The 72,089-nt window shown below is 42.2% G+C and overlaps 3 protein-coding genes and 2 pseudogenes across 3 annotated transcripts; all 5 read right to left on the bottom strand.

Moving 5' to 3' along the window:
• Nucleotides 1-7,167: 7,167 nt before the first annotated feature.
• Nucleotides 7,168-8,679, bottom strand: LOC125249026 (olfactory receptor 6N1-like). Its single transcript, XM_048161209.1, has 2 exons — nucleotides 8,645-8,679; nucleotides 7,168-8,407 (listed from the first exon to the last, which is right to left on the bottom strand). The coding sequence occupies exons 1-2, from the start codon at nucleotides 8,669-8,671 to the stop codon at nucleotides 7,460-7,462; spliced, it is 975 nt and encodes a 324-aa protein (XP_048017166.1). The 5' UTR covers nucleotides 8,672-8,679; the 3' UTR covers nucleotides 7,168-7,459.
• Nucleotides 8,680-11,685: 3,006 nt separating this feature from the next.
• On the bottom strand, nucleotides 11,686-14,299 carry LOC125249522 (annotated as a pseudogene).
• Nucleotides 14,300-22,871: 8,572 nt separating this feature from the next.
• Nucleotides 22,872-24,968, bottom strand: LOC125249209 (putative gustatory receptor clone PTE03). The gene is made up of 2 exons (XM_048161452.1): nucleotides 24,811-24,968; nucleotides 22,872-24,639 (listed from the first exon to the last, which is right to left on the bottom strand). The coding sequence occupies exon 2, from the start codon at nucleotides 24,606-24,608 to the stop codon at nucleotides 23,691-23,693; it is 918 nt and encodes a 305-aa protein (XP_048017409.1). The 5' UTR covers nucleotides 24,609-24,639; nucleotides 24,811-24,968; the 3' UTR covers nucleotides 22,872-23,690.
• Nucleotides 24,969-45,310: 20,342 nt separating this feature from the next.
• LOC125249520 lies at nucleotides 45,311-50,529 on the bottom strand (annotated as a pseudogene).
• A 3,683-nt stretch (nucleotides 50,530-54,212) lies between these two features.
• LOC125249251 (putative gustatory receptor clone PTE03) lies at nucleotides 54,213-56,430 on the bottom strand. Its single transcript, XM_048161501.1, has 2 exons — nucleotides 56,194-56,430; nucleotides 54,213-55,566 (listed from the first exon to the last, which is right to left on the bottom strand). Exon 2 carries the CDS (start codon nucleotides 55,533-55,535, stop codon nucleotides 54,618-54,620), a length of 918 nt encoding a protein of 305 aa, XP_048017458.1. The 5' UTR covers nucleotides 55,536-55,566; nucleotides 56,194-56,430; the 3' UTR covers nucleotides 54,213-54,617.
• Between the last annotated feature and the right edge of the window lie 15,659 nt (nucleotides 56,431-72,089).

Here is a 72,089-nt window from a genome sequence, read left to right as displayed (position 1 = left end):
TTGGCGCTTTTCCATTCGAGTGCTGTGATTGGCCGCTGGTATCAGAGGGGACACACACTGTGTGGCCCACCCTTCTCTCCCCTGTGGAACTCATTTGCATAAAGCACAAAGTTGGAAGTCTTTACAGTGTCTTTAAAGTTTACCAATGCATTTCTCACTTTTCAAACCACCACCAGAATACCTTTGGCAATATTCTAAACAAATAGAGACTAAACATGATGGAAAAAGATTGAACTGTCATTCAATTGTACATTAACAGCTGACTTTGCATCAGAGGTTGCACTACAAATAGCTGTCACTGAGAATACTTATTCCTGTGAATAAGTATGAAATGGATGTGCAGTTTGCATCAGTTCTAAGGTTTTCAAACATAGTTTTGAATGGATTCGGATGGATCTTTGTGATCTCTCTTTGTTTCACCCATTGCTGCTAAGGTCCCGAGGAATTTTTATGGCAGTCTCTGGCCAACCTTAGGAAGTAGTGTTTAGATGGGTGAAGGGCAGTAACTGCCTGTGGACCAATGAGAAGCCTTGTCCTTCCCAGGCTTGGTACAAGAGGTCTTCTTCTTACCCTCTAAGAGAGGTCTGGATGTTGTCCTTCCATCTTTATCTGATGGCGTTGGACAGTTTGTTTGTGTTAGTCCACCAAGATCCAATCAAAATGTAGCAAACCTTTGTCCACTGTTACGGAGAGAGAGGGGCCCGGCCATAAGCTGGGCCCTAGAATGTGCTGTTCACTACACTATATTTCCAGCATGATGAGTAATTCATATGTTGTTTAAGTGAACTAGTTTCTGATGTGTTGATGTGTAGATCGCTGTTTGTGATTAGCACCATAGCGCCTAAACTGCTAATGTTATACACGTTTTGATGCTTGTGTAGACATTTACTGTTCCCATTCAGTCAGTCACGTTCGACGTTACGTCGATACTGACGTAATGGGGTCTCGCTAGGGAGCCCAATCACCTCCAAGGATACAAAACAAGCCAATGGGAATTGGCCTGTGAGATTTACATGCCGGGCCCCTCCCCCGGCATCCGGGTATAAATAGGGCCGGCATACTCACCTTCATTCATACTTTTGCTTCGGAGCCGATCACATCGGATCTGCGCACTTCATCTCCAAGAGTGAATTTCTAGAGAGAGCAAAAAACAGCAATTATAATTGCTATAAGGACACGGTCCTGAAAACAGCAATTTTAATTGCTACCTCGCTGTTTTTTGTTCTGGTGGCCTGCTCGAGTCTCTCCAGCTGGTGGGAAGGCACGTTCAGCGGTGGGGGTGACGACGCGCTGCCCACAGGACGGTGCTACGCCCATCCCTGGGTGCTTCGGCTGGTGAGGTATACTGAAAGAGCAAGCACGGGTGATCAGCGTCTTTTTCAAGATGTCTTTTCGTCCATGTGTTTCTGGATGCGGTCGTTTCCTGACCTCCTCTGACGGCCACGACCACTGTCTCACGTGTCTGGGTAGACCGCACGCTGAGTCAGCGCTCGTGGATGGTACATGCCCTCACTGCGAGGGCATGTCCATGTTGGTGTTGAGATCACGCCTCTCCTTCTTTAACACGGAAGTGAGAGGCCCCTCTGTCACTACCCCAGCGCCGCTGGCCGTACCCACTTATTCAATAAAAGAGCAATTTCCGAAACCTCTGGGTCATATAAGAAGGTCTGCGCTGGGGGTGAGCGAGCCTTTGCTCCCTCTCTCTCAGCCACTCCTTCCTTCGCCACGGGCAGGGTCTTGGCGCCCCGGGAACGCACTGCCTTCCCACGCCACCCTGCCTACTCGGAGCCATGTGGGTGGACCCCACTCACAGCCTCGACTTCGGGACGCACTGCCTCCCGAGTTGGGCCACAGTGCTCCATGCTGCCCCCCCATGGGTACTTCTGTTGTCCGGATGGTTCCACTCGTACGGAGCTTGGGGGCGTGGCTACGCCTTCCCAACCCGTCCCGTTGGCTCATTCGGACAATCAGACTCGGCTACGCGATTCAGTTCGCCAGGCGTCCCCCCAGGTTCAGCGGCGTTCTGTTCACCTCGGTGACAGGTCCCAACGCCTCTGTCCTGCAGGCGGAGATTGCGGTTCTTTTGGCGAAGGACGCAATAGAGCCTGTCCCTCAAGCCGAGATGAAGTCTGGGTTTTACAGCCCGTACTTCATAGTACCCAAAAAAGGCGGGGGGTTACGACCAATCTTGGACCTGCGTGTCTTGAATCGGGCCCTTCACAAGCTCCCGTTCAAGATGCTCACGGTGAATTCTCACGTGCGTCCACCCCCGGGATTGGTTTGCAGCAATAGACCTGAAGGACGCGTACTTTCATGTCTCGATCCTTCCTCGACACAGACCGTTTCTGCGGTTTGCGTTCGAGGGGCGGGCATATCAGTACAGGGTCCTACCCTTCGGGCTGTCCCTGTCTCCTCGCGTCTTTACCACTCAGGGAAGTGGGCGTTCGCATCCTCAACTACCTCGACGACTGGCTCATTCTGGCCCAGTCCCGAGAGCAGTTGTGCGAACACAGGGACCTGGTGCTCAGTCACCTCAGCCAGTTGGGGCTTCGGGTCAACTGGGAAAAGAGCAAGCTCTGCCCCGTGCAGAGCATCTCTTTTCTCGGTGTGGAGCTGGACTCGGTCAACATGACAGCACGTCTCACCAACGAGCGTGCACAGTCAGTGCTGAACTGCCTGAACTCGTTCTCGCGGAAAACAGCGGTCCCACTGAAACAATTTCAGAGGCTCCTGGGGCATATGGCATCCGCAGCCGCGGTCACGCCGCTTGGATTGCTCCATATGAGACCGCTCCAGCACTGGCTTCACGACCGAGTCCCGAGGTGGGCATGGCACCGCGGCTCACTCCGTGTGGTCATCACACCGGAGTGTCGCCACACATTCAGCCCGTGGTCGGACCTTGCTTTTCTACGGGCCGGGGTGCCCCTAGTACAAGTGTCCAGGCATGTTGTTGTTACAACAGATGCCTCCACCACCGGCTGGGGTGCCATATGCAGTGGCCAGTCGGCGTCGGGCTCCTGGACAGGACCCCATCGCCACTGGCATATCAACTGCCTCGAGTTGCTGGCAGTACTCCTTGCGCTGCGCCGGTTTCGACCGCTGTTGCAGGGCAAGCATGTACTGGTCCGGACGGACAACACATCGACGGTAGCGTACATCAACCATCAGGGTGGTCTACGCTCCCGTCGCATGTCGCAACTCGCCCGCCATCTCCTTCTGTGGTGTCAGCGCCGGCTCAGGTCACTGCGTGCCTCCTACATCCCGGGCGAGCTCAATCGTGCGGCCGACGCGCTCTCACGACAGCTCACGCTCCCGGGGGAATGGAGACTCCACCCCCAGGCGGTCCAGCTGATATGGAGCCGGTTCGGGGAAGCACAGGTGGACCTGTTCGCTTCTCGGGAATCCGCCCATTGCCAGTTGTTTTATTCGCTGACCGAGGGGACCCTCGGCACGGATGCACTGGCACACAGCTGGCCCCGGGGCCTACGCAAATATGCGTTTCCCCCAGTGAGCCTCCTTGCACAGACACTGTGCAAGGTCAGGGAGGACGAGGAGCAGGTCTTGCTAGTTGCGCCGTACTGGCCCAACCGGACCTGGTTCCCGGAACTCATGCTCCTCGCGACAGCCCATCCCTGGCGCATCCCCCTGAGGAAGGACCTCCTCTCTCAGGGGCAGGGCACCATATGGCACCCACGGCCCGATCTGTGGAACCTCCACGTGTGGTTCCTGGACGGGACGCGGCAGACTTAAGTGGCCTACCGCCCGCGGTAGTCGACACCATCACTTCGGCTAGAGCCCCCTCTACGAGGCGCGCATATGCCATGAAGTGGAGTCTGTTCGTTGAGTGGTGTTCCTCCCGCCGGGAGGACCCCCGGAAATGCCCGGTCGGTGTTGTGCTTTCCTTCCTTCAAGAGGGTTTGGAACGGAGGCTGTCCCCTTCCACTCTGAAGGTCTATGTGGCCGCCATCGCAGCGCATCACGATGTGCTTGATGGCAAGTCACTAGGAAAGCACGACCTGATCATCAGGTTCCTCAGAGGCGCCAGGAGGTTAAATCCCCCTAGGCCTCGCCTCATTCCCTCCTGGGATCTCTCCATCGCCCTCTCGGGCCTTCGGAGAGCTCCCTTCGAACCCCTCGAGTCAGCTGAGCTGAAACATCTGTCTCTTAAGACAGTGCTCCTGACCGCGCTCGCCTCCTTCAAGAGGGTTGGGGACCTGCAAGCATTTTCGGTCAGCGATTTGTGCCTGGAATTCGGGCCGGACGACTCTCACGTGATCTTGAGACCCCGGCCTGGATACGTGCCCAAGGTTCCCACCACTCCCTTCAGGGACCAGGTGGTGAACCTGCAAGCACTGCCCCCGGAGGAGGCAGACCCAGCCCTTGCGTTGCTGTGTCCCGTTCGTGCTCTGCGCGTTTACGTGGACCGCACGCAGAGCTTCAGAAGCTCTGAGCAGCTCTTTGTCTGTTTGCCAAACAGAGGTTGGCCCACTGGATAGTGGATGCCATCGCCTTGGCGTACCAGTCCCAAGGCGAGCCGTGCCCCCTCAGGTTGCGAGCTCACTCCACTCGGGGTGTTGCTTCTTCCTGGGCATTGGCGCACGGCACCTCTGTTGCAGACATCTGCAGAGCTGCGGGCTGGGCGACACCGAATACATTCGCGAGATATTATAATCTCCGAGTGGAACCGGTGTCCACCCGTGTGCTTTCTACTCGTAGATAGCCATGGGTGTTCGCTTGCTGTGCCATTTCCCTCGGGAGAGGGAATGCGAGCACTTTTCCCGCTCCTCAGTTCAGTTCCCCATAACGGCGAACCCTGTGGAGTTCCTCCTGCATCCTGCGGCGGCCAGACGTGGCGGAGGCGTCCGGCGCTAGGTCCAGTACTCGTGTGTATGCCCGGTTGGTCTGCCCTTGTACTGGGCTAGATGCCCATATGCTGTGATTCCCCTCGGGTAATCCCATATGTGTTTGTCCACGGTAAGGTTTCCCTGACGGTAAACCCGTGTCTTTCCCTGGGCGGCTTCGCTTTGCCCCGTCTCTGATTGCTAGTCGTCCCTCCCGGAAGGTAGGACCTACATCAGAGATCTTCCATATGCGTTACTGTTCTCTGACCAGTCCATATGTGTCTTCCACACGTTACCTCCCTTCGGGCAGGGTGTGGTCTCCGTAGCCTTCCCCTCCTCGGGGAACGCTTTCCTGGCGTTTTTGTCGTTGCTGAAAAACGAGGGATTGAGTTCCGAAGCACTCTTCCCCGTGGGGTAGGAACAGCAGCTTCGACTTCTCCACGGTAACGCCCTGTCCTCTCCATCCCACCGGTATGGAAGACATTCCTGGGCTTGCTCTGGGCGCTGGAGGGTTGCGAGTATGGGCCGCATTTGCATTTGGCACGCCTCAGCCTGCCAGCACCTGCCTCCCTAACACTCGTAACGTGGTTTAGTTGCTATGGCGTTTTCCACGGGACCCCATTACGTCAGTATCGACGTAACGTCGAACGTGACTGACTGAATGGGAACGTCTAGGTTACTAGTGTAACCCCCGTTCCCAGAAGGAGGGAACGGAGACGTTACGTTCCCCTGCCATAGCTTTGAGCCACCGCTGAGTGGCCAGATACCTGTCTCGGCTCCTCAGCAAAAATATGAATGAAGGTGAGTATGCCGGCCCTATTTATACCCGGATGCCGGGGGAGGGGCCCGGCATGTAAATCTCACAGGCCAATTCCCATTGGCTTGTTTTGTATCCTTGGAGGTGATTGGGCTCCCTAGCGAGACCCCATTACGTCAGTATCGACGTAACGTCTCCGTTCCCTCCTTCTGGGAACGGGGGTTACACTAGTAACCTAGACGTTTTTATATTGCTTGTTGAAATATTCATGCAATATATGTTGCATTTAGTTGGTACACAAAGTATGTTTAGTATGTGTTTAGACACAGAGACTGTTCTAGAAATATGTGATGATGCCTTAATGCATATACATAATATTTCCTGCCAATATGTGATATTAGCATTATAGGGATTATTATATTTTGATTTATAAGCATATAATTTAATGCTTACTATCTAAAGCTGATGTTTAAATGTTTGTAAAAATTTATTTGGTAATGTGAACAATACTGGATAGAAATTGTGAATTGTTTTGTTTTTACAGTTTGACCACACATACACATATAGACATAAATGTGAGAAAAAAAAAAAAAAAACTCATTTAAAATTAAATTACAACAACATGACCAAATGTGTATATTGTGAGTTCTGCACAAGAGGAATAAAAGACAAAATCAAGATCCAAGTTAATGTTATCATTTCATTGGTAACAAATATACTTCAAAATATTTTACTCATAAGAATTTCTAGGGGTGCCAATAATTGTGGCCAACATGCTTTGGAGAAAAATATTTATTTCATGAGATTTTCCCCCCACTTTCAGTTGTTTTACTTCAATGAAAGGTTAGAATTTTGTGAATGAAATATTTTTTTTAATGAAAGATCAAAAGGATAAACAATGCAGTTTCATTTTCACAGCCCCCTTTGCTCATATTTACCAAAGGTGCCAATATTAGTGGAGGGCACTGTATATATTTGAATAAAGAGTGAAGATGTCAATTTTCCCAGGCCGGACATCACTTTTGGCCACTACTGTACCTGTGGCTGCAAACTGATTTAATTAATTCCATATTAATAAGCAAAGTTGCTACAAACAATAACTATAAAAATTTTACTTGACAGAAAAATTGTTTATTGTTATAACCAAAATATTTTATTGTGGGTTATGGATCTCATTCCTAAGAGCACTCCTTAATCATAGTAAAATCACTTTTACACACAACCTACTGTGGCTTATTGCCTACTTAACATACTTAACTTTAGATTTGGTTTGGGTCAGCCAGCATATCAGATATAAGAAGACTGCAACGGATTGTTAGAACAGCTAAAAGGATAATTGGTCTGCACCTGCCCAACCTTCAGGACTTGTACAACTCCAGAGTAAAGAAAAGGGCAGGTAACATCATCACAGACCCATCTCACCCCTGCCACAACCTGTTTATACTTCTGCACTCAGGCAGACGTTACAGATCTCTGTGCACTAGAACGTCTAGGCCCCATGCTATCTCCAGCTGAAACAGATAACACAGCATTCAGTACTTGAGAGAGAGTCAATAATTAGATATTATATAAATACAAAAGCAGATTTTATTTATACAGCTGTACATACAGTACACAATGCACAAATCTGTAATTAAGTCTTCTGTTCCAGATGTATACCACGTTATTACTATCATTGTTTATTTTTTTCCTTAGCCTTATTTAAATGTTCTTTCTGTTCTCGTGTCATGTATGTATGTATGTACCAAGAGCTCCAAGTGTTTGTGCACACTTGGTGAAAAAAGCTCATTCTGATTCTGAGAATATAAGGGTCACAGACAAAAAAAAAAAAAAAAAGGCATAGGATCTTTTGACTAAATATTTACTCAGATATTCTCACTTGTTTCTTGAAAAAAAGCCTCAAAACTTCCTGCCGAATTGTTGTCAGATTTACTCCATAAATAAAAGGGTTCAAAATGGTTGGTAAAAGTAAGAATTCCATGGCCATGAAATTACGCACACCTTGAGGAATATTCTTTGAGCCATAACGACTGTACAGTACATCAAAAAACATTGCAGTAGCCACATTGAACAATGAAAGCAGATGTGGCATGCATGTTTGCATGAATTTGCGCCTGACCTCTACTGACTTTAGGCACTTTCTAATCAACTGAAAATAGGAGCAATATATCATTAAACCATGTCCAAAGCATACAAAAATAACAATGTACCCAAACACATTATTTACAGTGGTAGAAAAACACGACAGTTTTGCAACTGCCCAAATCTCACAATATACCTTTTCAATAGTAGAGCCACATAAAGTGAGTCTAGTTGTTAATACAATTAAAACAGACATGCAAGAAAATGGAGCCAGCCAGGAGAAAAGGATACATTCAAGAACCCTTTGACTAGTCATTATTGAATGATACTCCAGTGGTCTACATATTGCCACATATCTGTCATATGCCATCACTGTTAATGTTGAAATTTCACACAAGGCAAATGAATAAATGACAAATATCTGAATCATACATCCAGCATAAGAAACAATGTGATTCTCTGATAACAAATCATACATGAATTTAGGGAAGAATCCAGCAGTGCCATAAAGTGCATTTATGCTCAGATTACATATAAAAACATACATTGGCTCATGAAGCGTCCTTTGTGAGATTATAGTGAAAATTATAACTACATTGCATAACACCATTAGGGGATAAAACAGTGCAGTGAGGGAAAAAAACACAAATCTATTTTCCAGTGTTTCATTAAGTCCAGAGAGTGTAAATACTAAGACACTGGACACATTCTCCAGCGGTGGCTGCATCTGGAATGATATGCAATTATTATGCAGTAGTTTATAATTATTATTATTATTATTATTATTATTATTATATAAAAGCAGTATTAATTTAAACTGTCATGAATTCTGAAAATGAGAAAACCCACTACATAACTTATAACATTATCCAAGTATGTTATACAGTTTTACGTGAGGTTTGGTCAGCTGCGCAAAGGAAATATCCTCTAGCAGCAGTATGCATTGTTTTTGTTGAAATCTTACCATGTTCTCTGTTTCTATGTTTCCCATTGTGTTCCCTAAACGTTTGATTTGGTTTGCTATATATGGACACTGGTCTCATGCTAATTGCGTTGACCACAAACTCTGAAAACAGTTTTAACAAGCTCTCTAAAGGCTGCTTTTCTCTAATGTTAAAAGTATGTCCATTTATGCTCATAGGTAGAACTGCACGTAGCATTTGTCCATTTAAAGTTTTCATATATTCATATATTTCAATATATCAGGCCCCACATTAACTGATACATAAATGCAGTATACATTCTGTGATATAACAAAATTATATACTTATTAAGTTATTGTGTATTAAGGTATTATTATTACTTTTGAGCTGTAAACAAGCATTGCCTTACCAAAGCGACTACATGCACAAATGAAGTTACTAGGGCTGTGACAATACATCGAATCTGTGTCAATTCTGATATTTTGCAAATGTATCATGATTCTCTCTCAAATTGATTCAGAGTGTAGTTTTTAACAGAAGATGGCACTACATGCTTTAGAAACACTCGCACTCTGCTTTGCTTCCAGTTCCTTTTTACTCACTACTTAAACCAAATATAATCATTCATATAGTTCAAAAAGGTTGAAGCGAACTACAAGGGTGTTCACAGTGGGCTGTGTTTACATTAATGTTGCGTCATAAAAGCATTTTGAGCAAGTATTTCCCTTTCGAAGGGAACTTCTACTCTGTGTTTGATGATGCAATGGGGAACGTCCACGTGACCCAGTGTTTCGAAACCTCACTACCAAAATCTCCAATCCTATTGGCCGACGACAGTCACATGGTGCGACCAGGAAGTATAAAGGCGCGCCTATAGAAGCAGTCAGCATGCATCGTCTTTTCGGGACTGTTGTGTTGACGTCTACTGTGTATTCTTTATCGTTAAGAATCCATCCCAATCCAGTAATGTCTGAGAAAGGTAAGAACTTTAGGAAGTGTGCTGATCTGTGTCCAAGATTTCTGACACTGGAGGACACACACACCCTATGTGTTCATTGTCTGGGGGAAGAACACGCACGGACAGTGCTTGAGGGCGCTGTCTGTGTCAATTGTGAGCGGTTCCCTATCAGAACGCGAGAGAAGGGGCGTCAACATCTGTACCCAGTGGATCTGGTCCCGCTCACCCTGAGGCTTCTCTGCCGTGGGAGCGCGAGAAGAAAGAAAACGTTCGCGGCAGACTGGACGAACGATTTCTTTCTGACCATAACCCCGTAACTCCAGTGAGCCTTCCATTCCTTCCGGATCTCCATGTAGAGATAGAGAAGGAATGGAAGAGCCCATACTCGGTGAGAATTCATGCACATCAGCGGGGAAATTTTGCTGATGTGGAGGGATTACGCCAGCATGGGTATGTGGCGATGCTGCCCATTGACGAGATGTCACTGAAAGCTCCGGTCCTACCATTGAAACCCCTTAAGATGACGTCACGTTTGAACGGCAGGGCGTACGCTGCAGCAGGTCAGGCTGGCACGGCTTTGCACACGATGGCAGTGTTGCAAGCCTACCAGGCTGACCTACTGAAGGATCTGGATCAGGGACAGGGTCTGTCCCCTGATGCGGTGGCTGAGCTACGCCGCACCACAGATCTCGCTCTCCGGGCCACCAAGCAGACGGCCGCCTCGATCTATGGCGGCCATGGTGGCCACGGAGAGATATCTGTGGCTGAACATGGCAGACATCGGGGAGAAAGAAAAAGGCTTTCTCCTCGATGCCCCAGTCTCGCCCTTTGAACTTTTTTGGCGGTTCCGTTGAGATGGTTATTGGGAAGTTCAGAGAGGCGAGGGCGCGCTCAGCAGCATATAAGAACTGCATACCGCTCAGATCCGATTCTGGGCCCAGACACCCGGGAGGCCCTGGACCATCTCGAGCCGAGGCTCAGAGGCATGTCCAGCGATCCAGTGTCACCGCTAGAGTGCCTCCTCCGCCTCGGAGTAAGTCACAAACGCGGCGGGATACGAGGAAAAGAAAGCAAGATTTAAGGGAGGTGATTGAAAACCGCCGTCAGAATAACCCTCGCCAGTCAATCTCCTCTCTGGCGGGGGCATCTGCCCTCGCCTCTATTCCTCGGCCTCCCCAGGAACCTGTAGGAACCTTACATGTTCAGATGACACCCTTGAACAGTCAGGACTGACGTTTGGGCCCATGATGAATTTTTTCTCTGATGGCCCGCCTTCTGGCTTGATAGTGAAAGGGGTTTTTGGCATAAAACCTGAATTATCCTCCCACCACGGTCAGGAGGAGGATTCGTTGGTCCAATGAGCCATGGGAAAGGTAAGCAGGGTTCAACTTATTATTAATGTTGACCTTGTTTTTCTATTCCTAAAAATATATTTTTCTGAACATGTAGCAGTAAAACATGTAAGGGGTTTTTGTGGACAAAACTGAAGTAGTTTTTTAGAAGGGCTGAGCGGGCCACAAAATGTCCACTGTTCGGTTCTTTCTAAGCTTCTCAGCTATTGTTTAGTATGGCTTGAGTTGCACTCACTGCTTCAGTTTATGTGATGTCTGCGGCTTTAACCGGCCGCCTGACATTTTTTGCTTGGGTATGTTGCTTTCCTCTCTTCCCATGGAATTGAAAGCGATGTTAAAACAGGCTTTGTTTTCTGTTTTCTTTGCCCATAGCTTAGCGGCTAAGCTAGAGCTAGGAGTGTTATTTGCTAATAACCCTTTTTATATTATCCCCATTGGATATATATTCCTAGTTTTGGCCTCCTCCCGAGGGAGCTGTTAGGCCTTATGCCCATTATCCCCTTATTATGTAGGTCAAGGATGGGCAACTCCGGTCCTGGAGGGCCAGTGTCCTGCAGAGTTTATCTCCATCCCTGATAAAAACTCACTTGCCTATAACTTTCTACTAATCCTAAAGACCTTGATTAGCTGGTTCAGGTGCGTTTGATTAGGGTTGGAGCTAAACTCTGCTGGGCAGTGGCCCTCCAGGACTGAAGTTGTCCATCCCTGATGTAGGTGCATGGGTTGAGATAACAGCTAGGTTGTAAAACTATCGTTGTAACTTACTGTTCTGTTATCTCAGGTGGATTAGGCCCTTATCTTGTTGAGACAGATAACTTATGCATTATCTGCTAGGCCCCACTTTCTAAAACTTTGTCAATAAGGAAAATGTGCTTTTTCCTCTAGGCCACTTGTTGTATGCTACAATCAAGTTGAGTTGACATTACTATCAGTTAGTTTTTTGTCCTCTATGGCTTAGCACAGATTTGAGAATCTGTCTGGAACAACTATTTCCTTTTTTGAAATGACATATATTAACTCCCTCGGGTCGGCGGTCACTCCGGCGTGATCACCGCGTTTTTTTTCTAACCAGTGTGAAAGAGACTCAAAATACTCCATCAATGTTGCACATACAATTAAGAGCTATACACCATTTTAATCTGTGGAATATCATCTTTTATTTGTGTACACTCAGAGTAAAAACAAAATGTTGTGCTTTTTGTAAAATAAAGAAAACTAACATGATGCGTGATCTCTCGTCTCCCTCTGAACGAAGTCCAATCTGATAGTTCTCAGAAAATGAACTGTAACTTAGTGAATACTAATCACAAAAAAATTAGACGTGTCTAAAAAAACGTTGAAATGTCAGGTTTTAAATCGTGTAAGTCAAATCGAAAACAAACCTTCTGTGTTTATGTAATCTGTATGAAAAGAGAGCCATGTCAGAAGTCCGTGATTCAGCTCATTATCCGCTAATGCGGCCACGCCCACGGAGCCAGCGCTATTCAGAGGCAAATTCAGTCAATACATGCATTCATCGTCTCAATCGTGTATTTATTGTCTTGAAAAGTGTTTTGAATAGCCATAGTTGCCGATCTCTGGCCTCTGTTAGTTCAGTTATTTCCTGGATTGCCTATTCTTCTTTAGCATTGGCATTTGTGGACTAAAAGTGCACAGAGCGCCCTCCGGCTGCAAGTATGAATTGTAAACACAGTATCCAGCGTTCACAGTGACGACAATAAATAATGAATAAATACTCCTCTGTATAGAAAATTGACATAAACATGAGAATCCATCAATATTTCTCCAAATGTGCATGCTTTTAAGCTAAAAGCCTATATGAAATGCCGTAGAGGTAACATAACTGTTCAGACACTTTGTATCATAGAAATGCATTATATTTTAATAATAGAATATCATTATTTTAAATTGTAATAATATTTCACAGTATTGCTGTTTTTTCTGTATGTTTGATTTACATCATGATGAGCTGAGACATGATCAACAGGGTTTTTTCACAGCCTACCTGACTGAAAGAGCTCATTATTTATGCAGGTCATTAGAGCTCTTTATCTGATTCTTTTGTCTTCTCAGGTGAGAATCATCCATTATTCATGATGATTCACGCCTCCACGCATACTGTGTTTCTTGACCAAAGATGTTTTAGAAAATTTAAATCTCTCTATTGTTTTATATGAAGGAGTAGGAATGATAATTTTTACATCATTTTGAAGCAAAAACTCTAGTCTACAACCTCCAATACCCAGAAGTCTTGTGAACACAGATTTAATATATATTTTTTGGCTTTATTTAAGTGACTTAAGGTTTTTGTTTTTTCAATAACCACGCATAAACGTTATTCCTTCAAAAATACAAACATGTACATACATGTTCCTCACATATTATTGTAGCCTAGATTGTGCTGAATACAGTGTAATGACACTTTTTCCATTAATATGTTTATGAACAACTGAAAAAAGCACAAATGTCAGAGCATGTCAAAACTTCTCCAGGGCCCAAATCAGCCTCAGACCCCTGAGGGTTAAAGCATAAACAATAGGGTTCAGGATAGGTGGTATAACAAGAAATTGAAGTGAAAGTAAAACTGACAGCCATATAGGAAGTTGTAAAGTCACAACCCGACTCAAAGTGACCTCAGAAATAATGGCAAATAAAAAATTCAAAAGGATCACAATGTGTGGAATACAAGTTTAATATGCTTTGCTCTTGAACTGCGCTGAGCTTTTTCGACAAATGATAAGAATTTTTACATAAGAATAGAATATTAAACTTAATGGGATGATTACAGTTGTGATCAATATAAAAAAGCCCATGACATTATTAACAACAGTGTTTGCACAAGACAGTTTAACCACTTCAAAGTTGTGGCAGTACTCCTTAAACAATTTGTTACCACACAATGTCAGTCTGGAAGTCAAAATAGCAGAAGTACCAAGAGAAATCACTGGATAAGTCACATTTATAACTATTAAAACCATTAGAAATCTTGGTGTAATGATGTTGTGATACTGCAAAGGTTTACTTGTTGCAACAAATCTGTCAAATGCCATTAACATTAATATTGTATTTTCATTTGCTGCATACGTGAACATGACATAAGTCTGTAAGACACATGCTTCATGAGAGATTGAGTGTGTATCAGAAAGCAAGTCTGTCAGTACTCTTGGGAAAAAGCCAGCAGTTCCAAACACAGAGTTGACAGACAAACATGAAATCAGAATGTACATGGGCTGGTGTAAAGTCCTTTCCAGAAATATTGCAAGCATAATAATGGCATTAAATAGTGTGATAGCACAGTACAGAATAAATCCTAAACTGAAGAAAGCATATCTTATGTACCCAAGATTTTCAAACAACATGAAGTAAAAATATGTTCCATTTTCCATTTTCTTATAAGCAAAGATAGCCTTTAATCAACTGAGTTAGAACAACAGACATAGATTTTATGATTTATGCACATTTTAAATATGAGCAATATGTTATCAGCTTTAGTTTTTGTCTATTCTACATATATACAAGTCGGATTACTTGGGTAATCAACGCAATCAGAGGAAAAGCATAAAAGAGGAGGCTGGGCTAGTCGTGGGCCAGTGTGTCCCTGGCTTTTGAGAAATATATTGGGCAGTGATGATCGTCTTCTGAGGCAAAGAGGTCGACCTCTGCCATCCCAAAGATGTCTCAAATTTGTTGGACTGTGCAGGGGTGGAGTAACCATTCCACTGAGGGAAGGTTGCTCCGGGACAACATGTCCACCCCTGTGTTCTGCGCCCTAAAGGGGGTAGATAGGACTTTCGGGCCATATTCATGTCTCGATGACTTTGGAATCATTAGGCCCGAATTCAAGACACAAGGGGCTCACAGAGAGCGCCTGTAAATCTTCCACATGCTTTTAACCAATGATAAAGCTAGCAGTAAGGCAGTTTTCAGCGACAGGGACTGTAAGTCAGCAGTTTGGATTGGTTCAAAGTGAGACCTCTAAGAACCACAGAAAGGTCTTAGACAGGAACCGTGAGGGGGCGATTAGGATTCAACCTCCTCTATCCCTTCAGGAAGTGAACAACAAGGCCGTTTCTCCCTATCGACTGCCCCGCTATAGGAGCGTGAGAACTGGCTATAGCTGCGACATAGACCTCAAGGGTAGAGGGAATACGGCCTCTATCCATTAACCCTCTGGAGTCTGAGGCTGATTTGGGGCCATGGAGAAGTTTTGACGTGCCCTGACATTTGTACTTTTTTCAGTTTTTCATAAACATATTAATGGAAAAGGTGTTCATTACACAGTATTCAGCACGAACTAGGCTACCATAATATGTACATGTTTGTATTTTTGAAGAAATAACGTTTATACGTGGTTATTGAAAAAACGAAAAACTTAAGTCACTGAAATAAGGCCAAAAAACAAATATTAAATATGTGCTCACAAGACTTCTGGGTATTGGAGGTTGTAGACTAGTATTTTTGCTTCAAAATTATGTAAAATTTATCCTGCCTACTCGTTCATTTATTTTGTGAGCTGCTGAATGGCCAGAGATTGCTCTGAAGTGTCATGAGGGTCGAGTCTAAAATTATGCCCAGGAAAGAGACATGTTGGCTGTGGCATAACAAGCTCTTTGGAAAATTGACCCTGAGCCCCAAGTACTCCAAGTGGTTGAGGATGATGGGTCTGTGAGATATTAGCTTCGCCTCCGACTGGGCCAGCACGAGCCAGTCGTCAAGGTAGTTCAGAATGCGCACACCCATCTGTCTCAGCGGAGAGAGAACCACATCCATGCACTTCATAAAAGTGCGGGAGGCCAGAGATAGCCCGAATGGAGCGACCGTGTATTGAAATGCCACCCCTTCGAAGGGGAATCTCAAGAATGACCTGTGATGGGGGACTATCTAGTTGTGAAAATAAGCATCTTTCAAATCCAGGGTAAAGAACCAGTCTACCGGCACATTTGCGGGAAGAACTTCTTCAAAGTGATCATTCTGAATGAGCGCTTTATCAGGGCCCTGTTCAGATGTCTAAGATCGAGGATGGGTCTGAGACCGCCATCCTTTTTGGGAATGAGAAAGTACCTGCTGTAGAAGCCTGACTCTCTCGGTGCTGGGGGAATCACTTCTATGGCTCCTTTTTCCAGCATGGTGTTCACCTCGGAAAGCAGGACGTGCACGTCCTTGGTTTTCACAGAGGTCTGGGCCACGCCGTTGAATAACAGGGCCCGTTGAGCGAAATGGAGTACATGACCTCATTTTATTATGTTCATCACCCAAGTTGATGCTCCGGGGATGGATTGGTTGTGGCACTAAGTTGCTGTGAGGGTGCACACATGGGGTGGAAGAGGAATTTTGCTCTTTCTTTTATTTCTATTCTCTTCCTTTTTATTTTATTTATTTTTTGAGTATGTTTGTGTTTTATTTTGTCCGCTACCACAGCGGTTATAGACTTGGGTGCTAGAACGGGCCCTTTTGCGTGCAATAAACACATTTTTCCAGCACCCGGAATTGAACGGGGCGACTGGAAACGCATACGAGGCTGTTTGGGTCAGTGAATGCGACTTCTGGGGCGGGGCCTGCAAGCAAAGCGCACAGTAATTCAGCATTTCATAACAAATACCAGAGAAAGAATACTCAGAATTAATATATTCCATGAGTCTCACCTGAGTCAGGGGAGAGCATCATGTCATATTCAGCTGAGCGCTGTCAACATTGAGCTTGTTCTAGCACTTTTGTAGTGAGAGCACACTCCCTCAATGAACACGGCTTACGGGGACGGCGCTCAGATGTCCGGCATTTAATAACAAACACTGTAGATGCTCTCAGTGTTAATATATACCATGTGTCTCACCTGAGTCAGGGGAGAGCGTCATACCATATTCAGAGCGCTGTCAGCATTGAGCTCGCTCTCGCACCTTTTTTCAATTAACGCAGCTTGCGGGGGTGTGGCCGGCAAGCGACACGTTTAGAGATTCAGCATTTTGCAACAAACGAAAAAGAAAAAGCACTCTTTTAGGGAGAATATATATATCATGAGTCTCGCCTGAGTCAGGGAAGAATGTAATGTCATATTCAACTGAGCACAGTAGTGAACACACAACGAGCGTGGCTTCTGCCTGGGACATCCCCAGACATCACACGCACTCACTGTGCCTGTCATCAGCGTGCAGAGAGGCTCTGCACATGCCACAGCCATGGTGTGACATTAGCACCAACGTCACAGAAATTTGCTCTTTAAAAAGCTCTTTATTTTATAATGCAACTGCGTTGCAAAGGATACTTGCTCAATGCTGCAGACAGCTCGGGGGTGAAGCACTGACCAGGCTGCTTGTCAGTGGTGTGGGAATAGGGCTGCTTGAGCACTGCACGAGAGCAAGAGGGTTCATAAACAAGAGTTCATAAACAAGGCCCAGTTTGAAACTGAAAGATGAAGTGGCCACAGCGATAATGATCCCAGTCATGAGTCGGAACAGCAGGTAGTGAGTAAAACTGCATCAAATGTCTGTTTTGTTGGCAATAGGCGCCTAACTGCACATAATGTAAACAATTTGAACGTAGTGAATTCATAAATTCATTATTCATCATTCACTATACGCTATTTTCATTATAGTGATTTATATATTATTTATTATATATATATATAGTGACTCTATAGGTACTTAAGTTTAACATGAGATTGGCTGATATGCCTTACCAGCCACAGTGGATTTTAAACCGCATTTGGTGGGTTGGCGGGTGTTAATTTCAAACCCTAATTCTGTGCATCTTGAGACAAAGCAATGCCACTGACATATTTTAAGATATGTCAGTGCAAGTTGCTTTCAGGTAAAATTGCTCAAACATGCATTTTAGTTAGTGACTAGGCTAAATCCTTGTCTGTGAAACCAGGCAATAATCGGTTATTAAGTTAACTTTTTTTTCTATTAAGTACAATGAACTTTCAGTAATATTTGAGTAAAATAAACTAATTTAATTCAGTTAATGTCACTGTTCGGGTTTACAGTGTGGCCAAATAAACGGACTGCAGTCAGATTGTGGAATGTTATCATTCAGAATATTTCATCCAGCTCCTTCTGCTTGAAAATTGGGATACATCATGCTGGCATTTGGTTGAAAGAAGAGTTGTAGCTGGTCATAGGGGTTAGGTCTGTTTTTGTGGTCTTTGCTGAGGATCTGGGTCAGGATAGGGTCTGTCTAATTGTTATGGTCTTTGCTGACTTTCAGGGCTGTGACGTGGTTGTCTCAGTGTGCAGGTCTGCCATGTGCCCATGTGAAAAAAAAGTACACTTCTTTAATGTACTTAAAGTGCTCTATTTTCACACACTAATTTTGTACTTGATATACTAAAAATTCTTCTTTAGTACTAATTAAGATAATCTTAAGGACATCTAAGTGTACTCAACTGTACTATTTTGAGACACCATGAAATATGAACTAAAATGTGCTTTTAAAAAATGTATTTAGTTACCACTTGTAGTACACTATGGGTTCAAATGTACTATAACTAGTATCTAAATACATTTTTGAGATTAAGATTAAGAAGTACTAAAATAGAATTTTTAGTATTAAGTTATTATTAAGTACAAAATTAGTGCACCAAAATAGAACACTTTAAGTACATTATAGAAGTGTACTTTTTTTCACCTGGGTGGTCTGGATACAGATCTGACTGACTACAGTAACCTCGAGATAAGGATTAGAAAGACAGACTAATATAAATGTAGGTGCCATTCCTCTTATGATATAAGTACATCGGATGTTATGGGAAGGGGTTCCAGTTGACCTAATTAATTCAGTTTTATAATCTCTTAAGTGCTTTGAATTATAAAATTGTAATACTGTGTTGTGTATGCTAGGTTAAAGAAATAGGCCTATAATCTAGATTTAAACTGACAGAGTTTGTCTGCCTCCCAAACAATGTTAGGAAGACTGTTTCAGAGTTTGGGCACTAAATAGGACAAGGATCTACTGTCCATGGTATGGTATTATCAGTGAAACGATCGGTCATTTAAAAAAAATAATTAGTTTTATAAGCACAAATGCTCGCCTTGCTCTGTTCTGCGATGCGCGTTCGTGACGTCACGTAATACAAAATTATGTTGAAAATGTCATGCTTGATGTAGGCGGAAGTGCCGTGTCAGTGTTTATAAGTTGAACGTACAAATACTAAGTCAAACGCCGTTTACAAAAAAAAAAAAAAAAAAAAGGTAAAACAACAATGTCGGACGATTTTGAACTTCGAGGAGAAGATGAGTTTTTCGTCCTGCCCTACCAGTTGAACTGGAATACACAGAGGAAGAAATTAGGCAGATGGAAGAGACTGCTGTGGCGACACACATCTCTCAAGCATCGGGCAGACTAAGATCTAACAAGACGTGGTGGTGCACATGTAACAAATGCCAACCAATACCAACCATTGCCAACAGAGGAAGAATCTCAATGCTGCCACGACTGGACCATTTCAATCCCGCCATCAGAATCAGTCAGTGAGTCCCTGTTTCCATTAGGGCTATGACGGTAGACATGACAACCGCGCCACCGCGGTCGTGGAGTGTCACCGGCGGTAGTGTGACATCATATATAATATATATTTATTTATACAACAGTTCTGTCTGGTTCTCGAATCTGATTGGCTGATAGCCATGCGATATTTCAGTGATAATGGCACTCCTACTGCCTTTTCACCGTTTGTATCACTCCGCTTGAAGTGACCGTCATGGCGGCCGATCAAATCAACCGTAATTTTTACAAATACTACTTCTTGTACCACGAACTTCGAGTACAACTTCTTGAGTACATAGAACGAGTACAACTTCGAGTTCAACTTCTTGAGTACATAGAACGTGCAATCTTTGGTCTTATTAATCTATTATTTGTTCCAGAGCAAGTCGAATTGTGCTATATTAAATTTGATAATAATAAACGTTACGTTACATCCTTATATAGCATATTGGCTACAACTAGACAGGACATATCAGACTCTTCTCCGCTCTTCAAATACGTAAAACATTAAACTTTATAAACATATGGATTTTTGAGTAAAGAAAACGCTTTACAATTTTTTTTTCAAACATCAGATCTTTATTTACCTTTGCATTGCACAGAGGAGATGTCCAAACTGCGTGCGCACTTCATTCAGGAGGTGAGGCAGATTAATGAGGCTTGATTGACAGTTTGAGGATCCAATGGAGTTAGGAGGTTTTGTCACAAGCTCTTTAAAATCCTTTTCATTCGTTAAATATTTGTAAAACCCACATACCAGCGTAAATGGTGACCTATTTTTTTTTAATAACTAGTGCTTTATGTTTGACTGAACTGTACAATTGTGCTTATTTGTTGTTCAATAAATATTATTTTATATAAACATGTCCATTAAGTAATATGGATTGAGTGAACATTACATTAATATGACATTAGATGGCGGCAACACTTTACAGGAGAATGAGTCAGTGAAGCACAAGAGACTTTTAAATTGAAAGGTGACGTCACGAACGCGCATCGCAGAACAGAGCAAGGCGAGCATTTGTGCTTATAAAACTTAAACTTTTTTTTTTTTTTTTTTTTAATGGCCGATCGTTTCACTAGATAAGACCCTTATTCATCGTCTGGTATCGTTTAAAGCCCTTTGAAGCTATACTGAAACTGTCATTTGGACCTTGAACCATTTGGTGCCCATTGAAGTCCATTATATGGAGAAAAATCCTGGAATGTTTTCATCAAAAACCTTAATTTCTTTTCGACTGAAGAAAGAAAGACATAGTGATGTCCGGTTCGCGAACGAATCGTTCTTTTTAACCGGTTCTTTTCAGTGAACCGGTCGAACCAGTTCACCAAATCGGTCTGAATCGTTCCAAACAGTTCGCATCTCCAGTTAGCAAACACGAATCCACAAATTACTAGTTACTCACTTTTTGACGTGCCTGCACTATCTCTCGAAATAAACCAACATCCCGGAGTTATTCAGTTACTCCAACAATACACTGACATAACCTGCTGTAAAGAGAGAACTGATGATGATGGGCATGAGCTGCAGAGCAGCTGATATGAGTGCGCATGCGCGGCGTACACGAACGAACATGCACGGCCTGTCACCGTTCTCATTCTCGAGTCAAGAATCGGTTGCAACGGTTTTCGGATCATCAGTACACAACCGAGAACCGCTTCTTTCGGACATGTCCGATTTGAGAACCGGTGAGTTGATGATACTGCGTATGCGTGTAATTATTCAAGAGAACGAAAAGCACGTTAGTCAAGTTTTGTTGAACATCGGACAGTGTGATAATATAAAACATACTGGAAATATGTTTATGACTAAATTCAAAATACAAAAAGTTTATTGTGCTTTTTCAAATACACCATAGCAGATTAATAGCATAAAATACTGTACATAATAAACTACATGCCAACATGAACATAATTTTGTACACAGATCAAACTAATGTTCAGAAATAGTTCTACAAATTTATTTTTCTATATTAATGTTATTTAAAAAGCAACATAGTGAAAGTTGTGCAGTTGTGCTTTCAAGTTAATTTTTTTTAAAGATTGGAAACATTTATTTGTTTCATAAATAATCCATGGACAGATTATAAAGATAAAAAATGACATAATCAAACTACAGCGAGAGCAAACAAGCGACTCCTTTTGAATCGCTCTCGTGGTTCTCGAATCTCAATCTCGTTCTCGTTCTCGAGTAGAACCGGTTGCAACGGTTTTCGGATCATCAGTACACAACCGAGAACCGCTTCTTTCGGACATGTCCGATTTGAGAACCGATGAGCTGATGATACTGCACATGCGTGATTCAGCGTGCGATCTAAAACTACAGAACAGTAATGACTGTCAGAGCACCGGTTAACTAGGACAACTGATGCTATGAGAGAACTCCAATGAGGGGCCAATATGGTGAAACATAAGTTTATTTAATTACAAATAAATCGTAATGTAAGAGGATCATGGTTTCTGCTCTGATGAAGACTAATTTATTCACTTTATAACTGTAAAACTTTGTTTGCACATCACTGCCTGTATTTTCCATGGGAAATTTGAGCATGCAGCAGTTCCTCTGTGTGTCATTACGTCACGTGCGTAAACAGAAAGAAGGAGTCCCGTCGAGAGGCTAGTCAGTTATATCATGTGAGGATGCTGCCGGTAGTGGCACATTTATAGCCTTTTCTCACAGCAGCTGAAATAATTAAACTTATCATTTTGATGGTGGATTGTAATCCAGAAAGATCCAAATGACAATCATCAGTTACAACTGGAGATTCACCTGTAGCCAAAAAGCAAAAGACTTTGGACTGTGGAGTGGCTACAGAAATTGAAATCTACAGGTAGCACTAATATACACTAAATACACAGTCACGCAATGCTGATGTTGTTAACATTAACAATTTGAAAACAATATAACAGTAATAATAATTTGCACAGTTTGGCATGATCCAAGCTAGGCGATCGTTAGATTTAATCATCATTGGCAGCGCGATTTATTGTAGGCCTAATGCTTTTTTCCTCAGTTGGTCAGAACAAAAGTGGCAGACATGTTACTTACTTGTTCAGATGATATTTTCCAGTGAAAATTCTTATATTGGTCATACTATCAAGACGTAGAATCTGTGATTCTGAAATACAGTATCCACACCGGTGCGGTGACTGACAGCAAGCAGTAGATTCATCTGCGCTGACGAGCTGTACCGATGCACAATGCATGTACAGATAACTGTTCCGCATATGACTGCAATCGCATGTTTCAAACAGAGATGGCGACAAAGAGGAAAAATTTTAGACTGCAGCTTTAAATGCATGCCTTAAAATAGCTTGAATGTAACTGTAATGGTTTAATTCAGCCATATATGTTTGAACCAGATTTGTTTGTTTCAGAGGAAAAGCAAATTATACAGTCTCACCCACAATGTATCATAATGGTAATGTGTTTTGTGTAACGCTCTCTACAACATTGGACACAAGTGATAATGAATGACCTTTATCTTTGTTTTGTTTTTTGTACTGGTGGTGTAAAAAAATAAGAATGGAACTCTTAGTGCACATCAATACTAACTCATAATAAGCTACCCATACACTAACATCAGCTCATGCCTTGTTAATGTATTATTTTGTCATGACTTTACTTGAGGGTGCCAAATCATAATTAATTCGCTGTTAAATGCTTGCCAAGTCCAGCTCATGATTTATCATAAACTTGCTATCAAATACAGTGAGAATGAGGTATAGTATCATCACAGCCTGCATCTGGATGAAGAGTGAACTCTACTGATACCCAGCAAACTCTCTGACCATGATTCCAGTTTGGCCGTTTCTTTGGGAACTGTTCCACAAATGTTTTATTTCTCATTTATTAGTAGTAGGGTGAGTTTGAAGGGAAATAGAACACCACAAAACAAATAAATACCTTTTAAGGTCAGTTATTATTTTATTTAGTATTCTCTACATTTGATGAGAAGGATCAACTAATCCTGTGCCATCCAGTAATGTCAAAAGTTCAAACTATGATAACATTAAATTTAAATTTGTTTCAAAGTCAGAGTACTTCTTATTCCTTCTTAAAGAGGCTGATTGATTTGGTTTAGTTATAAATTTGAATTATTGCATTAACTATCAAACGTACTAACATGGCTGCTGTTATTCATGCATAAATCTATGATGACTCCAATCGTAGTTAAGGATAGCTCTTCATCGGTTCATGATTAGTTCATGTTGAAATAAGTATTAATTCAGGTATTTATTATTCATGTACCCTTATTGTGAAGCGTTAGCAATTTATTATACTAGATAGATCATTTACCTGGATCCATTTATAAGACAGATAATTGTTTTGCGAATATTGGGCAAGTTTAAAGCATAAACAAGAGGGTTCAGGATAGGTGGTATAATAAGAAATTGAAGTGAAAGTAAAACTGACAGCCATATAGGAAGTTGTAAAGTCACAACCCGACTCAAAGTGACCTCAGAAATAATGGCAAATGAAAAATTCAAAAGGACCACTATGTGTGGAATACAAGTTTGATACGCTTTGCTTTTGAACTGCGCTGAGCTTCTTCGACAAATGATAAGAATTTTTACATAAGAATAGAATATTAAACTTAATGGGATGATTACAGTTGTGATCAATAAAAAAAAGCCCATGACATTATTAACAGCACTGTTTGTACAAGACAGTTTAACCACTTCAAAGTTGTGGCAGTACACCTTAAACAATTTGTTACCACACAATGTCAGTCTGGTAGTAAAAATAGCAGAAATACCAAGATAAATCATTGGATAAGTCACGTTTATAAATATTAAAACAGTTAGAAATCTTGGTGTAATGATGTTGTGATACTGCAAAGGTTTACTTATCGCAACAAATCTGTCAAATGCCATTAACATTAATATTGTATTTTCATTTGCTGCATACGTGAAAATGACATAAGACTGTATGATACATGCTTCACGAGAGATTGAGTGTGTATCAGAAAGCAAGTCTGTCAGTACTCTTGGGAAAAAGCCAGCAGTTCCAAACACAGAGTTGACAGACAAACATGAAATCAGAATGTACATGGGCTGGTGTAAAGTCCTTTCCAGAAATATTGCAAGCATAATAATGGCATTAAATAGTGTGATAGCACAGTACAGAATAAACCCTAAACTGAAGAAAGCATATCTTATGTACCCAAGATTTTCAAATAACATGAAGTAAAAATTTGTTCCATTTTCCATTTTCTGATAAGCAAAGATAGCCTTCAATCACCTGAGTTAAGACAACAGACATAGATCTTATGATTTATGCACATTTTAAATATGAGCAATATGTAATCAGTTCATTATTAGTTCATGTTAACTAACGTAGTTAACTAATGTTAACTAATGAACCTTATTGTAAAGTGTTTCCAGTTCAATTTATTAGTTCATGATACCTTACCTTCTTAACAGTTAGTGTGTGATATATTATCAGTTTAACAGTGTACAAGCAAAGTGTCGAAAATTTTAACAGGCAAAAATACAATCAGTATCCTAAAAAGACATTGCACAATTTAAATACCTTCTCTAATACACATTAAAATGACCACCAATGTGCTAGAGAACTGTGGGTCACCAGTATACAGGTTCATTTATATATATACACACATCTAACATGTCTCAGGAGCAGGCCCGGATTGACTAATCGGGAGCACCGGGAGAATTCCTGGTGGGCCGGTCTGTTATTTTGGCCATGAGGGCCGGTGTTGTCATGGCAATGGGTTGAAATATGAATGATCTAGAAACTGTCGACACCACTAAATGTGCTGAGTGCCTACTAGTGGTGTAGTCCTAAAAAAATAAGTGGAGTACTATTACTCAGACCACCCCCACCCCCAAAGTGATACATCTGAAATTAATGTTTCAAGTGGGTGTTAAAAAATAACTTAATATGAAATAAATATTTTCAGAGAATATTCTTTTTATACAATTTGATTTGACATTAGTGGCAAAAGCCAATTATTCAAGGATGTAATTTTGGTTTGAACATTAGGTAAAAATTTACAACAGTGCATAAAATGTGGTCATGAGTTTCACAAACAAACAAAAACTGCAGCCAGGCTGAATGAAAATTTAAATCCACTCTCTGTCAGTTGGTGGCGCTTATGGAACAGTAGAAATAGAGCGCTGCTTATAAACACTGTGCTACATGGAGGGAAGATAAAAAGAAATTGCCATCAAAACTTTTCTCAAGTAAGTTCCCTTCAGAGATACATTCATAGAGTTAATTTATACTTATAATTTCCTTCAGCACATGCATGTAAAGGTTGTAACCTCTCGCTTAATTCTTTCCGTCATTTTTTTCAACTAAACGAAACCTGTTGCTTACTTTCATCATCATTTTAATAATGATAAAAACATTAAACTGTGATATACTAACCGTTGGAAATTGCATAATGGTTTATGTTTTACATTATTTAAGCACCTGTAAGCTTAACAGTTTGATAGAATTTTCTACTTCAATGTGCCATAAAAAGACAGACTATAACATTTTGCATTACCATAGCATTTGTTATGAAAAATTTCAATCTACACATAACCTATAGAGACAACTACAACATGTCACAGCTGTAATATAAATCTAGTGAAAATATATTCCCTTAATAGATTATAAATTCTACAAATTGACCACAATATAATAAAATGTGATAAATTCTAGGAAGGGTGGGTCATGAATCGTTTAAAAAGCTTTCTAATAAATGTTGGCGCAAGATGATATGTTTTCCTCTTTTCATCCGTCTTTTGTTCATCAGTCTAGATCTATAGCGTTTTAAAGTGTTTAACGCTCAGAATTCAAATGGATCGCACATTTTATCATCAGTGTCACGATAGGAATGGCTCGTGGAAATCTATTACATCTTATTACATTTTTAGAGCGTGATAAGATTCAGAGTATGCTTATGATTAGCGCGTCACTGATGCGTTAAATAAACCAGGCTTCAGTTGAGCTGATAATTGGTCTTTTCAGTTTGTATGGGAACTTAGTGCTTAAAAGCTCTGAACGCATGATGCATATAATTAATTAATAATCTTATTCGCTCAACACCATATTTCTCATGCCGTGTCAGCTGCAGTGAGAGAACTGCACTCAAAGTACCGCTCAAAACACAGAGCGGCTTTGAGCAGAGTCAAAGAGTATAGAACGTCTCAGTTTATGACTATAACCATAGTTCCCTGAGAGAGGGAACGAGACACTGCGTCCCGAAGGGGAGGGTGCTATGGGAACGCCCTCAGCGTGAATGCGTCTGATGCACGTGTGTCAACTAGTCCAATGGCGAGAGTGAACGTCACCGGCGGGTGACGTCACGACAAGGAAAGGATAAATACACATCCGGAAAGACCGGCTTCAGCTTAAATTGCCGAAGAAAATCGATCACAGGGATGCAGGGAGTATGGCAACACGACGCAGTGTCTCGTTCCCTCTCTCAGGGAACTATGGTTATAGTCATAACCTGAGACTTTCGAGGGAACTCGCACTGCGTCCCGAAGGGGGCGCTATGGGAATGATATCCCAAAATGCCATAATTCCAAAATGCCTGTCCGTGTGAAACTGTGGCACACTAAGACGAGAGCACTGATGAGCCTGGAGCTGCATCCAGGCCGAGATAATATCTCACAAACGTGAATGGCGAGAATCAGCCCGCCGCATCACAGATCTCCTTGAGGAAACCCCCAACATCAAGGCCTTGGAGGCCGCCATACTCCTAGTAGAGCGAGCTCTGACAGACAGTGGATACTGCTGACCAGAGACCTCATACGCAAGTGAAATAGTCTCAACTATCCACTTGCTAACCATTTGTATGGACGCAGGGAGACCCCTAATTGCACGGTCCAAACAAACAAACAGTTGATCTGACGTTCTCCACAGGGCAGCCGAGTGGATACACAAGATTCAACTTTTCCTGGTCTGGATCTGAGAACAGAGGACAGAAAGCTTGCAGCACTATAGGCCGTGGCATATTGGTCAGAACCTTAGGTATAAAACCCAGTAGGGTAAAGGAACACTTTGACCATCCCCGGTGCACACTCAAGGCACGTAGGGGATACAGATAGGGCCTGAAGGTCTTCTACTCTATTAGGGAAGAAATGGCAGGAGGAACACAGTAAAAACTTCAGAAATTTTCAAGCGAATTTTTGAGTCCAGCGGCTCAAATGGAGCTGCAGATAGCCTTCCAACACAAAGGCCAGCTCCCAAGCAGGAACCCTAGTGCATGTTGCAGGCCTCAGCCTCAGAGTGCCACGAAGGAAACGATACCTCAAAGGGTTATACCCCACAATTGTACCATCCACAGGGACATGGTACGCAGAGGATAGTTTCCTTGTGGCTGGAGTTCTAGAGTAAAGTATGGTCACCACAAACTCGGTTGAGAGACCAGATACTATGAGTTGGGCCCCCTCAGGGACCAAACCCACAGGTTTAATACTTCTGGACGGGGTGAAAAATCAAGCCCGTCACCTGAGATAGGTCTCTCCTGATCGGAATCTCCGAGGGAGAGCCGTCGAAGAGAGACACGAGGTCCAAGAACCATATCTGACTTGGCCAGTAAGGTGCTACTAGCAGTAGACTTATCCCTTCCCGGCGAATTTTGTCCAGAACTCCTGGGAGCAGAACAATTGGGGGAAAAACGTACAGACGTAGCCTCGGCCATGTCTGTACCCTGTCATCCAGTCCAAGAGGAACTGGATGCGTAAGAGTTAACCACAGTGGACAGTGCGTCATATCCTGAGACACGAAAGATCCACCTCCACACAGATATAAATCTCCCATATGAGCTTCACCACTTTAGGGTGAAGTCTCCATTCCCCTGGCCTCAGCCCCTGTCTCGACAGGATGTCTGCTCCTATATTCTAGGTCCCTGAAATAAGGTAAGATTGTTCTCGAGGAGAGCATCTTCCCCAGGGACCACAGGAGGATCTGGTGCACCAGATAGTGGGTGCAAACACAAATCCCCCTGTTGATTTATATAAGAGACCATCGATGAATTGTCTGTCCAGACAGCTCGATGACCTCTCAGGTCTGGGAGGAAGAACTTCAACGAATTGAAGACCGCCATCATCTCCAGGCAATTATGTGCCACGAAAGATGATGACTCCTCAACAGCCCTTGAGCTGAACGGCCTTCCATTACCACTCCCCCAGCCTGTGAGAGAAACATCTACCATGAGAGTTACTCAATGATATTAAGCTCCTAACACAGGGCCCTGGGACAGGAACCAACTTTTCTTCCATATAACCTAGGCGCGGAGACACCGCTGCATGATCTTGATCATAGGAAGTGGGTTCCCCCTCAGGGAAAACCCTTGGTCCTGAACCACCACTGTAAGGGTCTCATGAACAGCAGGCCAAAAGGTATCACCGTTGGACACAGCTGCCATTAGACCCAACAGTTTTAGAAAAATGTTTTACAGTGAGTGACTGGCCTAGTTATATCATGTGTGACTGAAAAGATTGCAGAGCAAGGCCAGAGCTGCATCTACGCATTTCATGAACGTGTGGGGTGATGGAGCTAGACCAAATGGAAGAACCTAATATTGGTATACTTTGCCCCTGAAAGCAAACCTGAGGAACTTCCTATGCTGTGGAAAGATGGAGACATGGAAGTATGCATCCTTTAGAACTATCATGACAAACCAGTCCTCGGATCTGGTTTAGCGTCAACATTTTGAACCCAAGTCTCCTGACTAAATGATTCAAATGATTCAGATCTAAGGGTTGGCAGAACAGGACAATGAAGTGGAGCAGGCACCGTATACGGAGGTGTACACCACTCTATCCCATACGGTGCTGCCCTTAGATTCCATTCAGAGGGTGCAAGCCTGATGCAACGTTGTGTGAGCACTGAATCAAAGCTTGCTGGAAACTGCTGCGCCCCAAAGCACCGAGGGTGATGGGGTTGGCAGATCGGTCCCCTGAGGGCAACGAAGTCGAGCGCGCACCGTATACTGAGGTGTACACTGCTCCACCCCGCAGGGGGCTGCCCTAAGAAGCCTAACACCACTGGCATCAGGATCTACATGAAAGGCTGAACTAATACATGAATCTAACTATTTAAAGTCAGATAAATATGTATTATTTTAATTTCTCAAAATTAAATTACAGCCAACTGTCCATTTAATTCCTCAAAATTAAATGCAGCAAATGATCTATCAGACAAGTCAATACGGTCTGAAAGAAATGCTATGTATAGGCATACAGGCCGTACACACATTAAATTTCATTTAATCTCTCAAAATTAAATGCAGCCACATATCAACTAGACAGGTAAAAACGGTCTGAATGAAAGGCTAAATAAAGAGTTATTAATGCAGACATATAGCTTTAAAAAAAAACAGGCAATATTCCATTTAATTCCTCAAATTAAATGCATCAATGAACCACCAGACAAGTATACACGGTCTGAATGATTGGTAGAATATTTAACACAAGATCAGAGCCCCTAGAATCTTTATTGCAGTTTGCAGTCACGGAATCTACGTGTCGCCTCAGCAGACGCAAGATCCGTGCCACTAGATTCTTTATTGCAGTTTGCAGACTCGAAATCTACGCATCGCCTCGCAGACGTGAGATCAGAACCACTACAATCTTTATTGCAGTTTGCAGACACGGAATCTACGCGTTGCCTCGGCAGACGCGAGATCAGAGCCATTAGATTCTTTATTGCAGTTTGCAGACTCGAAATCTACATGTGCCTTGGCAGATGCGAGATCAGAGCCACTAGATTCTTTATTGCAGTTTGCAGACTCGAAATCTACGCGTCCCTCGACAGACGCGAGATCCGTGCCACTAGATTCTTTATTTGCTTAAGACTTTATTCCCTCGAGAAAAAAGCCAAGAGGAGCAGAGCTAAAAATCTCGATAGTGCATCACATCGGCACGTCAGCTCTTGTATCCCAATACAAGAGCCGACGTGCATGCTCTGCTCTCAAACAAACAACACGTTGTATCCCCACTCGTATAGTAGCGAGGGCAGGGAAGCACACACGACTCAAGTTGCTATTTCCGGATGTGTATTTATCCTTTACTGGTCGTGACGTCACCCGCCGGTGACGTTCACTCTCGCCATTGGACTAGTTGACACACGTGCATCAGACGCATTCACGCTGAGGGCGATCCCATAGCACCCCCCCTTCGGGACGCAGTGCGAGTTCCCTTGAAAGGGAACCCAAGAGGCGACACTCTGATATTTTTTTGGGCAACAGCCACTAGATGGCACTCCGGTAGTGTGGCCGCCATTATGGGGTGAAAATACTTAACTGGACCATAGAATCCTTCACATCTTACGCACTCAAAATCGGCGAATTTCACTGCCAGATCAGATACGCAATAGAACATTTTTTTTTAATTAAGTCACCAGTAAATTTTATGGCACCTACAGTATGTTGTATTGTCTTATATATGTTTTATTTTACCAGTTGTGGAATCCAACCACTCAACCATCTGAGGTAACGTAGTTACCCTACTTTTAGTATTTCCACTTTATGCAATGTACACATTTATTAATAGTAAATTAATACTTAACACATTTAAGATCATCATGTTTGCAGAGAACAATATATTTCAGACCTAGTGGAGTAGACTAATATTAGTAAGTAAATAAGTAAGTAAGTAAGTACTTACTTACTAATATTAATAGGTTTAAACTGCAAATATTTATGTTGTACATGTGAATGGATCACGCTACAAACATAATGATCTTATAATACATGATGCATTGCTGTGTCAATTATCGCATAATTCACACTTTTGGACACTTGCTTTAATGGACATTAGACAGCACTCCAAAATCAAGCTGTTATATTCATGTATTTATTGTCCAACATTCCCAATTTTTCTGATGTACAGTGGGTACGGAAAGTATTCAGACCCCTTTAAATTTTTCACTCTTTGTTATATTGCAGCCATTTGCTAAAAAAAAATTAAGTTTGTCAATGTACACACAGCACCCCATATTGACAGAAAAACACAGAAATGTTGACATTTTTGCAGATTTATTAAAAACGAAAAACTGAAATATCACATGGTCCTAAGTATTCAGACCCTTTGCTGTGACACTCATATATTTAACTCAGGTGCTGTCCAATTCTTCTGATCATCCTTGAGATGGTTCTACACCTTCATTTGAGTCCAGCTGTGTTTGATTATACTGATTGGACTTGATTAGGAAAGCCACACACCTGTCTATATAAGACCTTACAGCTCACAGTGCATGTAAGAGCAAATGAGAATCATGAGGTCAAAGGAACTGCCTGAAGAGCTCAGAGACAGAATTGTGGCAAGGCACAGATCTGGCCAAGGTTACAAAAAAATTTCTGCTGCACTTAAGGTTCCTAAGAGCACAGTGACCTCGATAATCCTTAAATGGAAGACGTTTGGGACGACCAGAACCCTTCCTAGAGCTGGCCATCCAGCCAAACTGAGCTATCGGGGGAGAAGAGCCTTGGTGAGAGAGGTAAAGAAGAACCCAAAGATCATTGTGGCTGAGCTCCAGAGATGCAGTCGGGAGATGGGAGAAAGTCAACCATCACTGCAGCCCTCCACCAGTCGGGGCTTTATGGCAGAGTGGCCCGACGGAAGCCTCTCCTTAGTGCAAGACACATGAAAGCCCGCATGGAGTTTGCTAAAAAACACCTGAAGGACTCCAAGATGGTGAGAAATAAGATTCTCTGGTCTGATGAGACCAAGATAGAACTTTTTGGCCTTAATTCTAAGCTGTATGTGTGGAGAAAACCAGGCACTGCTCATCACTTGTCCAATACAGTCCCAACAGTGAAGCATGGTGGTGGCAGCATCATGCTGTGGGGGTGTTTTTCAGGTGCAGGGACAGGATGACTGGTTGCAATTGAGTGAAAGATGAATGCGGCCAAGTACAGGGATATCCTGGACGAAAACCTTCTCCAGAGTGCTCAGGACCTTAGACAGGGCCGAAGATTTACCTTCCAACAAGACAATGACCCTAAGCACACAGCTAAAATAACGAAGGAGTGGCTTCACAACAACCCTGACTTAAACCCAATTGAGCATCTCTGGAGAGACCTAAAAATGGCTGTCCACCAACGTTTACCATCCAGCCTGACTGGAGAGGATCTGCAAGGAGAAATGGAAGGTTGCATATTTCCCAAAAAGACTCATGGCTGTATTAGATCAAAAGGGTGCTTCTACTAAATACTGAGCAAAGGGTCTGAATACTTAGGACCATGTGATATTTCAGTTTTTCTTTTTTAATAAATCTGCAAAAATGTCAACAATTCTGTGTTTTTCTGTCAATATGGGGTGCTGTGTGTACATTAATGAGGAAAAAAAATGAACAAATGATTTTAGCAAATGGCTGCAATATAACAAAGAGTGAGAAATTTAAGGGGGTCTGAATATATATATATATATATATATATATATATATATATATATATATATATATATATACACATATACTTTCTACTTGCTCAGGTGCTTCTTTTACAGTTAGGTTGTCGGCTGGCCTTTTTTCTAAAGGCCTCCAGGTGCTTCTTTTACAGTTAGGCTGTCGGCTGGCCTTTTTTCTAAAGGCCGCCTTCTGGCTTGATAGTGAAAGTGCTTTTAGGCTTGAAAGAACTTTTGATTTCTTCCTTCTTCATGCTTTAAATAAGGAGGGAATATCTTCGTTCTACGAGCCGCAGGAAGATAAGCTGGGTCTATATGTATATGTTTATGTTTATAAAAAGTGTGGACCTTGTTTTTCCTGTATAGCTTTCCTGAGCATGTAGTCAGTAAGGTTAGAAGGGGTTCTTTTGGGCAAAATAACTGTAGCATTAGGTTGGCTAGTTTTCAAAATATGCAGGCCGCTTTATGGCCGCTATTTTGTAGCCTCCTATGTTAGAGTAGCTTCTCAGCTAATGCTTCAATTTGGTTTGAGTTAGCACTTGTCGCTCTAGTTATTTGTGTGCAGGACGGCTTTTCGGCCGCCTGACACTGTTTGCTTGCAGTGCTTCATTTTCTCCTTATATTTGAAGGTTTCAGAATGAAGCCCAAGCTTTGCTTGGCTCAGTAGGCCTTAGCTAGCAGCTAGGCTAGAGCTAGGTTTAGGTGTTTGTTACATCACCCTTATTATTACTATCCCTGTGAGGTTGTATAGTTCCTAGTTCTGGCCTCCTCCTGAGGGAGTTGCGTGCCGTATGCCCTTTTCCCCTTCGTTGTGAAAATGTATGTGCTATGGCTGAGGTTAACAGCTAAGGTTATAGGCTGTTATTAGCCTTCCTGGTGCTGTTTTTCCCAGGTGGTAGGCCCTTATCTTCGAGAAGATGAGTTATGCATTGCTGCTAGGCCCCACTTTTTAGAACTTTGTCATGCTTATAATGTCTTCACATGAGCCCCTTGAATTATATTCTAAATATTTTACAATGCTAAATATTTTAGTTTTCGTTCTCTAGGGTTCATTAGTTTTCATCATTAGGGTTCATCATTTATTTTGAAAGAACAGGATGCACGGGGGATCTAATAGAAAAAAAAAGGGACAAGGAAAAGATCGCTAGCAATAAAGAGAAGGTGAAACGGCAAGAAAGGTTAAAGAGTATAGGAATATAGCCTTGGTCGAAAGTGGCAACAAGGTATGCTATGTTTTATAGTGTAGAGGATGTTTTGTTAAGCTTTGGTACATACTGAAAAAATGCTGATGAAAATGGCTAATGTTTGAGTGAGAGTGACACGTTGTTTTATTTATTTTGTGTTCAGCTCTTACGTTGGTTTATGACCTGCAAGGAAACTCATTAAAAAGTCACTAAACTATCAGTTCTGGCTGACTTCTTTTGACTGGACGCTACAGTAAGAGCTTGACCATTTGCTGCCATGAAGCGTGACAAATAGCCAGCAGGTGGCAGAAGTTGGTCGGGAAATTGAAAGGTACATATAGTCTGCAAATGGAAGACTCACAGACTCCATCTGTAATTTCAAGTGACATTAATGAACACATTACTAATCTACAAAAGGAAATTGAAGAATGTAAACACCTACTTCAAAACGAAAGTGAGAATAAAAGGCAAGACATAAAGGAAAAAATAAAATGTAAAGAAAAACTGTTGGCTGACCTACAGAATAAAGCCCAGAACATGTCAGATGTAGCTCGCCGCTCTGAAAGAATCAAAACACCAACAGAAAAGATGCTTGAATATCAAAGGGAAGAAGCAAGTAACAAGGAAAGAAAACTTGTGAATTTGTATGAACAGTGGAAAGCACAAGCACGTGCGACAAGAGAAAGATTAAAGTCAGACGTAACTGAAACACAACTGTCATCACTGGCAGATGATCTGGAGAAAGGAAGGGATGATGTCATGAGACTTTACACTGAGATGAGAAGCTATGTAGCACCATCAACTGATTTACGGAGAAAAATTGATGCATATGAATCAGTAACTTGTGACATTGTGAAAGTAATCTTTGAAAGATTAACTGGCATTGATTGAGATTTTGATACAGAACATGAAAGAGGTCGTCTACGTGAGCTTTTAGATCGTGAATATGCACTCTCCATATACGGTTCCACTGCTGCAAACTCAAGTATTTCCCACCGCTCCTCGTCATCATACCTTGCATCAAAACGGGTTGATGCAGCTGCAGAATTAGCGGCAAGGGAAGCTGAATATAAGATAGCCCAAGAAGAAAGAAGGTAAAAAGAAAGGATAAAGGCTCTAGAGGAGCAACATAAGAAAGAAATAGAAATACAGAAAACTGAGCTAGAATGTCTGCAAGCTGAAAGGGATGTAAAGGCAGCCTGAGCCAAGCTGGAAGCCTATGACAGAGAGATAAAACAGATGGATGATGCTCAGCCAATCAAGAGCAAACAGGTGAATCCAAATTACACACCACAACCCCCTGAATCACCCCTGTCTAACTCATCCATGTTGTCAGAGCCCCCCAGTGTCACTCAGTTTGCAAGGGCTGTGCAGGAAAGTATAATGATGAAAAGACTTCCTACCCCAGAGCCAGTAGTATTCAACGGTAAACTAATTCACTTTATTGAATGGAAATCCACCTTCATGTCACTAATTGACCAAAAGGGCATCTCTGCTGCAGATAAACTGTACTACTAAAAGGTATGTGAGTGGTCCGGCTCGTAAATGCCTTGAGGGAACTTTCTATAGAAATGATGAAGAAGCTTACCAAGATGCTTGGGAATGGCTCAACCAACGATATGGTCAGACATTTGTTATCCAGAAAGCATATAGAGAGAAACTGTCCTGCTGGCCAAAAATATACTCAAAGGATGCTGAAGGATTGAGAAACTTCACAGATTTTGTAAATGCATGCATGCGTGCCATGCCTCATGTAAAAGGATTGGAAATCCTAAACGACTGCGACAAAAATCAAAAAATGTTACAAAACTACCCGAATGGACAGCAGCCAGGTGGAATCGCCAGGATACAAAGGCACTAATTGAGAGCAAAGACTTTCCCAGTTTCAGTGATTTCGCTACATTCCTGTCCCTAGAGGCAAAAGTTTCCTGTAACCCAGTAACTTCCATCCATGTGATTCGCTCTCTTGAATCAACCAACGATAAAAGAAATCTAAAGGACATTAAGAGGAACAAGGCAAGTGCATTTAACATGAAGACTACTGTGCAAACTGATAAACAACCAGCAACCAAAACGTACATGGGACCTCCATGCATATTCTGCGAAGACACACACCAGCTTCACAAATGTCCAAACTTGATGAAAATGTCCCTGGAAGATAGAAGGACATATGTTAAACACAATAAATTGTGTTATGGCTGTTTGAAACAAGGTCATAGTGCAAAGGACTGTAGACACTGCCTCACCTGTGACATTTGCACTAAAAGACACCCAACCTATCTTCATGATGAGAACTACACTAAAGATCTGAAAAGACAAAGGCATGTGAACATGGAAGATACAACACAGAATCACACATTAGCGACAACACCCGCCATGTCACTTCATGTTGCCAGAGAAGACAGTCTGTCAGTACCTCAATGATAGTTCCAGTGTGGGTGTCATCTGCTGCAAATCCATGCCAAGAAAAACTTGTATATGCATTGTTAGACACGCAGAGTGATACTGCTTTTATTGACCAGGGTGTTAGTCGTGAACTACAAGCTGAGGTGTCTCCAGTGAAACTAAAACTAACCACTATGATGGGAAAGAACACGGTTGTAAATAGTGGAAAGGTGTCTGATCTCCTCGTAAGAGGCTACAGTTCAACAACAGTCATCAAACTCTCTCATGCATACACAAAGGATTACATATCTGCCAATCGTGAAAACATACCAACCTGTGAGACAGCTAAGCGCTGGAGTCACTTTTCACAAATCATAGATGAAGTCCCTCCTCTCCTCAAATGTGAAGTGGGTCTCCTCATAGGTTACAACTGTCCCAGAGCTCTAGCACCCAGGCAAACAATATTGTAACAGTTCAGCCCATGCACAGTTCATCCCTCCAGCAGAGGGAGCCGTCACCTGAGTTTTACCAACCTGACGCCTTCAATCAAGAATCAACCAAATGTGCATTAATGATGAGCCTGCTTACTGGTAAGGCGCTAGAGTGGGCCACGGCAGTGTGGGATAATGATGAACGAGTTCAGAAGTCCTTCACTTATTTCTTGCAACAAATTAAGGAATTTTTTTGAATACCCTGCAGGGAGAAGAGACATTTCTGTACAGTTATTACATCTACGCCAGGGAAAATTATGTGCAGCTGATTATGCAGTGCAATTTCGTACTTTAGCTGCACAGAGTGGTTGGAATGACGTTTCTCTAAAATCAGTATTCCGTGAAGGTTTAAACCCCACCCTGCAAACTGAGCTAGCTACCAAGGATGAATCATTATCTTTGTCTGAGTACATTACCCTGACCATTAAGATTGACAATCTCATGCGCAATCGTCCTCGATCCAGTGCACCTAGGCCTGTCCCTGTTACCATCTCATCTCCTGTTTCATTGTCAGCCGACTCGGATGAACCTATGCAAATAGGACGTGCAAGGGTGCCCGAGGAGGAACGCCAGCGCAGACGACATGAGGGACTATGCTTCTACTGTGGCCAACCTGGACATCTTTGTAACGCCTGTCCAGATAAGGCCAAACCTCCAGCTGGATCCTCTAAAAGGGTGAGCATCACATTCGACAGTTTCTGGTCAAAACTTCACTCTTCCTGTGACCATTTTAACTGAAGATAACCAATCGTATGTTACAGCACTAGTGGATTCAGGAGCTGCCTTGAACCTTATTCATCATCAGACAATCACCAAGTTCAATATTCCTACACTACCATGTAATCCTCCCATCAGAATCACTGCAGTCGATAATGCACCCATAGGCACGGGCATATAACCCAGAAGACCATCCCTATCCAGATCCAAGTAGGACTGTTCCATGTTGAAACCATAACACTCTATGTCATCACATCTCCCTGCCACCCCATTATACTAGGTTACCCTTGGCTGTTACTCCATGACCCACTGATCTCCTGGAGAAGGGGAGAGTTGCTGCAGTGGTCTTCATTCTATCAAGAGTATTGCCTAGCCACAGAGTTTATAGCACCTTGCCTAACCACGACTGTGGAGAGCCCCCTGACTAACATCCCCACTCACATCCCTAAGGAATATTCTGAATTCATTGAGGTATTTAGCAAGGACAAGGCCACTAAATTACCACCTCACAGACCTTGGGACTGTGGCATTGATTTGTTACCCAACTCTTCTCCCCCTAGAAGCAAGGTTTATCCACTATCTCTCCCTGAAACACAAGCTATGGAGGCTTACATTGAGGAGGCACTAGCATCAGGTTTTATCCGTCCCTCTACGTCTCCTGCTGCAGCTGGATTTTTCTTTGTTGAAAAGAAAGATGGTGGACTCCAGCCATGTATAGACTACTGGGGTCTGAGTGCCATCACAGTTAAGTACAGCTATCCCCTGCCATTGGTCCCATCTGCCCTAGAACAACTAAGAGAAACCAAGATTTTTACTAAGCTGGACCTCAGAAGTGCCTACAACTTGGTGCGTATCAGAGAAGGAGATGAGTGGAAAACTGAATTTATCACCACTAGGGGGCACTATGAGTGCTTGGTCATGCCCTATGGCCTAGCCAATTCACCTTCAGTATTTCAAGTCATTACCGACCACAGGAACTTGGAATATATTAACCCTCTGGAGTCTGAGGCTGATTTGGGGCCTGGAGAAGTTTTGACATGCCCTGACATTTGTGCTTTTTTCAGTTGTTCATAAACATATAAATGACAAAAGTGTCATTACACTGTATTCAGCACAAACTAGGCTACAATAATATGTGAGGAACATGTATGTACATGTTTGTGTTTTTGAAGGAATAATGTTTATGCGTGGTTACTGAAAAAAACAAAAAACTTAAGTCACTGAAATAAGGCCAAAAAAAGTATAGTAAATCTGTGTTTACAATACTTTAGGGTATTGGAGGTTGTAAACTAGAGTTTTTGCTTCAAAATTATGTAAAAATTATGCTGCCTACTCCTTCATATAAAACAATATATTGATTTAGTTTTTGTAAGACACTTTTTGCCAAGAAACACAGTATGCATGGAGGCGTGAATCTCCACTGAAAAATGGGCCATTCTCACCTGAGAAGACAAAAGAATTGGATAGTAATGAGCTGAAATGACTTGCATATTAATGAGGCATTTCAGTCAGGTAGGCTGTGAAAAAAACCTTCTGTGATGTCTCAAGCTCATCATGATATATGAAACATACAGAAAAATATTATTACAATATAAAGTAATGGTTTTATATTATACTTTAAAATATAATATATTTCTGTGATGCAAAGAGTCTGAATATAGGCTTTTAGTTTAAAAGCATGCACATTTGGAGAAATATTGGATTCTCATATGCTTATGTCAATTTTCTATACAGAGAAGTTATATTTATTTAATATTCATTGTCATTACTATGAGCGCTGGTGTTTTCAATTCATCCTTGAAGTCGGAGGGCACTCTCTGTGCATTTTTAGTCCACAAATTCATCTAAAAGAAGAAGAGGCTATTCCATGAATGGAGTTTCCAATTCATACTGCAGCCGGAGGGCGCTAAAGAAACAAAAACTCATCTAAAATTCATATATAGAAGAAAAGAAAACAGGAACTAACTGCATGTCTTCTAGAGCTTAACCAGGTTTTCAGGGTGTATGGACTCCCAGACGACATTGTCACAGACCGGGGGCCACAGTTCACATCACGGGTATGGAAAGCTTTTTGTCATCAGTTAAATATCAATGTCAGCTCAACCTCTGGCTATCACCCTCAGGCTAATGGTCAAGTGGAGAGAGTAAACCAGGAAATTGGATGCTACTTACGCTCCTATTGTAGTCGTGAACAGCACCAATGGAGCACTTTCCTGCCATGGGCTGAATATGCCCAGAACTCCCTTACACACTCGTCCACAGGACTAACCCCTTTTCAGTGTGTTCTGGGTTACCAACCACCACTGTTCCCTTGGTCGGGAGAACCTTCAGAGGTGCCAGCGGTGGATGACTGGATTAAGAGGAGTGAGGGGGTATGGGACAGCGCCCATGTCCGGCTACAACGAGCCATTAGGAGACAGAAGTTTCAGACGGACCGCAGAAGACGTCCCCATCCTAATTACCAACCTGGCCAGATGGTACTACCTAGCGGGAAACTCAGTCCAAGGTATATAGGTCCTTTTAAGATACTAAGACAAATCAACCCAGTGACCTATAGACTAGAGCTTCCTGCTGATTATCGTATATCTCCTTCCTTCCATGTGTCCCTCCTGAAACCTGCACACCCTGCACCGGAGAGTGTAACCACTGAATCTACGCCGCCTCCACCATTGGAGATCGAGGGTTCTCCTGCCTATCTTGTCCGGGAGATCCTAGATTCCCGTACGAGGGCTAATCGGTTACATTACCTCGTGGATTGGGAGGGATATGGTCCTGAAGAGAGATCCTGGGTAGCAGCCTCAGACATTCTAGACCCCTCACTCATCAGTGACTTCCACCGGGATCATCCAGATCGACCGGCACCCAGACCAAGGGGACGGCCCAGGAGAAGAACACCTAGAGGTGTTCCTAGAGGGGGGAAATCTGTAACAGTTCAGCCCATGCACAGTTCATCCCTCCAGCAGAGGGAGCAGAGTTTTAGCGGTCCTTCCTGTTTGTATTCCTGCTTCCTGTTTGTAGCCTTATAAGCCATGTGCTTCTCTGAATACCTTGCGACGTATTGCATGTTAACTCTGCCTTACCAAGCCTTTAATCTTATCTCTGTCTATTCCATGTGTCTTGACCATTTAGACTGTTTTTGGATTTACCCTTTTGTCTACTGTTTTGGATTTGGCCTGTTGCCTGCTTGCCTTGCTGTGTTTTTGAACCTTGCCTGGACTTTGACTACGTCTTTTGCCTGCCGTCTTGTATTGTTCATTCTAAGTTTGTTTTTGTCAATAAACAACCTCTGCATTATGGATTCAACTCCGTCTCCAGCTATGGGTTCCTTACAAATATTAGGCGGAGATGATGAACCATACCCCATTCAGACAGACCTAGGGTGGAGCATTGTTGGTAGTTCAGAACCCCACCTTGAGACAGGTATGATGAGCAGCCTCTGTCATCGTGTTATTGTCAAAGAAATTCCCCCAGTAACTCCCATGGATGCAAACCGTGCACTGGAAGGTGACTTCAGAGAAGTCAGTGGAAACGACATCACAGTGTCTCAAGAAGATCTTGTCTTCCTTGATAAACTTCAACAAGGCATAAAGAGAACTGACGAGAAATACAAGGAGGATTATATTAAGTACATGAATGACATCATTGCAAAGTGTGAAGCAGAAGAAGTCAAAGATGATGGACTCCCTGGTGAGACATGGTATATACCACACCATGGCATCTATCACGCAAAGAAACCTGAAAAGTTGCGTGTGGTTTTTGACTGCTCAGCCAAACATAAAAGGACCAGTCTCAACGAACATCTCCTGGCTGGTCCAGACATGATTAACAATCTGACAAGTGTCCTTTTACGCTTTTGACGACATCAAATAGCTCTACTGTGTGACATAGAAAAAAATGTTCCATCAATTTCAGGTCCAAGAGAGAGATCGTAACTACCTTCGCTTCCTGTGGTGGAGAGATGGAGACACAAGCACATAACCTAGAGTGTACAGGATGACGGTGCATCTCTTTGGTGCTGTTTCTTCGCCAGGCTGTGCAAACTATGCGTTAAAACATCTGGCTAAAGAGAACAGCAGTACTTTCCAGAGACTTTTATGTGGATGATGGAGTCACAAGTGTGAAAACAGTGGAAGACGGCATGCAGCTACCTCAGCACGTAAACTGTGTGCCAGAGGTGGCCTGTGATTGCATAAGTTTGTGTCCAACAGTAGTGCCGTTCTAAGCAGCATACCGAAGTCAGAGCATGTATCTGACATCACGACTAAAGATCTTGCGTTCTGTGAGACACAAACCGAGAGAGCACTAGGCATTCACTGGAACATAGAAAAGGACTGTTTCACTTTCAACATCGCCCTGAAAGACCAACCTCCCACACGCCATGGAATATTATCCACGGTTGCAGCGATATACGATCCTCTAGGATTCGTCGCCCCCTGAAATTTAAAAACTGTGATGCTTTGAGCGCTGTTGAGTGGATTCGTAAACATCTCTGATTGGTCGTTGTTTTCACGGCTCATTGGATATGTCTGTGATTGGCTTCAATGATCAACGCTGTAAAAACGTTGTAAATAGTCATCAATAAATCTCTTCACTAAGCGCTTACACAGATACACACGGGAGCGTTTGAAAGCAGGCATCTATCGCGGATCAGTCCACTGTTAGACACCTGCTTTCAATCGCTCGTGCTTCCACTTTCAAAACGCTTTCAAATTCAAACACTTCCGTGTGCTTTCAAATGCTCCCGTGCGTTGATCATTGTAGCCAAGCACAGGCATATCCGATGAGCGCGTCAACACAATGGCCAATCAGAGGTGTTTATGAATCCGCTCAACAGCGCTCAAAGCGTCACATTTTTAAAATTTCAGTACCGATAGGTACCGAAGTCGGTACTTTTGGCAAATCTAGTTTCAACCTATGAAAACCCTGCAGACAAGGCATCTAGGGGAACAATGGTAGATGGACTGCTCTCATCCAACTGGTTCACAGGCCCTAAATTCCTGTGGGAAAAGGAAAAGCAACTTCCAGCAAATGAGAACAAAGAACTTCCAGTCGGAGATCCTGAGGTGAGGAAGGTGCAAACATTAAACACACAAACTGCAGAACAAATGAGCCTTACTGACCGTCTAGCAAAGTTCTCATCCTGTCTCAGCCGTAGTACGTCTTAGACGCCGTCGGCTGAATGACAAATCAAATGCACACTCTACTTTTAATGAATGACAAAATGCTGAACTCGTGGTCGTCAAAGATCTGCAAAGACAAGTATATCAAGAGGAAATTAAAATACTAAGCAAAGGTAGACCATTACCAAGGAACAAAAAACTTTACCATCTTGATGCTTTCTTAGACAGTGATAGCCTACTCAAGGTGGGAGGACGACTACACAGTTCATCTCAGCTGAGTTCCACTCTCCAGGATGCCCATCTCTGCGTGTGGGTTTGAGTTGCTTACTGCCTTTTCGCAGTCGCTCTTACCTGCTCTCCTCTTTTGGTGTTTGCGCTTGGAGATTCTGTATATCAGACAGGGTTGGCCCAGGCTATGTTTGGCTTTTGCTAGATTAGTATGGCCTCCTTGGTGGCATCGGGGGTGATTTTGTCCCCTCTAGTGACAGGCCGGGATTCCTTCTGGTCTCCTGGCCACATTCCCTTTAAGGGACCACTTTCTATGGGTTGTTGGTCCCAGATGCCTTGAGCAGCCTTGGCAGGCCTTTCACGGAAGGCCTCTTTCAGGCTCAGCTTGGGCTGTTGGCCATAGGGAATGCTGTCACTGACAGCCTTGGAGAAGTTGCTCTTGGTTTTTCCCTGGAACTGCCGGACGTTTGACCAGACATTTTGGGCATGCACTCTCCTCTAGCATGGCGGCGTGGGTATTTTGTTCCCCATAGCGTCAAGCGCAGAGTTGAAGTTCCCTTTCGAAAGGGAATGTCTCAGGTTACGCATGTAACCATGGTTCCCTGAGAACAGGGAACGAGACTCTGCCCTTCCCTGCCATGCTTCGGGATGCCTGCTGAACAGTCACTCAGGTGCTCCCTTTATATGTCACGGTTCACCATTCGACGTCATAGGCTGTCGCCGGCCAATAGGATTGGAGTGTTGTGATTCTTGGCATTTCGAACACCTGTCACGAGTGACGGTTCCCCATAGCGTCAAGCACAGACTCTCGTTCCCTGTTCTCAGGGAACCATGGTTACATGCGTAATCTGAGACGTTTCTTGAACATGACAATGAGTTCACTAGACTCAAATGACCTCTACGGTCTCCTGATCTCAGACCAATAGAGCACCTTTGGGATGTGCTGGAACTGGAGTTTTGTGGCATGATAGCTTTTGTACAGTGTTGAAAAACATTCGCAGTTGAGAAGTTTTAAATAAAATTTTGTAAAATTAATTGTTTCATAGAACAAAAAAAAAGAAAAAAGAAAAAAGAAGAAAAAGTAGGCCTATGTAATTTGTTTATATGACCCAGAGAATGACCCTATTCTGTGTAGCTGCAATGTCTCTAAAATAGAGAAGTGGGAAATTTAGACATTCTAGTGTGTGAAAGAGGGGTTTAAACATCATTATTTTTTGGGAATAGAAATTATTATTACTATTTTATAAATAATACTCATTAGCATCCTGGACTTTATCGTTTTATATGATGCATAAACAATAATCAGAATGATAAAAAGAGAAAAACATACAACCATACAACACACAACCACTGATAGAGCAAGCAATACTCTCGGACAGCTTGTTTAAGATTATTTCTATGAGTAAAGCACGCTCACCTCACAATAAAGTGCAGTCCTAACAGTAAATATCTATGTCTCTAATAACGTAGTTGGTTCTATCACTGACGGACGCGCATAATCTTCAGAAACATTGACATTTCTCTGTTCTTGCTCAGCTTCATCAGTTTATGCCTCGCTCTTCTTAGCTCTGTTGCCGCCATGTTTCCAACACCTGGCCCCGCCTTGACGCAGTGATTGACAGGGTGGGGCAGAGACGTGATCAGCTCGAAATGCATTATCAAATCCACGTTGAATTTTGCTACATTCATTGCGGGACATTTAATGAAAATGCGATTGCACGTGTCTTAACTGTGACTGCAAATGCAATTAAGAAAAATAACATAAATGATCATTTTGCTACAATTTTTGCTTGAACATGTTCAACATATTTCTGTAATACATTTTCATTTAAATTGTGCAACTTATAAAGCGTTAAAAATATGTTTAAATTATATATTAAAATTATGTTAGGAAATAGCAAATGTAAATTATATTGTTAAATTTGAATTATCATTTTGCTCCAAACATTGCTCATATGGTATGGAAAATGTAAATTCAAATACAGAAATGCATTGCCATTTTACATATTGCATTGCCATTTTGCATATTACATTTCAAATTGAAATTTGCTACACATATGCTTCCATACATGTGTCAATTTGTAACAAACGAATAAGTAGCTGGATTCATCTTTGTGCTCATTTCTTGTTTTCTTCCAGAATGCAAGGAGACACTAGCACATATAGGAGACAGTCAGTTTTACAATATTGGATGTAAAGTGAATATAATAAAGAGCTATATAGTTAAAGTATACACACACACACACACACACACACACACACACACACACGTTTGGTTTTCATGTTTTATGGGGACATTCCATAGACAAAACAATTTTATATTGTACAAACTGTATATTCTACCTCCTAATGCTAACCCTACCCCTAATCCTACCCCTCACACAAAACGTAGGAGCATAACACAAAGCAGTTTTCATTAAATCCACAATGGATAAACAGAGAAATTGTAGGATAACTCAGAATACTACCACAATGAGTTAATGAGACAGGACAATGAGGAAACACAGGGCTTATAAATGCAGGGAGTTATCATTAACACAAAACACCTGCACAGAATGATTAACTGCTTCGTGATCTAGGAGACAAACTGGAACTCAGGCAGACACAAAGGGAAAAACAGAACATACTTGTGACACTACCTGAAGGGGTTTATAAGACAAATAATATTTTTGCGAATATCAGGCAGGTTTAAAGCATAAACAAGGGGGTTCAGGATGGGTGGGTATAATAAGAAACTCCAGTGAAAGGAAAACTGACAGCCCTGTAGGAAGATCTATATTCACAATTCGACTCAAAGTGATCTCAGAAATAATAGCAATTGAGAAATTCAAAAGGACCACTATGTGTGGAATACAAGTTTGAAACGCTTTGCTCTTGAACTGTGCTGAGCTTCTTTGACAAATTATAATAATTTTTACATAAGAATATTATATTAAACTCAAGGGTATTATAGTAGTTGTGATTAATATAAACAAGCCCAAAACATTATTAATTATTGTTTTTTCGCAAGAAAGCTTGACTACTTCATAGGTGTGGCAGTACACCTTAAATAATTTGTTACCACACATTTTCAGTTTTGTACTTAGAAAACCAGTAATAGTAAGTAAAATCATTGGATAGGCCAGGGATGGGCAGTATTTCAGATACATGTATTTAAAATACGTATTTGAAATACAAAATACTATTTTGTATTTTGTATTTTAAAGCCTTTGGAAAAAATCAAATGTAATTTGTATTTAAATACATTTAAGATGAGTATTTTTGTATTTTCAAAATACTCAAAATACTTTGAGACCGACAGTCAACCTCTTGCATCAACTAGTTCAGACCAGACACACCTCTCCCCCCCAACCCCAACATTCATGCACATGAGCCGCAGCTGTACAACCCAGCCTTGGATCGGCAACTTTTCTGGAATAGTGAGGATGTGCTACTTGTTGATTAAAGTAGCTTGTCAAATGTGTTTGAAGCATTAACGTTACTGCATGTTAGGGATGGGTGATATCATATGACAATATCGTTTATTCGTAGCGATGATATAAATTGTGAATCGATGGAACTTTTTCTAAATCGTTTTCATAGATAGGACTTTGCGCTTTCTCTTTAGCTTTGTGCAGTTGAAGCCTTGTTTATACTTTCGCAATTCGCATGGCTCTACGCCATGAACCTGCTTACTGCGCGCACTCCTCAGTAAACCTACGAGGTTTTATGCTTGACGTGCTCTCCGTTGTATAATTCTGTGAAACGACAGAGGGCGACTGAGTAATTGTTCTCCAAACCACCAAAAAGCAGCGATGAGAGGAAGTAGTTTGCCGAATAATTTGTCAAACACCTCTTATACTATGTCAAACACTCGTCTCGTGAGAAGTTTGTGAATAAATGGATTTCTTCACATGTAAACTGATTAGGTTGTGGGTCATTTTGACGACACATTAGGGGTGTGATGAGATCTCGCGAGACTAAACTGTGACGAGATTTCTCGTCGAGGCAAAAAGTAGTCTCGTGATGTTGCCATGACAGAGTGGTTAGGATGATTAGGAAAGAATATGCCACCGCTACGTTTACATTACGCCTCCACTGTCGTTTTGCTTTGTATTTAAATAAAAAAACATTGAATTCAGTTCGATAACGGTCGCCGCTGCTCCATATTCACGATATGTGAATATGGAGCAGCGGCGTTCCAGTTACGCGCGATCGCTGAAAGTGAAAATCGCTGAAATCACATTCAAACGAGATTTCAATACCCCGCATTTTGAAAGCGGCTCCTTGATGCATGCAAATATCTCCCAATATGAAAGCTATTTTAGGCTGGGCAGTGTAGTTGTAACCATCTCTTGGCTCTGTATCAAAGAAAAATTTGGTCTTATTTGCACTTTGAATATTGAGAGAGTGTGATTATGGTTGCACTTATTGTAAATGTTACTATAAAAGTGAATAACAGTTTTCTCTTAATCTTATTAAGGACAAACAATAGTTTCATTTGTTAACATTAGTTAATACACTGTAAACTATGAACTAACAATGAATGACTATTTTTATTAACTAACATAAACAAAGATTGATAAGTACTGGAGCAAATATATTGCACATTGTTAGTTGATGTTGGTTAATACATTAATGTTAATAAATGAGACCTTATTGTAAAGTGTTACGATTTTTATTTTTACTGTTTTTTATTTCTATGATCAGTTTGTGGAAAGGAGTTCAGTTAGGAGGTCAAAAGTTGTAGAAGCTCAAAAATCATGTACAGTTCTGAGGTCTGAAGAGACTGAAATCATACAGAAGAGAAGTAAGTTAGTTGAGTTTGTGGCAAAACCTTTTACAGTGCTTGAGTATTGTTGTCTTTTACTGCATATGATGATTCATACTCAGAAAGAACTGAAATGACATGCATTACAAGATGATTAGTTAAAACATTTCAAATACACCTGCAGAATATTTTTCCTAGTCATGTATTTCACCATTGAGGATTTCTTAAAAATAGTGTGTAAAAATCTTGTCTTGTCTTGTCTCGTCACACCCCTACGACACGTGAAAAAGTTTTTTAGTACACTTCTTAAACCCTAACCAAATAATCAAGTTAAACCAAGTAAACTTGAAATTGTGACTTGTGACATTAGAACAAAACATATTAATATGATAACATATGTATAACACTAAATTGAACAATACTGTTATATATGTTTTTTAATTCATTCATTATTTTATTTCAATTAACGATTGTATTAAACACCGACCATTACTTTATTCATTATTTTTGCTATGCAGGCTCATTTTGTAAATGTAATCATTATAAATTTTACAAACATGGTGCTTTATGAAAATGTAACTGGACACATTTCCAAATTGTGATTGTGTTTACCCATCTATGCAAATGTTTGTTTATGTAGAGATGAAATAATTAGGTTAATCATTGTCTGTCTCCATCAATTAATTTAATTTTTATTTTATTTTAGATAAACTTTATATTTTCTAATTATGTATATAGAAACAAATAAACTTTACATTAAATAAATATAAAAGTTACTATACTACTTGCGTAAAAAAAAGCATCAAAAGAGTTTGAAATTCAGTTTTTGCTGTGGTATCAAAACTGATATTGATAATTGTGAAACCATGCCATATATTGTTACTGTGAAGTAAAATTAAGATTTTAGTCATATCACCCATCCCTATTCTTTGCTATATAGCAGAAAAGGTTCCCACAGTTTTACAGTTTTTTTAGTAGTGTTCGCCATAAGTAATAGACTACATTGTAACCTTGTCAGAAGTAAATATATAAATGGCTGCTATTTTGCACTACATAAGTTTATTTGTAATTACCAGCAAGGAAGCAAGCACTTAAGAAAGAGAGAGAGAGAGAATGACAGAAAGAGAGAATGACAGAGAGAGCAGAAATGAGGTAAGGAATTAAAAGTCAGTAGGCCTATGTAGTTTCTTAATTCACTGTGACTATTTATAATTAGCTTAACAAATTATATATAACATTCAGTGTCTAAACATTCAGTTTTTTTTGTAGTTTTTTATTTCCTACTGGGCAGGGGAAGGGAAGAGGTATATAAAATTAAAACGAAAGTTTTTAAGTAGTTGCACACATCTAAATGCTTTTTGGCATTCAGAATAGGCGCAGATAGATTTCAGCCTAATAGGGATACCTGCACTGATTCTTCAATTTCACATGTATTTTGTGTATTTCAAAATACAAAATACTGTATTTGTATTTAAATACATTTTTCCACACAGTATTTTGTATTTGTATTTTAAATACATTTCCATGTATTTACGCCCATCTCTGGGATAGGCCAGGTTTATAACTACTGAAACAGTCAAAAACCTTGGTGTAATTATGTTGTGGTATCGTAAGGGTTTACAGATTGCAACAAATCTATCAAATGCCATTATCATTAATGTCATATATTCATTTGCAGCATAAGTGAAAATGACAATACACTATAAGACACATGCTTCAGGAGAGATTGAGTGTGTATCAGTGTAACGAAGGCGGGACTCAGAGTAAGATCCAAATGCAGCGTTTTATTAAATGTAAGCGTGGTCGTACAGGCAGGGTCAAACAGGAGCAAACAGGTACAGCAGAGGGTAGACAGAATCGTAATCCAGGTACAGGCAGAGGTCAGGACTGGCAGATATCACTCACAGGTCGGTATACAAAGCAAGGGTCAGGACAGGCAGCAACGGGTCAATAAACAGGAAACAGACAGGAACGGTAACAGACAGGCAGACAGGGAAATAACGCTCGGAATTGTCACAGGGTGAATCAAGACTTCGCGGTGAGGTGGTGTGTGTGAAAGTCCTTTATAGTCCTGGTAATAATCTGCAGCTGGGTGTGGTGATCAGTGTGGAGTGCTAGGCTGTATGTGGCAACAGGTGATTGGTGTAGAGTGTGTGCATGTGACTGATGATGACTGGCAAAGAGGATGATGGGAAATGTAGTCCGGAACTGAACAGGATTCGTGACAGAATGTCCCCCTGCCGGAAGGCGCGTCCTCGCGCCGTAGATGGCACAACTGGGGAGGGGGGTGGGTGCCCTGGAGACCTACAGGCAGGAGATACTGGATGTGCAGACGGGTATGGAGGTCTCCAGGGCAGGTCCAGGAACTCTAGGCACCACCGCGGGTCAGGAGCCTCGGGCGGCCACGGCGGGTCAGGTGCCACGGGTGGCCACGGCGGGTCAGGTGCCACGGGCGGCCACGGCGGGTCAGGTGCCACGGGCGGCCACGGCGGGTCAGGTGCCACGGGCGGCCACGGCGAGTCAGGTGGCTTGGGCAGCCACAGCAGGTCAGGTGGTTTGGGCAGCCGCAGCAGTGAGTCCATAAATGGCCATGACAGCAGTGACCGAGCAGGATCCCCACCCACAAGCTCCCCACCCTCAGGTATACTGCACCCCCCCAAAAAGTTCTTGGGGATTTCAACGGGGTACGTTGCGGGTTCGTGGGCAAGGAGTTCGGGTGGCTCCGGCAGGGCAAGATGCTTGAGTGGCGCCGGCAGGGCAAGGAGCTCGAGTGGCGCCGGCAGGGCGAGGAGTTCAGGTGGCGCCGACAGGGCGAGGAGCTCAGGTGGCGCCGGCAGGGCGAGGAGCTCAGGTGGCGCCGGCAGGGCCACGCACCGCAGGGGCGGCCATCTTGCCCGTGGGCACTGGCAAAGCAGCCCTTTTGTCCATCGCGTCCAGGGCGTTTGACTGCGTTGCACCCGGCGAACATGAGTTCGTAGCAACCGGCGAACTTGAGAGCGTCGAAACAGGCGAACTTGAGAGCGTCGAAACAGGCGAACTTGAGAGCGTCGAAACAGACGAACTTGAGAGCGTCGAATCAGACGAACTTGAGAGCGTCGAAACAGACGAACTTGAGAGCGAAGCGACCGCCGGGCTTGAGTGCGAAGCGACCGCCGGGCTTGAGTGCGAAGCGGCCGCCGGGCTTGAGTGCGAAGCGGCCGCCGGGCTTGAGAGCGAAGCGGCCCGGGCTTGAGAGCGAAGCGGCCGGCTGATGCTTGGGAATGCCAGCCGCTCGCGCTGAAATCAGCGGTGGGTCAACCACACTGGAACGTAATCCTTGCCGAGGATTCTTGCAACGTAATCCTTGCAACGTGACGTTGCTCTGGGCGATCAACGGAGACTTGGCGTTGCTCTGGGCGATCAACGGAGACTTGGCGTTGCTCTGGGCGATCAGCGAAGACGTGACGTTGTTCTGGGCGATCAGCGAAGGCGTGACGTTGCTCTGGGCGATCAGCGAAGGCGTGCCGTTGCTCTGGGCGATCAGTGAAGGCGTGACGTTGCTCATGCAGATTTTAGCCCTGATTTTGGCTCGCCGACAGGTTTTGAGAAAACGCAGACAAATGCCCGAAATCACAGGCAAATCGGTGCTCGTTCACGCGAGTAACAATCATGCAGTGTGAATGAACAAAGATGCGATCTGAGAGAATCGCCTTGAATCTGGACCTGTCGGCGATTCAAAATCCTGCTGTGTGAAAAGTGTTCTGACTGAAAACTACATCGGCGATGACCGACAGCCAATGAGAGAGCAAGATACAGAGCAGCGGGGAGTTCGGGGAGGAGTTATAGACCACAATTTCAGCAAGCATGGCTTCGTACACATAAACATTACAATTCTATAAAACAGAACCAAAGCACAAACATTTGCTTGACCATCCGCAACAGCAGCACACTGAAAAGTTATGTATTTTCCTCTAACTCTCGTTGCAGAACACACAATCCTTGTTTCTCACGTCTCCCCAACCATTTCCTCCTCCATATTCTTCTTTTCTTTTTCTTGTTTTCGCTGCAAATCAGCGCACAGGCAATTCGTATTGCAAGCTTCTTGCGGGCTACCGTTATTAATAATAATACCAGTCTCACATGAGAACTCCGGTTTTGCACGCGTGATATCCCTTTGTTTCCTTGTCACATCTCGCGTGTGTTTGGTTGTGAAATGTAGTTTGCATGCCAGACAGAGTTGTCGGCCATTCTTCCTATTGTAAAGTCATGCAGTGTGAAACCTTCTGTCGCCGATCCATCGTGCAGTTTGAACACAGCAGCGACTGAATGCTGGCCAAGATAGTCATGCAGTGTGAAAAGAACAGTGACCCGACTACTTTGAAAATCGTGCAGTCTGAACTCAGCTTTAGTGGATTCATTATGTCGGACTCACCGCAGGTAACTCATAATCTGCAGTTGTTACTCCTGTCTCCTGACAAAAACATTGCATGCGGCGTCTGTGGAGTGTGAAAAGTTACTGGAGCGCACAGCCGTGCACGTCTCTCACAAGGAATGTCATGGCAGTGATTGACAAGCCAGAGGGCCAATCGTTTACACGATGATCGCATAAACGATTGGCTGATGTTTTTAAGGCCCTACCTCGTGCACAGATGTATATTAATATTATTCCTTTCAGTGCACCTAATAAATAGTCTTTTATCAGTTAGTAAAGACAGTTTCAAGTAATATTGCAAAAATGTATAAAACAAAACATCCTCTGTAGCACCTTTAAGTACTAAATAGCTAAACCTGTCAGGATTATGTTCTGTTTATTGTGTTTGGTTCTGTCATTCTAATGCCAAGTTTACACTACAGGACTTTAAATTTCGGCAGATTGCTGTGCTGTTCAGACTACATGACTTGCTGTGGAGTCTTGAAGTCTTTGTGCTGTTCACACTACGTGACACTACGTAAATGATCCGCAAAAGGGGGACACTACACGAGCTGAAGACAACTCTGTCACCCAACGGCTTTATTTGAAAATGGACAATGGGAAGAAATTAGATTAAATTATGAATTAAAATTAATTAAAATTAAATTAACCCTTTCACACATAAGTTTAAAATATTCTGGCTGACCTCCCAGAGTTAAGGCGACCGTTAGAACGTTTCCCTTTATTGTTTCCGACACACGTGACACACCACGGCCTAGCTGTATGACAGATGTATCACTTTTCTCACCATGTTACCAACTATCTGAAGTGTGTGTTTTGTCATTTAAAAACCTATATCATGATTTTGATCTTGATCTATAACGCAAGATGGGCACCACCTTGTTTGTTTGATCCTTGTTCGTTTGAGTTCAGAGAGTCTTGTCAGTCGGATTTACAGGCTACAGCACATGAATTCATCCATTTGTCCTGAAATACATGTGGCCGGTGACCTGGGAGAAGAATAGAGTGAGCTTTATATTACACAATGTGTATCTGATATGAATAAACATCTGCAAATTATATTTGAATGGATTGTTATTGCTGCTTCCATAGACATCAGTGTATATTTCATTGGCTGCAACTCATTGCGACACGTGACACCACAGGATATCGAGTCGGCCGACAGCTCCAGATATTTAGTATGCCAGATGTTTGTCTGGCGTCAGCGAGGTGTCGGCGATGCATCAGCGAGCCTTTTTGATGCGTCATGAGTAGTTCACACATAAAGATTGGCGAGTGTCGATCACCTGCTGATTTTCCCACAATCACAGCTTGACCTGTCGGCGAGCTTGTTAACTTAAGTCAAGTCAATAATTTTATCCCTTAAAACTCATCTTTGATCATGAAAATTACATATTTAAACTTTTTTTTTTCTCTGTATTGTTTTTTAAATGAATGCCTTAAAATAGCTTGAATGTAACTCTTGCTTCATTTAGTATATGTGGAGCCATGAATATGCAAATTAACCCCGCCTCTACTCACTCACAGCAGATCAGAGATTCACTTGGCCAACGGCAAGTGGAAATACTGGTTTAATACTGGTTTAATTCAGCCATATATGTTTGAACCAGATTTGTTTGTTTCAGAGGAAAAGCAAATTATACAGTTTCATCCACAATGTATCATAATAGTAATGTTTTGTGTAATGCTCTCTACAACGTCGGACACAAGTGATAATGAATTACCTTTATCTTTTTTTTTTTTTTTTTGTACTGGTGGTGTAAAAAAATAAGAATGGCACTCTTAGTGCACATCAATACTAACTCATAATTAGCTACCAATACACTAAAATCAGCTCATGCCTTGATAATACATTATTTTGTCATGACTTTACTTGAGGGTGCCCAATCATAATTAATTCAGTGTTAAATGCTTGCCAAGTTCAGCTCATGATTTATCATAAACTTGCTATCAAATACAATGAAAATGAGGTACAGTATCATCACGGCCTGCATCTGGATGGAGAGTGAACTCTACTGATACCTAGCAAACTCTCTGACCATGATTCCAGTTTGGCCGTTTCTTTGGGAACTGTTCCACAAATGTTTTATTTCTTATTTAGTAGTAGTAGGGTGAGTTTGAATGGAAATAGAACACCACAAAACAAATAAATAAGGTCAGTTATTATTTTATTTAGTATTCTCTACATTTGATGAGGAGGATCAACTAATCCTGTGCCATCCAGTAATGCTTATGACAAAACTGCAGAGTAAAGTTCAAACTATGATAATATTAAATTCAAAGTCAAAGTACTTCTTATTCCTTCTTAAAGAGGCTGATTGATTTGGTTTAGTTATAAATTTGAATTATTGCATTAACTATCAACCATACTAACATGGCTGCTGTTATTCATGCATGAATCCATGACGACTCCAATCGTAGTTAAGGATAGCTCTTCATCGGTTCATGATTAGTTCATGCTTTCAATAATCATTAGTTCATGTTAAATTAAGCATTACTTCAGGAAATGATTATTCATGTACCCTTATTGTGAAGCGTTACCCCTTTATTATACTAGATAAATCATTTACCTGGATCCATTTATAAGACAGATAATTGTTTTGCGAATATTGGGCAAGTTTAAAGCATAAACAATAGGGTTCAGGATAGGTGGTATAACAAGAAATTGAAGTGAAAGTAAAACTGACAGCCATATAGGAAGTTGTAAAGTCACAACCCGACTCAAAGTGACCTCAGAAATAATGGCAAATGAAAAATTCAAAAGGATCACAATGTGTGGAATACAAGTTTGATACGCTTTGCTCTTGAACTGCGCTGAGCTTCTTCGACAAATGATAAGAATTTTTACATAAGAATATAATATTAAACTTAATGGTATGATTACAGTTGTGATCAATATAAAAAAGCCCATGACATTATTAACAGCAGTGTTTGCACAAGACAGTTTAACCACTTCAAAGTTGTGGCAGTACACCTTAAACAATTTGTTACCACACAATGTCAGTCTGGAAGTCAAAATAGCAGAAGTACCAAGAGAAATCATTGGATAAGTCAAGTTTATAACTATTAAAACAGTTAGAAATCTTGGTGTAATTATGTTGTGATACTGCAAAGGTTTACTTATCGCAACAAATCTGTCAAATGCCATTAACATTAATATTGTATTTTCATTTGCTGCATATGTGAAAATGACATAAGTCTGTAAGACACATGCTTCACGAGAGATTGAGTGTGTATCAGAAAGCAAGTCTGTCAGTACTCTTGGGAAAAAGCCAGCAGTTCCAAACACAGAGTTGACAGACAAACATGAAATCAGAATGTACATGGGCTGGTGTAAAGTCCTTTCCAGAAATATTGCAAGCATAATAATGGCATTAAATAGTGTGATAGCACAGTACAGAATAAATCCCAAACTGAAGAAAGCATATCTTATGTACCCAAGATTTTCAAATAACATGAAGTAAAAATATGTTCCATTTTCCATTTTCTGATAAGCAAAGATAGCCTTCAATGACCTGAGTTAAGACAACAGACATAGATCTTATGATTTATGCACATTTTAAACATAAGCAATATGTTATTAAATTTTGTTTTTGTCTGTTCTACATATATACAAGTGAGATATAGTAAGGTTCAATGGTAGCACTTTACAATATGGTTCATTAGTTAAACATTAGTTAATGTACCTTGACATTTGACTTGACATTTGATATTCAGCAGTGCTTTGATCTGCCTGCATTGACACTATTCTTTAAGAGCTGCTGTGCAGCCAAAATTATATACCAGTTATCAATGTAAAGCTGCTTTGACACAATCTGCTTTATAAAAATCACTATATAAATAAAGGTGACTTGACTTGACTTGTATTAACTAACATAAACTAACCATGAGCAATACATTTGTTACTGTATTTACTAATCTTTGTTAACATTAGTTAATGAAAATACACTTGCTCATTGTTTGTTCATGTTAGTTCACAGTGCATTAACTAATGTTAACAAGATTTTAATAATGTATTAGTAAATGTTGAAATTAACATGAACAAAGATTAATAAATGCTGTTCATGTTAACTAATGTAGTTAACTAATGAACCTTATTGTAAAGTGTTACTGGTTCAATTTATTATTTCATGATATCTTACCTTTTTCTCAGTTACTGTGTGATATATTATCGGTTTAACAGTGTACAAGCAAAGTGTCGACAACTTTAAAATGAATTTTTCAATCAATATCAGGCAAAAATACAATCAATATCCTAAAAAGACATTGCACAATTTAAATAGCTTCTCTAATACACCTTGAAACGACCACCGATGCTTCGTCTTTAATGTGCTAGAGAACTGTGGGTCACCAGTATACAGGTAATTTTTTTTTTTTTTTAAATACATCTAACATGTCTCAGGAGCAGGCCCGGATTGGCTAATCGGGAGCACCGGGAGCCTCTGTTGATAGGTATGTTTTTTTTTGCGTAGAAGAAACAAAAACCTATTGATTTGGCTTCCCTTGAAACTAATTAATTACATAAAAAATCATGGCAGACTTACAATAGACAGTTAAATTAGCTTATGCAAAAGAACATACCGTAACAGCAAAGGAAAGCATGAGTAATTTTATCACATTGGTAACTGGAATTCAGAAAATGTTTTTACATTTTTGCTTATAACACTGTTGACATGTCTGCCATCATTCCATACCTATGGTTCAGATACAATTAAATTATCATTTTAATTGACTCATGTGGCTGGACTCGTCTTGCTCTTGCGGTACTTTGATGGCACACGTGATCATGACGTCACAGCAGCACCAATCGAAGTCAGATAAAAACTTTCTAACTAGAATGATTTGCGTTTGTTGGCACCAAACAGTCTGAGCCACAGTGCATTACAGGGGTCATATGATGCTATTTTAAAAATTCATTATTTTAATTATTGGGTGTAATAGAATATGTTATCATGCTTTAATGTAAAAAAAAACAACAACAAAAAAAACAACTTTCACATAATGTACATTATTGCAGCTCCTCTATTCCCAGTCTGTCTGAAACACTCCGATTTCTGCAAAGCCTCTCCTTCCGAAAAGCTCAGAGTGCTCTGATTGGCCAGCTGATTCAATGCATTTTGATTGGCCAAACACCTCAAGCATGTATCTGAAATGTAATGCCCCTTACCATAATCATGAGCGTCAGCTTCCAAGGCTTCTAAAGCATTTGTAAACACACAGGTAATAATAATATCAATGTTTTTACCATATCAGTTCAAGCCAGAGGTCTGAAAAAGGATTTTTGCAAACACAACTTGAGCCGAACGTTTCATAGTGGTTAAGTGGTTTGTATAGCTGTCCATCCAGGATTTCTCAATCCTGCGATCAGTGAATTTATCGCAAAATAGCAAACTCAGCAATATTTGGAGCTTGCATATTAATTGCCTTTTCTGGAGATTTTGGGCTTAGACACCTCCTGTGACATCATCGTCATGTGCAGAAATTGCCTCACAGTGCTTTGGTCAACCACACTCCTCACCTACACTCAAGTCCTGTGGGGAGAGAACAAAGTTCTTCAGCTGTCAAGGCTATTTTATTCAATTTAAAATTGGATGAAGTGATTCTTTTCTCTTTAATACAGATGATGCTGAGTCATTAATAAATTAGTCATGACAAAAAAAAAAAAAAAAGATAATAACCAATGTATTTTTTCCATGCGTCTGCTATGTGAGTGATTATAACATTACCTAGCTTTTTTGGTAGGTTGTTTAATACCATAGTGTGGCAAGGGGGGCGTGGTCTGACGAAACGCACGGTGAGTGAGTGGATTGAGCGCAAATAACAAACACCTGTCTCTTGTTTCAGTAATTGGCATGGAGAGAGTATTTAACGCCAGGAGAAACAGGAGCGAGCGAGAGAGAGAAGGACTACTGGCTGTCACACTCCTGGATACCTGCTTGTTCGTGTTGGAGTGAACTGTCAACTGTTTTGTGCCGGTCTGCACACCTTTCTGCACACCGGTCTGCACACCTTTCTGCACACTTTTCTTAATAAACAGCCAGTAGTCAAAGCCGACCCTGTCCTCTTCCTTCCTCACATTTGAACCCTGTTACACTGGTGCCGAAACCCAGGAAGGAAGATGAATGCCGCCGCCATGCCAGAGCCCTCCGGTGCACCATTTGCGGATATTATTACATCCCTCGTGGTCATGCAGCATGATCAACACCAGGCCCTGCTGGACTTGCGACAAGATCAGGAGAGGCAGTTCCAGGCTGTCCTCCAAGCCCAGCAGGAAGACCGCGAGAGGTTCCGGAGTTGGATGGACCAGGAGGTTCGGCCAGAAGCCACGGTCCAACGAGCTGTGCCCACCCACCTCCCACTCAACAAAATGGGGCCTGAGGACGACCCGGAGGCATTCTTGGATTTATTTGAAAAATCGGCCGAGGTCTGTGGATGGCCTCGGGACCAGTGGCCGATGCGCCTGGTCCCACTTCTCTCCGGGGAGTCCCAGGTAGCGGCACAGCAGCTTCCGGTGGGAATCTCCTGATCTTCGACGACCTCAAGAGGGCCATCATCCATCTCGCGGAGGACCATATGGTGGCGTGCCCCGGGGTTGGCGAACCCCTTCCATCAGCTTCTCTCTCTCCCTCTCTTCCACCTCCTTCTCTCTCTCGGCCTGTCCCTTTACCCAGGTCCCGTCCACCCGGCCCTCCTCGAGTCCCACCCCGGGGGCGGGGCGGGAATGGCCAGATTCCCTATTCGGCTCCCAGAGTCCCGCCCATTTTCCTCTTGGGGAAAAATGCACCGGAGGGGAACACGAGTGTGCAGGCAGGAGAGATTGAACAGGGACCACTGAGTACTGCCTCAGGGGAACAGAGCGAAATTGAGAGACTTATTCTCTCGGAGCGCAATGATTTTCCCCTGGAGCAGTCTCAGGATGAGACGCTGAAATGTGCATTTGAACAGGTCAGTACCATCGACAGTCAGCCTCTCCATCCTGGACAATCACTTACCTATCCATATTTTGCAATTATAAAAAAGTGGTTGTATAGAGTGACCCAAGATGCTCAGCGCCTTTGCGCCCCCTCCCATTAGTGCAGGTCCCCTTCGAGAGAATTGGCCTGGACCTCATCGGGCCATTAGAGAGATCAGCAAGAGGACATCGTTTTGCATTAGTCATTGTGGATTATGCAACACGATATCTGGAAGCAGTGGCTCTCCGCAACATTTCCGCTAAGAGTGTTGCTGACGCACTGTTTTCTTTAATCTCCCGAGTGGGGATTCCCAAAGAAATCCTCACTGACCAGGGCACGGCGTTTATGTCACGGACGTTGCGTGAACTTTATGAATTATTGGGCATTAAATAGATTCGGACCAGCATCTTTCACCCACAAACGGACGGGCTGGTCAAAAGTTTTAATCGCACACTTAAAACAATGATTTGTACATTCGTTCAGGAAGATGCCAAAAATTGGGACAGATGGTTGGAACCCCTGTTGTTCGCTGTGCGAGAGGTCCCGCAAGCCTCCACGGGGCTTTCCCCCTTCGAGTTGCTCTATGGTCGTCAGCCCAGGGTGGTGTTAGACGTCATAAGAGAAACTTGGGAGGACGGACCTTCTCAATCTAAAAACGAAATTCAGTATGTGCTGGACCTGAGAACAAAACTCTACACGTTGGGGCGGCTGTCTATGGTGAATTTGTTACAGGCCCAGGACAAACAGAGCCGGCTGTATAATAGGGGGGCCAATTTGCGTAAATTTGCACCGGGAGATAAAGTGCTTGTATTGCTCCCAATGTCAAGTTCAAAATTACTTGCAAAGTGGCAAGGACCATTTGAGGTCACACGGCAAGTTGGAGAGCTCGATTATGAGGTAATACGCTCAGATAGGAGGGGAGCACATCAAATTTACCATCTCAATCTCCTGAAAAAGTGGAATGAGGTAGAATCAGTGATGCTGGCGATGGTGATTAGCAGAGAGGATGATCTCGGGCCAGAGGCGAATATAAAAAAACAATCTCTCGCACTGGCCCCAGGGGGAGATCATCTCTCGCCCTCCCAGCTTATTGATTTAACCAGATTACAGGCAGAGTTTGCTGACGTGTTTTTTCCCCTACCTGGCCGTACAAACCTCATTCAGCACCATATCGAGACAGAGCCGGGCGTGGTGGTTCGCAGCCGGCCATATCGCTTGCCTGAACACAAAAAAAAAGTAGTTCAGGAAGAATTAGGTGCGATGCTTGAAATGGGGGTAATAGAAGAATCCAACAGTAACTGGGCGAGCCGATAGTTTTGGTTCTTAAAACGGACAGCTCGGTGCGGTTCTGTGTGGATTATCGCAAGGTGAATGCTGTGTCGAAGTTCGACGCATATCCAATGCCACGGGTTGAAGAATTGCTTGACCGGCTTGGTACGGCTCGTTTTTAATCGACATTGGACTTAACAAAGGGTTATTGGCAGATCCCCTTGTCTCCATTATCCAGAGAAAAAGCTTTCATGACGCCGTTCGGATTACACCAATTTGTTACACTTCCGTTCGGGCTGTTCGGGGCACCGGCTACCTTTCAGCGGCTGATGGACAGGGTGTTACGGCCCCATGCTGCATATGCAGCATTTGAGGGCGGTCTTAAGGTCGCTGAGGGGAGCCGGGCTTATGGCCAACCCGAAGAAGTGTGCGATTGGGCGCGTGGAAGTAAAGTATCTCGGCTTCCACTTGGGGCATGGACAGGTGCGTCCCCAAATTGATAAGACTGCAGCAGTTGCGACCTGTCCGCACCCCAAGACCAAAAAGGAGGTAAGACAGTTCTTGGGGCTGGTGGGATATTATAGAAGGTTTGTGCCTAATATACTGGACCTCACCAGCCCCTTGACTGATCTTACTACAAAGGAAGCACCTGATACGGTTCAATGGACGGAGCCGTGCCAGCAGGCGTTTACCCAGGTGAAGGCTGCTCTGTGTGGCAGGCCGTTGCTTCACTCTCCTGATTTTTCTCTCCCTTTTGTGTTGCAGACGGACGCATCGGACAGGGGGCTGGGTGGTGTCCTGTCCCAGGAGATAGAGGGGGAGGAACGGCCGGTGCTGTATATTAGTCGCAAGCTCTCTAAGAGAGAGACTAAGTACAGCACCGTGGAGAAGGAGTGTTTGGCCATCAGGTGGGCTGTCCTCACCCTCCACTATTATCTCCTGGGACGGGAATTCACCCTCTGTTCGGACCACGCTCGTCTGCATTGGCTCCACCGCATGAAGGATACCAACGCGTGGATCACTCGTTGGTACCTAGCTTTACAGCCAGTTCAAGGTGGTCCACAGGCCAGGTGTTCAGATGGCTGCGGCCGAATTCCTCTCCAGGAATTGGGGGGGTGGTATGTGGCAACTGAACCGTTATTGATTTTTTACTGTTTTGTGCCGGTCTGCACACCTTTCTGTTGGAACACTTTTCTTAATAAACAGCCAGTAGTCAAAGCCAACCCTGTCCTCTTCCTTCCTCACATTTGAACCCTGTTACACATAGCTTGTTGGATAGTGAGTCAACCAGCGTCTTGGCAACCGGAAAACCAGGGTATATATTACTCCAGTTACTCCAACAGAAGAGTACACTGAACCGAGACATGCTGTGATGAGAGTACTGATAAGCTCGAGCTGCTGATACTGATAGTGATAGTACTGAGCATGCGTGTACCCCAAACGTACACAGTCAAGGAGGCGTGTTGGGTTGGGAAGGTTGGGTTAAACCAGTGCAATTGTAGCAATGACTGTTTCCTTCTGCTGCTAAAATCTTTTCAGCATGTAATAAGTGGAGTTCCATCTTATTAAATCCTGCTTAGTCTCAGTCTCAGACATCACGCCCACGGACCTTTGGCTGAAAGTTGGGCAAAGTTGAGCAAGAATTCTTGCCAGACAGCCAGTTACCTCTACATCTTTCACCGATTTAATTGGCCACTCTTTGACCGGTAGACTCAGAAACTTTGGCCCCTGTTGTCACTCTGAATCTTCCTCCAAGTCTTTTGGACCTGCCCTCAAGTAATAATATCAGCAATATTCAGTGGTCCAGGGTCCGACCACCAGTCCTGAAGTTGTGTCCTGTTGGCATGAAAAAAAAAAGGTCTGGAAACCATAGCTGTCACGCTGGGTTGCACCAAGGGCTGTCTGGCTGTCAACAAAGTGGTACCACTGATTGACTTGGATTTGGCTGTTTGCTCAAATACTTATTTAAAGGAGCGGCAAAGACTGCCCCCACACAGCTCTGCCTTGACTGCTTCCCCTTGACTGCTTCCCATTTGTGCTCTAGGGAAGTCAATTTGGCTTTAGACTCGACTAGTCTTACTGTTGAACCTTGGTCGCAGGCCCACCACAGATACAGGACAGCACCATAGGCATGTTCACTACCATCGGAGAAGGTGATTGCATTAGGTTCAGTGGAAACACCTGCTGGAGTCAAGGCCCTGGCAAACTTGACTTTGCTCAGCTGAACATATCCCTCAAAGAGATCAATAGCATCTTCTCTAGGTTTGTCTGACAGTGCGAGGTCCCATGTGTCCTTAACCTGTTAAGCCGCACTGGAGCAGTGGCGCACCGGAGCGCTTTTTTTGGCATGAGTTGAATGTTTATGAATAGATTTAAAGTAAAAGTTTATCAATAATCTTGACAAACTATATATCATTCTGAAGGTCAAAACCTCAAGCATCGATGACAGACCTCTTTTGTTCAATAAAATGTTTATAACGAACACATTTTTTTGCATTTATGCAAGTAATACACATCAGAACACACATAATCAAAAACGTAGTACATACCAGTAGTGTCGTAATAACGAGCCACACACGCATCCACTGTTAAAAGTTCCAGATTTAATGGAAAGGTGAGGGTCCACTGAATATATATATATATATATATATATATATATATATATATATATATATATATAAATGTATTTATATTTATTTGTGTGTGTGCTACGGTAGTAATTCCTGTCTGTATCACCGGCCATCACATTGATTGTTGATTTGTATATATACGGCCATTGCTATGAATGCTGGCTAAACAACCAGCCATCAGTTTGATTGCTGATGGGATGGCTGGCAATTAGAGTGAATGCTGTCTTTATAACAGTGTGAATGGTGATTGAAAAGCTAGCCATACCAAAACTTTACAAAAGTAATTTACTTGACGCACAGAGATAATTATCTTTCCTTTTCTTGCAATTCAACAGTCATCAAGTTGAATCATCAGACAAAGAGTGGCATCCAAGCACCAGCCAACCAGCAGAAAAGAGATGCAAGCTCTTAGATGTTTCAAGACCTGCACTTACTGTTTTAGACCTGAATCAACCAGCAAAAGGAAGAGGCAAAAAGACTGGTAGAAAAACACAGTCCTTACCCAATGTGTTCACAAGCACTACTAAAGAAAAGTGGAACTGTCCAACTGACGAGGACATTACACCCCGCCTGCAGTCTTCAGACCTTTTAGAACACCAGGCCCACAGCTGATCCTCACAGCTTCATACACTGTGTTGCAGTTGTTCCAGCTCTTCTTATCCACTTCAATGCTGCAGACAATTGTGAAAAACACAAATGCCCATGGAGCGCTTCAGCAAAAAGACCAAAAACAGTGGCAAGATATTTCTTTGAATGACTTGTATGCTTATCTGTCACTTGTAATATTCATGGGTCTGGTGAAAGTACCTTCACTGACTGATTACTGGAGGAAATCCAATATTTTCCACATACCCTTTCCTGCCCAAGTTATGTCTGCAAGGAAGTTTTTTTCATCTCCTCTGCATTGCATCTCAGTGATCCCAAGGTGGATGCGGAAAACAACAACAAAAGAGGAACAGCTGCCTATGACCGTTTCTGTAAGATAAAGCTCATGTATCAGGAACTGAGAGATGCATGTTCACTTTGTGCGTACACATGGAACTTTTTTATCTATGAGGGTAAATCACCTGCAGCACCCATCCCACAGAACAAAGGACTGAGTTATGAGTCCGTCATGGCACTGGTTGATGAGAAGATGTTGGGAACAGGCTACAAACTGTTTGTTGACAATTTCTACACTAGTCCAGCACTTTTTAGAGATCTCCTGAAAAAAAACATCTGGGCTTACGGGACTATTCGGTCCAACAGGATAGGCTACCCTAAAACCACCATAAACAAGCTTCCCAAAAAAGCTCCTCGTGGCACACATCGTTGGCTGAGAGAAGGGGACTTGCTGTTTGTGGAATGGAAGGACACAAGGGAGGTCCAGATGTGCTCCACTATTCACACAGGCACCGGAAGGAATGTTGTGCAGAGGAAAGTAAAAGGTGGAAATGGACAATGGCAAACCTTGGATGTACCTGTTCCAGACTGTGTTGCAGAATATAACAGGTTAGAAGATTGGAACCAGTAATGTCAATTTTGCTTGTTTATATTTCATCTATATTGAATATCAAGTATATTTCTGAAAATTTTATTCTAAAATATGACCTATTCTTTTTCTATTCAGGAGCATGGGTGGAGTAGATGTCTCGGATGCACTCATTGGCTACTACACAGTCTCGCACAAAACAAGAAAGTGGTATCGTACCTTCTTCTACCACTTTGTGGACATAGCCATTGTAAATGCTTTTATACTCCATCGTCAAATGGTCTGCATGAAAAATCAGAAGCCACTGACACAGAAACAATTCAGAGAACACCTTGTTGAGGAACTTACTGTGTTGGTGCATGCTGATGTTCCATCTTCTCCATCCTTTGAAGATGAGAATCGCCACTTACCAGGGAACTTTGCTTCAGACAGTACAAAAGGAAGGCGCCGTTGCAGGGTTTGTTCCCAGAGAACACCTGTTTTTTGTAAGACTTGTTCGGCAGCATTGTGCTTTCAGCCAAAGCATGACTGCTTTGCTGTTTGGCATGACCAGCACTGACTAAACAGGACTTATTCTTTGCAGTAGACAACAGCACTGTTGCCTTTGTTTTTGTGTGTGTATTTTTATATAGTACTTATATTGCTTATTGTTTTATTTACTGTTGCAAAGAAGTTTAGTTATTTAATATTTTATTTTATTTTATTTTATTTTATTATATTTGTAATCATTCTGTTGCACTAATAAATCACTTAGATAAAGTCGTATGATTCTGCATATTATTTTATAATTGAAAAAGCATGGAGCAGTATATTATGATGACTAAAATAGCTTCCAGTACTTCATAACATTTGATTACCAGGTTGCTTTTTGAAGTATCCAATAGGTTTCTTGGCACCTGGACATATGCTTAGAAAAAAGCTTGCAGAAACCCCATTTTTCATTATATCTTCCTCAAATTTGAAATAAAAACTGTCAAGACTAGTGGCTTTCAATCCTTTACCTAATTGGATTGCTCCAGGCTTATTTTAATATGTTTTTACATGAAATAATAAAATGTTCAATGTAGTACAATTTTTTTTTTCAAGACACTCCAACTTCTATAACTTTTTGTTTGTGTAAGTTATTTTCAAATTTAACATTTGGGTAATAAACTCTAAATTGTCTTCTTTTTAAAGATGTCTAAATTGTGCATGTAGTGAAAATTGTTTTGCAACTGCAGTTGTTTTAGTCTGGGGAGGTCATTTCTGGGGATGTGCCTCAGGCAGTGGGAGGGAGAAAGGCAACAGACATAGTCTTGGAAAAAAGTTAGCAGGAAGCCCATTTTTCATGATATCTTCCTCAAATTTGAAATATAAACTGATGAGACTTGTGGCTTTCAATTCTTTACCTATCTAGATTCCTCCAGGCCTATTTTCATATATTTGTATATGAAACAAACAAAAAAACAAAAACAAATTAGCGAATATTATTTTTGCCGGATTTCAACATTTATAAATTTTTATCTGTTAGAGCATTATCAACTCTGATAATTTGTTAGTAGAATGAGTAGAGTGTCTTCTTTCCAAATATACCTTAATTGTGCATGTAGCACACTGTTGTCAGGAGTTATAATTATTTTAATTCATTTAAGTCATTTTCAGCTGTGAACCCCCAAATGGGGGCACAGGTTAACAGGTTAATGGTGTTACATCTGAATACCCATGGCTTCAACTTGAACATCCCTGCTTTAAGGATCTGCTCCACATTTGCTGTGATGGTTTTGAGCTGGTCCAAGAGAGGTCAAGATGTCATCCATATAGTTGTCTTCTCGATGCTCTTCTCTAAGGTGTCTAAACTAGGGTAGATTGACTGTCTCTCTCATGGTGATCTGAACAATACAACTTGCTGGCTTGTCACCAATGTTGACTTTCATAATTGTATACTCTCCCAGCTCTTCCTCTTCAGAGTCATGCCACAAAAACCTGTGCAAATGTACTTCTTGATTTTCAAGCCGAACTGAGTCATACATTATATCTCCCAGGGCAGCAAAGACACCACTCCAGAACTTGAGAAGCACAGCGCGGATTGAGTTGAGGACATCTGGACCTTTCAGCAGGAGGTCATTTTCTCTGAACTTCTAACTGCTGTTCCAGGCAAGTCTTACTGGAGTCGTGACAGAATATGGATTTGGAGCAATGAGATGTCTGATGTACCAAACGGGTCCGGACCAAGTAAATAGAGCTTCTTCTGACAACTTTACTGTGGCCTGGCGACTGGCCATGTCATGAACTTGAGCAGGTCTGGTGGCTTTCCATTCCAGTTCTTTTGCAAGCCATCTCTCGGTCCTCAGGAACCTGATCTTGTTGTTAGGCAATGTGGCTGGATCTTCTGTCCAGGGATATCTGGGATGCCAGTGGGGCCTCTCACTGTGGTCATCGGCAGCTACATATGTAAGGCCACTCCTCACCAACTCCAGCTTGCTTTCTTCAGCATGAGTCATCTCTTTGCCACCTGGCTGGCAGTTTCCATAATGGCATCCTCCACATCTTGTGTCACAGGCGGCACCAATGATATCCCATCTCCACCACTTGAGGAAGTCGGGTAGTAGCTTCAGAATTAAACTGCTGATGTTGGATGGTTAATGAGGCTTGCTGACTTGGTGAAGAATGAATAGGGGCCACACAAGTGAGTTCTTCAAACAACTCGAGATGAGTGCCAGTGACTGTTCATCCCACAGCATGAGGTCTCCAACAGTGCAGACTTTCTGGTGAGCCAGCTGACCTTCCTTGTGACTTATTAGAAGGTGGATATCTCTTGTTCTCACCAGTTCACTGAGAGAAACGTCTGGGAAGTACTTTTGCAATTGTTTGCAAAAATTCTGTCACATACCTGTGGACATCTGCAGTGCTGTCCAGACCTTGGAGGTGCCTCTTGGAGTGCAGACTCAGATCTTCAGCAGATAACGCTTTGTTTTGACAAGGACTTTTATGCCTCCAACACCATGGACCACGAACATGAAGTCTTCACTTCTAAGGTTGAGTCGATCAACTGAGTCGATCAATTGGTGTCTGAAGCTAGGTCAATCAGGGTACCAATCTTCTTTCCAGTGTGGGCTGTAATGTCCAGGAGCATCATAATGAAAGGCCATTTCACTTAGCCTTTTTTCGCCAGAAGTTCTGATTGACTTTTTGTGGCATGGGAGGTCCTGGACATTCTGTTGCAGAAAACATCTTGACATTTTTGGGCTAGTTCAGGTGAGAGTTTTCTAAAGAATTCTTCTTGGGACTCTATATAGTTCCTTCTATCTTCACCTCCCACTATACTGACTTTGCTCCTTCTCTGAACTGTATTGCCTTTGGACGCTTTGGCACTGGGGCACAGGTAACTCTTGCAGTGGTCATCATTATCATGGACTTCCAGACATTTCATGCAGGCTCCCAGTCTTCAAAACACAGAAGATATTGTCTGCTGTGTTATATGACATCAAATGAAGATCTCTTTTTATTTTGTCATCCAGGCTGTTAAGTAGCCTTTTAACCAGACCAGCCCACGTCACCCCCTCTGCCCCCTGGCTCTCTGATGCTCTCTGTGAGCATCGGTCTAGACTCAGGACTGCAGAGAGGAAGTAGCGCAAATCTAAAGATCCTACTGACCTTAGCTTATATCAGTCACTCCTTTCTTCTTTCTCTACTAATGTCTCCAATGCTAAAACCTCATACTATCACATTAAAATTAACAATTCAACTGATTCCCGCACACTTTTCAAAACCTTCTCTTCTCTTCTTTGCCCTCCTCCCCTCCCTCCCACATCAGCTCTTACAGCTGATGACTTTGCCACATTCTTCACACATAAAATAACACACGGTCTTCAACGAACCAAAGAGAGCGCACGTCACTCCTCTTTTCATCAGTCTGCATTGGCTGCCAGTAGCTACTTGCATCCAATTCAAGCTACTTGCTCTGATATTTGCCTACAGAACGACCGCTGGCTCTGCACCACTATACCTTAACTCACTACTTCAGACTTATGAGCCCTCCAGAAACTTGCGTTCTGCAAGTGAACGGCGCCTTGTGGTGGCATCACAAAGGGGCACAAAATCACTTTCATTCTCCGGGTCTGTCCTGGCTGGTGGAATGACCTGCCACGCTCTATCCGAGCAGCTGAGTCTCTAGCCATTTTCGTCAGCTCTTGACCTAGTAATAGTAGCACTTACCTTGATTTCTATTCTTCTTCCATCTATTTGTGTATATATATATATATATATATATATATATATATATATATATATATATATATAAAATCCTTGCTACGAGCACTTTACTGACATAACTGTGACTTCACACAGCACTTACACACTGTTGTTCTCATGTTGATTTGATTGATTGCACTATTCTCATTTGTAAGTCGCTTTGGATAAAAGTGTCTGCTAAATGACTAAATGTAAATGTAAGTAGCTGAAACTTTTTGACTTTTTTTGACCCAGTTGGCTCCCCTTGTTTCTGAAGGGCTTCCCAATCTCTTCTCCAGCTATAAAAGTCAAGCCTGAAGCCTGTAAACTTAGGAAGGGAGGTTGGCTTCAGTTTAATGGCTGGCGTTGGGTAGCTAATAGAAGCTGTTGTCAAAGGCTCTTTATTTCCACTGGGTTCGATAGATGAGACACACCAGCTCCAATTCTGCAAAACTGGTCCAAAGTGTCTTTAGGAAGAGTCTTTCCATTGTTCTATTGGCTTTAAGCTGCTCCAGTGACTTTGAATCAGCCATCCTCTATTCCAGCAAGATACAGGTAAAGTGAGTGATGGGTCACACTTCTTTATTCAGTGTCTTGCCAGGTTTCTGGCCTTCCAGGCCTGACCAGTTGCTGTTCTGGTTTCTCTCCTCCATTCTCCACAGTGCTGCTTTTTCACTGTCAGTTGAATCCTCACTATTTTGCAAGGTTTTTAGTGTGCAGAACTCTCTCACTTGAAAAAGATGGCCCACTACAAGAAGAATTCAACTGAACTTTTTCATTGCCCACACTTTTGCTCTCCTTTTCTATTTGTATTTTTGAAAGTTCAATGCAGTGTTCATTCAGTCAATCAGTCAGGTGAAAAACCTTTAAACACAAATACAAACACCACTTTAAAGCCGATTTCAGACTGCATGATTTTCAAAGTAGTCGGATCACTGTTCTTTTCACACTGCATGACTATCTTGGCCAGCATTCAGTCGCTTCTGTGTTCACACTGCACAATGGATCGGTGACAGAAGGTTTCACACTGCATGACTTTACAATAGGAAGAATTGCCGACAACTCTGTCTGGCATGCAAACTATGTTTCACAACCAAACACACGCGAGATGTGACAAGGCAACAACGCGATATCACGCGTGCAAGACCGGAGTTCTCACGTGAGACTGGGATTATTATTAAAAATGGTAGCCCACAAGAAGCTTGCAATACAAAATGCCTGTGCGCTGATTTGCAGCGAAAACAAGAAAAAGAAAAGAAGAATATGGAGAAAATGGTTGGGGAGACGCAAGGAACAAGGATTTTGTGTTCTGCAATGAGAGTGGTCTCCTCCCCGAACTCCCCGCTGCTCTGTTTCTTGCTCTCTCATTGGCTGTCGGTCATCGCCGATGTAATTTTCAGTCAGAACACTTTTCACACAGCAGGATTTTGAATCGCCGACAGGTCCAGATATTTAGCATGCCAAATATCTCACGGGTGTCGGCGACTCGTCAGCGTTTCTCTCAGATCGCGTCTTTGCTCATTCACACTGCGTGATTGTCACTCGCGTGAACGAGCACCGATTTGCCTGTGATTTTGGGCATTTGTCTACAATTTCTCCAAACCTGTCAGCGAGCCAAAATCGGGGCTAAAATCGTGCAGTCTGAACTCAACTTAAGAGCTCAAGTAGATGCAGTCAAATACAAAACAGGATTTAGTGCAGACAGGATTTAATGCTTGATTTTAAATTGCCACAAAGAAGACCATGTAAGTAGGCAGCAGATATTCAAGCATTTATACAGTAATTATACTGTTTTAAAATTGATAATTTAATGGTTTTAAATATTTACCTTTCAAACTTTTAATCTGAATATATTTTGTATAAAACTTGACCTTCAACTACAACTCAATAATGTCTAAATACACCCTTAGAATGATATAATGTGCAATCCAATTTCATACAAGAAAAATAAAGTATGAAAGCTCACTGGCTACTTCTTCAATGATTGTATTAAACTTAATTCTGCACAGAAGAGTTTTACTTCATTGTAAATAATGGCAAGTTTGCAGTGATCACTTTCCAGTCCTGGGGTGCATTTCCTGTACAACGACAACTCGCTGCTTAACTACCATAGTACGATACATTGTTTAACAAATCAACTAGCTAGTCACGACTGTTTCCCGAAACCATATTGTCGTAAACCTGACGTTCAGCCATGTTGGTGAATGATGTTATGGATGTGGTGGAGTAATAACTTCTTTAACCTGTTAGCCAGCACCCCCGCTTTTGAAAAATCCCAAGAAATTACATACCCAAACTAAAACAGATACAGTTCATGCACTAAAAGCATAAGTAAGGTCTCATTTGAAAGCAGACACTTTGCAGTTTATTGTAAAGTCATAATTACTTATTGTCACAATAAAGAAAATAGTTAAAAATAGCTTCAAAATTTTTAAAAGTTCTTAGAAATTTATTTTTATGAAATATCTTCATGGAAATAAAATTGAAGTCTATAAATGCACTGCAGCTAAAGCCACTTGTCTGACCAAGTTATATTTGAAATCTGAAGATGATAAGTTTAAAACTTAGTTTGAGTTTTATTAAATGTTTTTCAAGACCATGTCATGAGACTTTATTTTGAAAAGACTCTAAAGTACTAACTGATGTTTATTGTCGTCATCTAAGCATCTATTCAAGTGTATTGTCTATATTGTTTTGTGGTGCTAACTGCCCCATTCAGTTTCAGTCTCCCCTGAACACATTCACACCTCTCCGGCCTGCTCATAGCTCTAATTATTCTTTTATTTTGTTTCTATTATAATTACTGACAATGTTCTATTCAAGAAGATTTAATCCCTCATTTCTTTCACCAAACTTCTCACTTCACCTTCTTTCAAACTGTATCTAATGCCCTTCTTGAAAAAAAAAAAAAAAAAAAAAAAAAAAAATCAGTGAGCTTTACAATTTACAAAATTATTTATTTGCATTAGCTCAGAACAGGTGCATCTCTGGGCTCGTTAGCATGTTAGCTTAGCACACCAACAAAACACGACAATTTATTAGATTAAAACCACGTTTTTGCTCCAAACTTACAAGTTGAGTGTTTTAAATAACCTTCTGTGATGTGATGTGGCTTCGGATCAAAAATCAGACAGAAAATATAAAATGTTATGCTATTCTGCACAATGAGAAAAGCTATCTCAATTAGCACTGCATTATAAATATAATCTATTATTATGAATACCCGACATGGCATAAGGAACACAGATAAACCACATATCGTCACAATTGTGTATTTATTACTTTCAAAAGTGTTGATCTGCATGTTATATCCATGGTTTCAGCAAACTCTGGAAGCCTCTGTTACACATGGTATTTTTCTTCATTGTGTCATAATTGTAGACTAAATGTGCACAGAGCGCCCTCCGGCTGCAGGTATGAGTTGAAAACACTAGATCAGTGTATTCGCCGCTCATATGATCACAACAGCGCATTTTAGGGTAAAAATTGAATAAATATTACTCCTC

The sequence above is a fragment of the Megalobrama amblycephala genome, linkage group LG16, assembly GCF_018812025.1.
Source record: "Megalobrama amblycephala isolate DHTTF-2021 linkage group LG16, ASM1881202v1, whole genome shotgun sequence".
In the NCBI taxonomy this organism is placed as follows: domain Eukaryota; kingdom Metazoa; phylum Chordata; class Actinopteri; order Cypriniformes; family Xenocyprididae; genus Megalobrama; species Megalobrama amblycephala.
The sequence above is the reverse complement of the archived record's forward strand: the minus strand, read 5'-3'. Positions and strand labels throughout refer to the sequence as shown.

Bases quoted from the DNA above. Each gene is read 5' to 3' on its own strand.
- LOC125249251 (XM_048161501.1), bottom strand. From the start codon at position 55,535: ATGGAAAATGGAACATATTTTTACTTCATGTTATTTGAAAATCTTGGG.
- LOC125249209 (XM_048161452.1), bottom strand. From the start codon at position 24,608: ATGGAAAATGGAACAAATTTTTACTTCATGTTATTTGAAAATCTTGGG.
- LOC125249026 (XM_048161209.1), bottom strand. From the start codon at position 8,671: ATGGGAAACATAGAAACAGAGAACATG. The intron at 8,408-8,644 runs GTAAGATTTCAA...ATATCATTCCAG, and splicing joins ACATAGAAACAGAGAACATG to ATGCAGCCACCGCTGGAGAA.